The sequence below is a fragment of the Solanum lycopersicum genome, chromosome 9 (assembly GCF_036512215.1).
Source record: "Solanum lycopersicum chromosome 9, SLM_r2.1".
Classification (NCBI taxonomy): Eukaryota; Viridiplantae; Streptophyta; class Magnoliopsida; order Solanales; family Solanaceae; genus Solanum; species Solanum lycopersicum.
The window spans coordinates 23657915-23730003 of record NC_090808.1 but is presented as its reverse complement, the minus strand read 5'-3'; the positions used below and the strand labels follow the sequence as shown (position 1 = coordinate 23730003).

The 72089-nt window shown below is 36.0% G+C and overlaps 1 protein-coding gene and 2 pseudogenes across 1 annotated transcript; 2 read left to right on the top strand and 1 right to left on the bottom strand.

The window, feature by feature from the left end:
- The window catches only part of LOC109121069 (bidirectional sugar transporter SWEET6b-like), a 1869-nt pseudogene extending 140 nt beyond the window's left edge, over positions 1 to 1729 (bottom strand).
- A 41278-nt stretch (positions 1730 to 43007) lies between these two features.
- Positions 43008 to 44342, top strand: LOC138338437 (uncharacterized). The gene has a single exon (XM_069289401.1). The coding sequence runs from the start codon at positions 43008 to 43010 to the stop codon at positions 44340 to 44342; it is 1335 nt and encodes a 444-aa protein (XP_069145502.1).
- Positions 44343 to 44582: 240 nt separating this feature from the next.
- On the top strand, positions 44583 to 52733 carry LOC138338292 (uncharacterized; annotated as a pseudogene).
- The last annotated feature ends 19356 nt before the right edge of the window (positions 52734 to 72089 follow it).

Below are 72089 nucleotides of genomic sequence, written 5' to 3'. Positions count from 1 at the left end.
AAACCCCAATGGTTAAATCATTATGAGTTTGGCATGAAGATGATCTAATTTGAGTGTGCGACTCAGGCGAAGCACTCGCGATTCCTTCGAAAATCGCCTTTCTATTAAGGCCAAATGGAATGATTGAACTTGTTGGTTTGTGAATATGTTGTATATCATGATGAGGAATATCCATTTCCATTAGTCTTTGTCCTCGATTAAGCTCAGTATTTCCTTGGGAAATACTTCCTCGTTCTCTATCAAACTCCATTTCTGAAAAATGCAGTATTCATCACGTCAGTGTTTTGTGAATTTAAGGAGTTGTGAGATGGATCAGGGTGTGTGATACACTAGGGTTTGTTATTTTCAAGGCTCCCCTATTGTCTTTGGTCCAGCGGTCTTTGGCCGACCAGTAGTTGAGCATGTGCCTACGCAGCGCACGTTTTAGGCTTTTCAAAAGCCATTGTGGGCAGTGGCTGAAGGTTGTGTTAGAGAGAGAATATTTTAAAGAAAGGGAAAATTTAGGAAATAAGGGCGCAATGTATTTTGGTCTTAGGATTGAGGGTTTAGGGTTTAGGGTTAGGGTTAGGGTTCATGTTAGAGATATGGTTAGGGTTATGGTTTGTGGTTTTTTTTAGGTTTTAGATTTTGGTGTTGAGGGTTTTGGTATAAAATCTATTGTTTAGTGTTTAATGTTTGGGTTTTGGTTTAATAGTTTAGAGTTAGAGTTCGAGTTAGGGTTAAAGGTAGGATTAGTTTAGAGTTAGGGGTTTGGGCTTAGGGTTTATCTTGTTTTAGGTTTCAAGGTTTGTCATTTAGGATTTGATGTTTAAAATCTATGGTTTAGTTTTTAATGTTTTAATTTTTGTATTTTGTATGTACGAATTTTTTTTAACTTTTATTTTTAATTAAAGGAAAAATTTAGTATTATAAACTGAGATAAATAATCTAATTATCTATAAAAAAATGTGCTGACAATTGAATTACTAAAGAAAATGCCGTAGAAATTCGTTTTCTCATATATTTAGGAATGGAGTAACAGAAACCCCACAAATTTGTAATGTAAGGACTGATATCATACGGAGAAAAAAAAACTATGTTTTGGAGCTCCACTTTTGATGGATTCTCATGTTTGGGAGGTGGGTTGCGGTAAATGACGATCATTGCCATATGAACTAAAGCCAATAGTTTTGTAAATCCGTTTCCAGTAAAGATTTAGGGATCAAACTTTAGGAGAGCATAGATGGACCAGTATATTCCATAAAGCAAGCATGTTATGGAAAGCGTCTATGGCAAGAATTCAGAACTGTTTTTTTGATCACCTTGTACCTGATTGATAGAGGGGATACAAACATAAATTTTCAAAGGTGAAAGCAAGACTTCCGACAACCTGGTATTATTTGTGTAAGTGTGCAAGCTTAAAAAGGTTCCTGCTACAACAGCGGCCATCCCCACGATTTACCAAACAACATAGAAACTATTTTTAGCCTATATTTTTTGCCAATGTAGAAGAAAAATATGGAAATATAGCACAACTGCATGAAGAGACAAATTTTGTTTATGTTGACAACAAGAATGATGTGTGGATGAACGAAAGGCATGTCGTAGTAAATGGACATCAAACAGTTCATTTGTAGATGCAAGGTTAGCGTTACGGCTATTGTTAATGTTAGTGTATTATTTTTTTAAAATATTATGGTTCAAGGTTTATCATTTGAGGTTTAAAAAGTTATGTTTATGTATTTAATGTTTCGGTTTTTTTTTAAATCACCCTTAGATGGGTAGGGGATGAGTAATACCCCTAGGCGTTTCCATTCAACAAAAATCAAAATAATAGGAGGGGGGCATCAACCTACCCTCCATAATTATGATTGTTTGGAGTCAACTTTTAAAAACAAATTCAAAAAATTCTAAACACCTAGAAGAGAGGAGTCCGCTCTATACATCGAATCTAGGAAACATAAACAAGTGAGACTCTCCCTTTACAAATGCAAAAAAAAACAAGACTAACCAAACTATTAAAAGGAGCTCTAATTTGAGTTATAGTCATTTGAAAAGTTAGCAGCATGTTCAAAGGGGATATTTAATATTCTTAGTCGTCTTCTTTCGGTAGCTTGGCATTTCCACTAAATCTAGCTGATAGTAAGCATTTGCTTCTTTAGGTAGCTCTTAACTTTTATAGTATAAGTGAGGACTAGTGAGTTTGTGACTATGCATGGACAAGGCATCACCCACCCAATTTGCTTCTCTAATTATATGTGCACATTTCAATTCCTGAGTCTTGTAGATGAGTAATTTCACTCTGTCTAACTTACTACCTCCACTGCGGAGTAGGTTTTTTTAGGATCCAGTTGATTGTTAACATTGAATCCACTTCGATAATGATATTTTTGTACCCTAATTCAGGTTCCCAAGTCATTCGAAATATGGATGCACCTATTTCTGCTTGATTGTTTGTACCATTTCAATGGAGAGATGTAAAAGCTAGTACGAGTTTACCTACTTGATGTCTCAATATACCACCTGCCCCAATCCTGCATGGGTTATTTAATGCACTTCAATCTCTGTTGATCTTGATCCATTGGTCAGGTGCTCTGGTCCATGCTATGTTTTGTACTTTAATAACATGTTCACACCTTTCTGCTAGTTGAAATATTCCACTCAAAGTAGAAGGCCAAATAATTTGTGTAAATAGATAAGTTATTAGTTTACAATTATAATTATAAATTGCATACCTTACTCTTCTACCATTGGATGTTTTTCCACTATATTTACTAGCACATCTATTTTTCCATAGGTTCCAGCAAATGAGAATAGGAGTGGCCTATAGGATGAGTTTATGAGCCTCATTTTTGTGTTTCATTGTCCACCATTGTGCTATAAGGTTTACAATGAACTATGATCAGATTTAACTCCTTCCATATTTATAAAACTTCTCCAGACTTCAACTAGTATATCACCATTGTTGAAAGTGTGGATGATGGTGTTTCTTCCTGCCTTTTTCTATAACAAAAATAGTTAGTAGGATCAATTAAAAAAATAGTTAGTTTTTAATTAGTAGGTAGCTTGCCATTAAAAGCCCTTTAGAGGAGAAAAGAAGCTTTGAATGGTATGTGATCATGCCTGATGAGAGCCTTGAATTAAGATTTAGGTCTTTTTTCCCTAATTTCATTCCAAGCTGAATTAGAACTAAACATGGAATCGGAGTTGGTCTTCTTGTAAACCTGGGGTGGCAGTTGCTGTTGTGGAAATATTGTTGCTTGAATGTTTGCCAGTTTATTTGGAGGAGCCTGTTGAATCAACAAATGATAATTCCACTATCCATCCACCAAGAAATCTACTACATTTATATTATCAAACCTTTGAATATTTTTAAAGAACTGAGTAAGCTAGCCTTCTCCTAACAAATTGTCCCACAAAAAGTAATACTTACCAGGGTTATGTTTCCATTAAATGTGGTTCTCAATATTATTCCTATTGTGTAGCATATGGTTCCAGTTCAAGGAATCACCAAAATCCCATTTTTTGCAGATGGGATTAGACCTATGACAGTATTTGGATTTCATGAAATCAGCCCATAATGTGTGTTTAGTCCTAATGATCCACCATTGTTTACATTGGAATGATAAACACACATCTTTCTAATTCCTCATTCCCACCACTCTTTCTTCAGCAAGGTAGCTGAGGTTTTTCCAAGAAGCCCAATGATATTTCTTATAATCACTCTTCCATCCCAAAAGAAGTCTTCCATCAGTATTTGAATTTACTTGAGGACTGTGGATGGAGGAATAATAACTGATAGTAACTGATTTAGGAGAGCTTCAAGGACATTCTTAATATACATAGATCTTTAATCATAACTTAGTTTCTTAGTTTTCCACCCTATAATCTTGCATATCACTCTACTTACAATGTAAATTAATTAAGAGATTGTAGGTCTACCTACAAAAATAAGGCATAGAAGATATGTGATAGGTCCCAGTTTTTTTGAATATATAGTGATCTTTTGAATTCTGTCCTTTATTTTGTAAAAATGCACCAATAAAAAACTATTGTCACTATTGATCATTTGGCCTAATGTTTCCTCATAATCCATGAGAGTTTCCATGTTAAGCTGGAGAGTTTTCGCTCTTCTTGAAGTGAAAAGAATAATATCATCTGCAAAGTTCAAGTGGTTCACCTGGGGGGGGCTCCTTTCAATGAATAATCCATGGTAATCTGGGTGATTATGTAACCCATTTAAGGATCTAGAAAGCATCTCTGCACCTAAAATAAATACAGCAGGGGAAAGGGGGTCACCTTGTTTTAGGCCCCTAGTGGATTGGTAAAAATATCATTTTCCATTGATAATGTAGATTACTAGTGGTTTTCCATAAATCTCCAAACTATATCTATAAAAATCTAAGTAAAACCCTTCTTTTTTATGATCAAACCTACATAAGCCCAAGATATTCTATTATAGGCCTTTGTCATGTCCATCTTTATAATGACATTACAACCTCTATTAGGATTCTTAATCGGTGGATGACTTCTTTAGACAACATGATGTTTGTAGATATACTTCTACCCTTCACAAAACAATACTAATTGAGAGAGATAAAGTTAGGCAGAATAGTACTGAATCTTGTACTCAAAAAATTGAAGATGATTTTACTAATGAAGTTGATCAGGCTAATAGGCCTAAACTCGTTCATTTTTTTAGGTTAATCACCTCCACTAAAAGAACAATACAAGAATGTAAAAGATATTACTGAATCTCTTTGTCATTGAAAAAAAACCTTAATCACTTCTATTAGGTCCTGATTGATGATGTGCATACATTTTTTGAAAAAATATCCATTCATACCATCCGGCCCTGCTGGTGACATAGGGTTTATGCAAAAAACTACCTATTTTAATTCCTCCATATTATGATTGGAGGTAAGTCTATCATTCGGGTCCTGATTTACAATACTAGGGATGCATTTAAGATTCTCCTCATTGATAGTGTTGTTCTCCCCTGTAAACATTTGTTAAAAGTATTTATTGGAAGCCTTACCAATATTTTCATCACCCAAAACCCATTAACAATTTTCCTTAATTCAATGAACGAACAACTTTCTCATTCTACTCCTGATCAATGAGTAGAAGAATTAAGAGTTGGTATCTCCGTCGTTAAACCATTGCAACTAAGATTTCAGCTTCATAATGGGGTCCTCCAATTTAAGATATCTAATAAAGTTAGCATTAATTTTATGGATTGACTCCCTATTGGTATCATAGTTGTTCAGAATCAAGGTTTTTTCAACTCACATAATATTCTCTTCAAACACTAACTTTTAGGAAAAAGTCACCAAATTTCCTATTTGACCAAGTACTCAGAGTGTAAGAAAGTCTTTTTAATTTTTGGTGGAATCTTCACATAGTATTTCTTGTCACCTCCCTCTCCCAATAAGATTTCAATGTCTCCAAGAATTAGGGGTTGTCCACCCAACACTTAAGGAATCGGAAATACATACTGTGACCATCCTCATTGTTGGTTATCTCCAATAATAGAGGGAAATGATCAGAACTAGTAGAGGGTAGTTGAGTAAGGGTTGTTTGGGGCATCTGATGCAACCAAGTATCATTGATAACACTTCTGTCAAGGCGTTTCCAAATTTTGTAGGTGATACCTCTATTTTTGGACCAAGTGTATTTTGGACCAAGTGTATTTTGGACCACGAAATCCAATATCTTTCAACCCACAAGCTTCAATAATGGAAATAAAGTCCAAGATTGTTATAATATTGTAAGTATTTCCCCTAATTTTTCTTCTGTAGAAGTTATTACATTATAATCAACCACTGAACACCTTGGTTTGTACTCCTCTTTGCTTGTTGGAGAATTTTATCCCATAAGACGCCTTCTTAGATGTTCTTTACATTTAGAATAGACAAAAGTAATAGTTAATTTTTTTATCTCATTGTGATTAAAGTCACAAATAATTTTCTTATCTTATTAATCTCTAACATTATAGTTACTATCACCATTCGAGAAAAACCAAATTTTTCCATAACAGTAGGTCACTGAATTATCAATGGCCAGTTTGTTCTTGAAGTTCATCACATTACCATTATCCGCAAAGGGCTCAAGAATAACAAGATTAGATAACTGATGCATTTTCTTGAGAATTTTAATTCTTTCCATAACTCTTAGAGAGTTAATCCCCCCTCACATTCCATATGATTTTAATAATCGTTGGGAAACTCTAGATGAGAAAAGTTTTGTGTTTTGTTTGCTAGCAGTGACAATTTTGATATCCTGCTCTTTGAAGTGAATTTTTTCATGTTTGAGCCCTCTTGGATATAGACCTTTATTTTGAGTTACTTGTTGAAGCTCCTCTTCCAGGGCCTGATCATTTTGAGGACATAAAGCTCTAATTAAAGCCTCATTAGTCATATCATCATCATTAGGGTCCATTACAGACTGATTATCATTATCCGGTTCATCTTCTAAGTTTAGTACCTCATATTCATTAATAAGGGGGACAATATTGACTTGACATTATCCTTGTTCTTTATGAAGGGGTGCCCATGGCGGTGGTGTCAAATTTTTGGCCTAAACTGAGGGACTATTCTGTCCTTGCTAATTATCGACCTCTACTAAATTATTTCCTGTTTCATCGCTCCTGTCCATGTGTTTTTTCCCTGTGTGCAACCTTATTAACTGCATGCATACTTCCTATCTGTTCAGTATTTTCTTGCATATTGTGTTTGCCCTCTTTTTCTTGTTTTTTCTTGCTAGTCTTGTCTCTAAGGTTGGGTTTAGTGTAATTATACTGCCTCTCATGCCCATCATGAGATAGGTTCCTCCCTTTTGTCACCCCTTCCTGCAGATTAGTAGTGCTCTCCTTACATCCCCTTTCCTTACCTCCTTAAGCTACATCCTTCATCTCAATTAAATGCATTCTATTAGTGTTAAATTTTTCATCTATGATACCTGCATTTTCGTTCCACCCATATTCTTTTTGAACCATCTGTTGTTGTTTTGGTTTATTTCACATTGTCACCATGTCTTGGCTTTCTTGAGTTGTGTTTCCTACCTAGATTGCTTCCTCCTTAGTATTAGTATCCTCTAACTTCATTGTTAGGTTATAAAAGGTATTATTTCGATGATTAGTACTCATAACTGCTTGTTGAACTTTACCCTATTGGTTCTCCTTTCTTGCCAGACTGGTCGTTATTGTAAGTCTCCAATCTTCTTTTTGTCCCACCTCCTCTTGGATATTTGGGTTTTTCTTTCTTTGGGTGTGCCATTCTTCTGCCTTTTGCTGAATTGTTTATTTTTTCTTACCTTCTTCTTTATAGATTTGTTGTACCTAATCCTTACCATTTTTCATTTCGTTATGCATTGTTTCCCGTTCCTTACTTCTTAGCTTTTCCTTGTTTCTATTTTTCTTGTTATTTCCCTGCTCTTTCCTTTTTTTGTACTCCTTATCTCTCATTTTTGCTTTACATCCTTCTACCTCATGACCTTGATGCCTAAAATATTCACAATAGGGGGAATATTCTTATATTCAAAAGGCTGGCATGTACCTATGGTATCATCATAATCATCAAGACAAACCACACATGTCTGGGCATATGCTTGGTTAGATCAACATACATTTTATACTTAGCCATCCCTTCCCTTGATCTTTTTATAGAAATTGTATCCAAACATAGATCTTTGCCTAATGTTTCAAATACGGGGATGAGGAAAGGTTTTTTAAAACAGTGCCAAGGTAGTCCAGGTAGATGCATCCAAATAGGGACAGTATGAGTCTCTTCTTCAGGGGTAAAGAAAGGAGTCCAAGCTTAAATCCTCATGAGCTTACCCTCTATGGTCTTTCTCTTTTGTGTCCATACAGTATTGTAGTCCAGCTCATTTTTTATGTCAATATAAACATGTTTGGCATTGTAGTGAGCAATGTTGACCCCCCATTAAACATTGTCTGTTGAATAAAGCTTCTTCTAATCAAGTCCATGTTAGGCACTATAGTGATAAATTTCTGAACAAAAGTATAATTGCAGTCCACAATAAGGATATGCAGATAGCCATGCATATCAAATATTACTATTGGGTTACCCTATTTGGTCTATCTAGGTTTACTTCTTAGAACTATATTAGGAATTTGAGCTTCATGGATTTGTCTCAATCTAGAAGCCATAGTGTGAAACTCAGTGTATAAGGGTGGTTCTAAAACATTATCTTTCTTGTTAGCAGTCTAAGATTTAGTAGTGTTTGCCTCAACTGGTTTGGAGGTTGTAGTATTTTTGTTGTACATTATAGCTGGGGGGGGGTTCTTTCTTCAAAGTTTGTATAGATTTTAGGAAACTCTCTATGATAAGCATTAAGATCACCACTCTTCCCACTTTAAAATTGCTTCAAAAGACCCATCTTCTCATTCAGAAGAGTAGAATTGTCAACCTCTTTTAGTCTTAGTGACTATAATCCTCACCAATTTTGGTACTCACAGCACTTACTTCCCTTTTCCTTCATCATTCCCTTTAGTGCTCATAGGTCCTATTATTCACATTCCATGGATTGCTTGAAATCCCTATTTCTTTTGTACTTTATTTCACAACTTCCTTTTATTTTTCTATTTGATTTTTTTATATGGAGAGTTTCCTTTTTTTTTGGCAATGGCATGGGTTACGAGAGACTTTCCTTGAACTTCTTTCATTTTTCTTTTTCCTTTCATCTCACCCCAAACATAAGATTTTTGCTTAAATTGGCTATTTAAATCAAACCAATAATCATGAGGATTAAGGGAAATGGGTCAACAAGGGTATAGTCTTCATCAAGTTTCTTCCAAAGAAGGTTAAGGATTAAGGGTTGTTCAAGATAAGTTAACACCCTCAAAAGGTAGGTCACAAAAGATGTATATTTCAAATTGGCTTAAACTCTGAAAAATTGCCTAAGTTCACATCAACAGAATGTCTTCCTTAATCGACTAGACTAACGAGGCAAATTCTAGGTATTGTCCAGCATGGTTCAAGGTAAGATTATGACACAAGGCATTGACACTTATGTCAAACAACACATTACATTTTTGCTAGTGTGCAACGGTCACAAGAGAATTAATTTGATACATGGATAATCACAATGACATGCAAAGAGTTAACATATTGTCTATGAAATTTCATTAGGTATCATCATAGTTTTACATTTATGTATTTTTATTGCAAGCATTATTTAAGTCATAAGTATTGATCGAGACCTAAACTCCAATTTGCTAAGGAACAACCACATTCAAGTGCATGTAAAAGGTGAAAAAAATTTCTAAAAAATTTAAAATTTTTGGAAGGGTTAAAATCATTTTATAATTGACACCAAAAAAGGGCCACAAGCTCAAACAACCACATAAAGCAGTATATAACATAATTCAAATTGAACATCCAAAATATAAACACAAAAATGAGCATTAATAAGAACATAAAGGTAGGCCTCACCCCACCACAAATAAAAAATATTTATCCTCAAAGTCAAATAAATGTTATCCAAAATTTAAAAATAATTATAGATAGAGAGGGAGATAAATAAGGGATCATATCTTAGTTGTCACTCCATATGTCTGGGCATTAGTGCCTAATGTATAAGCCTTGAATTTGATAATGGTCCCCGAATTCTCTCTAGAAGATTTTGTTATAGCTTACTTACTATGATTGTGCAAGTCATGAGCCGCCATAAAGGAGTGGTTAGCTGTAAAATATCCAAATCTTCACTAGGGAAATAGTGGGGTCTCGGGGATTTGTACTTTTACTTGCACTAGTTTTCTTTCTCTAGTTATCCTTTTTGGGAGGATCTATTGCCTTTGTATTTTTCCTAAAAAAATTTCCTCTTGTTTATCGGGGTGGCATATCTCTATCAACTAATTTCTGTATAGCCATTTCTGCATAGCTTCGAGCAAATGATAGATAGTATTCAAACAAGAAGAAGGAGGTTTATATGCATAATAACTTTTCTAAACTAGTTGACGAAGCGCACAACCGTTTGAGCGATTCAGTGGTTGGAATACTCATATGTCATAAGGGTGCATACAAATGGCGAACAAGAGATGTTTCAACGAGACATTGAGTGCATTTGGTGACATCTACCTTCTCGCCAAAAGTTGTAGAAATAATCATCACACTTACATCAAATTAAGGAAGAGATATATTTGATAGGAGAGCCGTTGAGTGCTTCGGTGAGCTCGACCTATATCGCCAAACATCTCAATGTGACTATTTCAAATCATCTTTTCTAACTCAACTTTAAAACCCACAAAAACAAAATCAAATCATGAAATGTAAAAATTAGGCTCAGACACACTAATATTTATGCACAACCCGCAATTTTTTTATCCATTATAAGGCACAATTCTCAGAAAGCAGCTATTTAACTCAATATTATCAAACAAACGAAGCCAAACAAAGATTATATTCAGACCAGATAGAACTAGCACCCATCTTATAAGTAATTTCATTGCACTTGAAAACAAATCTTTATAAAAGCTAATTAGGGCTCGAAAACCAACCTTAGATGCAGATTAAGATGCAACTGAGATGCTAAAGCGGGAATGCAATCGAGATCTATGCACAATCTTAATATCCACAATAGAATAGAAAAGCAATGATATTGAGCATAAAACTAGGTGTGAGTTTGTAAGGTTTGAAAATTAGTGAGAACAAAAGAAATTGAAACTTTTGAACATTTGGTTTGATAGACCATTCTGTGTTTACCCACTCGGTGATATTAGTCGAGAGCGTTGAAACATTCGGCATCATGTCGAGTATTCATCATCCTCACCGAGTTCTACATATTCCCTAGTTAATTGGAAATTCACATGGCGATAAAAATCGGGATCGCCCAACTTTTACGCTCAATAATCACAGGAATTGACTTGTACTTTTCCCTAACTTCTTCTTGTAGTGAGTTATAGTGGTGAACTGGTTTTTTTTGTTGCATGATCTTAATTTTCTATTTTCCAAGCCAAGAAATGTGCCAAGAGTTCCCGGGCTAATAAGAACCAATTGAGAGAGTGAATTTTGAGATTTGTAGTGCGGGTCCTAAAATACTATTTTTACTCTAATTAGAGTCCATCTTCAATTGTGTTTTTTGTGTATAAACTATTTTTGATGTTTTGATTAAATGTTTGATAGTGTGACAATGAATGGAGGTCAATCAGGAGGGGAAAGCTCTATAATTCTGATTTTTGTGTGTGCAAGGTTAACTTTGAGATAGGTTACGAATTACTACTCATTAGATCGATAACTTTGTGAAAGGTTATTGTTGTACGTTCATGCTCACTAGATAAAATTGAGATGGATTTTAGTTTGAAACATGTTTACTTATTTGTACTCATGCCTTAGACATATTTTCAGGCAGATTCCGGGAATATCAGCAGGTTTGCCTTATTTTTTTATCCTTTAATTCCTTGTAGTATTTAAATTGTTGTTTACATTAGTATTTATACCTTGTTCTTGGCCTTGTATTGACCATTATCTAGTGATTGGCTTAGATTTGCATAAGGAGCGATAGGCTAGAGAATTTCTCTGATGCTACTTTAGATCAATTTACTCCCTGCAGACTTATATAATAGACGTAGGATTAATAATATGAGCCTGATCCAGATGGATACTATGCTCTCTTATCCTTTCATTTGTAGGTTTAGCTAGTAGATGTGGCTCTATAGGTTAAGGTGCCACAAGTCGTCGCTGCCACCCAACCAAGTATGCAAGCAGGTATTATGTCATTAGTGGAATGAAATATAGTCAGAGTATTTTTTATGCTTTTTCCTCTATGATTTTCTAGGGATATTGTATAGGATGTACATGAATTCTTGAACAGATTCCATGAGAGGCATTATACGTTGGGTTCATTCGAGTTCGGAGGAGACGACTTGACTGCTTATCATCTTGACATGAAAGTTGGATAGTGGTGGAGCACTTTTATTGTGTGAAAGCTAGTCTGGTCATCTGCGTTGTCATGTTTTTGAGTTTTCAAATGCATTCATAGCTATCTTATACTGCGGAGTGTTAGAGATCGACTTTGTTATTAACTCTCTAGATATAAAAAGGGATCCACGACCAAAGTTTAGTATAACATCATATTTTTTGAGCTCTCCAGGCATATTACCATGATTCTACCTACTAATATGGAGAGACTTTGTTGCTTTTTGCAATGGAGGATTGAGCCTTAGTCAATAGCATAAATGAGCAATCCATTCTTAGATGTGGTTGATCATGATCATACTATGGAGGATTTTCATCGCAAGACCCATGAGAGTAGACCCAATAGGGATCATCACAAGTATAACTATAGTGATCCTCATTCTACGGGCAGGTAGTTAATGATAAGCCTTGCTAGGATTATTATCATTCGGGTATGTTTAGCATGCTTTCCCATGACCCACTTGAGGCCTCAAAGGGTGAGCAGTATAGTAAGAGTGGTTGTGGTGTGGGTCATAAATCTAAGGGCTCTTAGTCAAGTTATTTATGTTTTGATGGTTATTATTTTTTATGGCAGTCATCACATGGTTTCTATCATTATGGGAAAATTTACCATCGATTCAAAGAATGTCCCTATCGTGAGATTATTGCACCTGCTTCATATTCATCTCGGTTAGTTACATCTATAATACCTCCAGCTAGAGCTGATACCTAAGGTGAGGACCGACATTTCAGTCATCAGATGACTTTTAAAGGACTTAAAGAGGAAGGTAAGTAGGAATGTTAGATGATCACTTTAGAGGTGGATAAATCCATTTATATGCAACTCCGAAGAGGGAAGAGGATGAGGAATAAGACAGTGATATCGCTCAACTAAAATTCATCCAATTTCAAGTATAGGTGGTCGCCAACAAGTATGAACCAAATGATTGTTGGGGTTGATCCCACATGGAGTGATACGATTAAAAATCAATTAGGAAGAAAAAAGGTGTTCGAATCGTTTGTAGGACTAAAGGTTTTGCAACATCAAATAATATCACAAAGTTTCAATGGTAAAAAATATTAAATGGAGGCAATTTATTAACCAATGAGTCCATGATTTATAATTATTAAGGGCTTCATTTGGATAGATTGAGTGTCCTCAAATGCTTGTTTTTTTGCCAATAACTGATGTAAAACTCTTTATTTCCTGGTATATTTATTGAGGAACAAAGCGTACACACTAATAGCAAAAAGGAATTAGGCATCTAAATGAACAATGACAATAAGGCTTGGTGATTGCCTAATCCATTGCGCAAGTCACTAAATTGTTGTTCTCTCACCTAAAGTTCCAGTGTGCCAAGCCATCAAGGAGAATGAAGTCGACGAGAGAAAGGAACAATAATGTGTCCCCAAGTGGTTCCGCTATGTAGTGTTGGATCGCCCAAAGTTACCTTGAGGATGCTGAAGACCCGAGTAAAAAGGCGATGGAACTGACGAAAGGGCTGACCGCCGAGCTGATCAGTGATCCCAAAAATCTGTAGTATATTTTTGGAGACTATAAATTCATTTTCAAATATTATTCTTAGTATAAAATTTTATTTTGAACATTCCTTAGAGTAATTTTTGAGTTTGGATTTTAAGTATTAGGACTTAATTTCCTTAGCTTTGATGAATTGAAGATTTTCCTTTTAGAGAAATTGAAAGTGGGTCTTTGAGATTCTTCGATTTGGGCACTTGTAAAGACGATATTAATCTACCCCGTTGATGGAAACACAATATGGTAACAATTTTTTTTTTTATGATGTCTATTTAAAATCCCCAATCTTGGGGAGTGATTTTGTGATTATGGGTTGTATTATCTGATGGGTTTTGTTGATTATTAGTTTAAATAATGTTTGAAGTGATTTAAACAATTAATTGGTGTTAAAATTAAAGGATTTTGGTTTTAAATGCAGTCCTACCTTCGTGTTTCTTGTTTGCTCAAGAGAGGTTTTAAAACTAAGATCATTGAATTAGTGGTTTGTGGGTATTGGGTTGTCATGGTTTTAGCTCATGAGTAAATTCTAATCTATTTTCCACTCATCCATCTCGAGAGAGTGAATGGAGTAAAGCGTATGTTGTTCCTTTTTTATTTCATATTGGTGTTCGAGAGAAACCAAATTGATTCGGGATAAACGGTTTGAGAAAGTTTATCCCTATTAAAGTCTAGCTTATTCTATGATTTACATCTATTGACTAACAGTTGCAATTACCCATTTTTCTATATTAGACTATAATTGAATCAAATACCCGTCTCATTATTATTAGTCATTGTTATTTGCTTGTTTTGTATTGATAATTGTAACAAAACTCTCCCTACTCCGTTATTTGACATTCGTGTGACCCCTTAATTTAAATTATGTTTTTATTTTATAATGTATATTCTTATGATTTACTTGAGCATGTTCGTAATTTCTTATATATTCTTAAGCGCGTACCACTCCTTGTGGGATTCGAACCCAACTCATTTAGCTGGGTGACTATACTGACTAATGATCGTTGATACTTAGAATTGGATGAAGTGTCCTGATATATGAAATCAAGATTGAGTCGTTGCCAAGGAGTAGTGTTGTTTTAGAACTTTTAGTTAACTTAAATTTTTTTCTTCTTAGTTACAGTTGAATGTACTTATTTTTAGTTTTGGTTTGCTTCTTTGTGTTTCGAAACAGAAAGTACGGGGGTGAAGGGAAGCAATGGTAGCTACGAAGGACACCAAGATTAAATCGGAAACCTCAACTGTATTAATGATCCTAATGCTAATGACCCTCATCTTATGTGTGGAATTGGTGTCATTCTATTGCCTTCCATTGAAGGGAATGTGGTGTTCTATATTACTCGCACTATGCATTAGCTCTTGTGTCACATCGTGAAGCCACACCCTAGAAGTTAGGGTCAACCTTGGTTTGCAACCGGCGTACTTGACCACTCGGAGGTCTTATACAATCCCTTTCTGTATAGTTCATCGCATATGCAAAAGTAGTGCGGAATTAAAACTTTTCACAAAATATTAGAAATAACTTTAATAACATCTTTCATTAGAAATCATAGAATATACAAAATCTCAATCTCATCAAACTTAGACACGAGAAAACTTTTTAGACACGGCCCATACTTCAAATATAGAATTACTTAGTCTATTACAATACTTGAAAGAAAGTAAAAGACATATATGTATGTATGCCCGCTGGTCAATTGAGTGACGCACTTCACTTCGCATGAACGACTCTAGAATCCAAACTTTCCTTCACGATCCTTCTCACCTTTCACCTACATCTTTAGAGATAATAAAATATATGGAATTAGTACAAACAATTGTACTAAGTATAACATTATGCATAGAATCATTCTCACTTAAAGATAAAAACATATATATAATATGACATTCTCTTTCCAAAGGATATCAAAAGACTTACTTAAGTAATTGAAGAAGATAACGTCCATAATTGACCTCTTCAGGACTACCTAAATAATCCTAAGACTACCTAAGTTTAGATCATGTCTAGATATTCAACTATTTTCCTTAACTATTTCACTCTTAAGACCTTATCATGGTAAGATACAAAGTGACCATTCCTATGGCCCCTTCACACCTTAACTAGAGAACCCTTAACTACTCTAGATAAGTACTTATTCATTTAACATACTTCCATAATCTAAGTGATTACATTCATTAGTTCATTAGTATACATTCAACACATAAAGGACATTCAAGTAATTGTATTGGAAAAGACCTAGGAACTCCAACTAACACCTTCAAAGCCTATTGTGTAATGTCTAGATAGCGTCCCATGCCATCGCCTAAACTTCATAGAACTTCTCTAATTCTATTAGGTATCCCATATGATAAGAATAGGTTTTAACTGACATATACCATGATATCAAGTCATGGAATCCGTAGTTCAATCCTACTCCAATGAGGGTATTCTACTTGCCAATAGTAGAACTTAGACACATCCCATGTAGGCACATGGATAAGGAATATGAAGGTTGTGCTTTGTAATCTAGTCTAATTTTTTAACTACAACTACTTCCCTTACCATACTCACTCGGTTATAGACTTTTTTCTCATAGATTAATTTACACTTAAGGTTCATATAAAGGGGTTCCATATCAAGTTAATAACCCAATTACATTACCTACCAAAGAAAGGTCCACTAGGGATACCTTACGATGGCGACAAGAAGCTCATAATAACATTCCTAAGGGTGATATTATGTCTTTACATTCAATAAACCTTAAGTATTTTATTACTTCACTTGAAGGATACCATTACGACTTTTGTCTTCAATATTCATAACCTTACCACTAGATTAATGGTTCCACATAAAGGATTCTCTTTATATCATTTAAGGTCTCATGTCATTCATATATACAAGACTAAGAGTCTTTAGCATCATAAGTCAATACATCTCATTTTCACATTAAGACATGCATCAACCAAAGGACACAAGTCAACCAAGAGAAGATACCACATACTTCACCTTAACACATATTACATGTCATTATAGAAGCACATATAACTAACCATATCCTCTTGAACTCATCCTATAAACTATCATCTCATCATCAATATGTCCATCATAGACTCATATAGTCAAGTAGGAATAACCAAGCATCAAACCCTAAGACTATAAACATAAAGACATAGTCATAGTCTAACATGATTACCTAAATAGCATTAATAGAAGAACCACATAATTTCACATTACTTATAATGTAGTTAGTTATTATCTTACTAGATATAATAAACTACACAATTAACCACATTAATTCAAGTAGTTTTCGACAAGGCCATAATCATCATAATACGTAAGGCACATAATTGAAGCACATAATGCAAGTAAAGCACATAATACCACCACCATAAGTGGACTATACCTATAACAACATAATTGAATACTAAAAATAATAAATTAACGAGAATTAGGTCAACTTACCACAACTTCATCCTCAACACTTTAATCCAATGTTAAACCATCCAATTTAATATCATAAGGCCCTTACCCATGGCCATGAACATCAATTCAATATAATTATAACAGTACTCAATGAAAATAGGTCAATTCACTATATATTCATCAACCTAAGACAACCTAGATATAAATTCAATAAAATTATTACATCAATAGTTCATAGAAAACTACACTAGAATTCATAAGTAATAAGTTAATATCAAGTAACCCATAAAGTAGTCAAAAATTAGGGTTCATTGATTACATGGGTTCATAGTTTAATTGAGTTAAAATCATAAAATTAGTAAAAATTAAATCAATATTCAATGTTTAAAAACTTGTAATGAAAGATGCCATGCATAGATCATAAAATTGGATAATTCCTATTTGAAAACTTTATAGAACTTCTTTGAACGTTGAGATCCTTTATGAAGAAAATTTCAAGGATCAAAAACCATACCTAAATGAAGATAATTATTCAATTTGATGAAGAATATCAACTCAATTCTCAATTACAAGCCCTTCCTTGTGTTTTGGCTCTAATGGAGTTCTAGGGAAATTTTTAAGGGAATTTGAGTCTTGATTTTGAAATAAAATCTACTGAGTTTTTTAGTCTTTAAAACATATTTAAAATACCCAAAAGACCCTTTGGGAACCTCCATTTCTCTTATTTGGATGTGGGGTGAATTTACAACTTCACCCCTCAACTTAAGAGTGAACCCGCGCAGGAGACAGGCTCACAGACGGAAGGACCATTGAGGGCCCGTCCCTTGACCAACAGACCATCATGTTGGTCCGTGGTTGGGGTTGAGGCTGTTATTTGTAATCTCCTCTTCCACTCCTAAGTGTCCATCTATGAGACATCACCTATGGGGCGTCGATTGCCTTCCTTAAGTGGGATGTCATTGATATTCTTAGGCACCATGAAGGGTCCTTCCTCAAGGACCCTTGGATGGTCCATGGGGATGTTTTCCTAGATGTTTTGAACACAAACATGACCGTATACGAGTTTTAGGACCTCTAACTTGAATTTCATCAAAAACAAACACGTAAAACTCGGCAAAACATGCATAGACATACAATGTCATTTCAAGGTAAAACATTCGAATGTGATGAACGTTCTTGGACGTTTGACCTCCAAATTTCACAAAACATGACACACTTTCTATATACACTACAATAACATATTTAAGGAATTTATAAACTCATTAACCACACACAAACACATAGAATCACATATGAGGCACAAAGATGACTTTGTCGTCGAACGTCTTAGTCGTCCCTTAACGTTTGACTTCTACTGCACCAAAACTCATAAACACTGCCTCAATACCATATTATAAAAAAATATAGGACCTTAGACCATTATTACAATCATTTTAGGTTATAGTTCACCTAAGTCATTTTTGGGATATTACATTCTACCCCACTTGGACAAAATTCGTCCTCGAGTGACACTTGCCACTCTTCGAACACTTCCAAGAATATAGATTCAATTAACAACTCATGACCATACCATATAACATCTAATAAAATACAAACATCTAGAGAACATCAATTTCACATAATTAAGAGTTTCTTAACACAACAAGAAACTAGAAAACATTCTGTAACTCATCATGTTACAAGACTCACATGCTTCATTCCAAATAGAAAAAACTCATTTTATATTCAATATCATACTCATATACATCAGTTCTACCCGCATTAAAACAATTTTATACCAAAGAATGAATTAGTCAATTTTTGAAAAATCTTATAGTGAGCAGGCAAAGATAAAGTTAATTAGGCAAATAAAATTTCAAAAATGCAATTTTTAGGAAATTCATGATAAAAACACGCTAATGTGCAAGGTTACATCATATAAAAATATTTTTCCACATAATTATAACTTCATAAAATACAAAATGCAAGTAGTTGATGAAATTCAATTTCAACAAAGCTCCTAAACACCATGCACATGCAACATGCTTCTATGACTTTCTATCCCATATACTAACCATACTCCCCACTTAGAAGGAACTCATAGGGAAATTCAAGGACTTAAACTCATCATCATCACCATCCGGATCCTCTCCTCTAGTCTGGAGTGCATAGAAACACCTCTTATTTTGAGCATCTTTGTTGGAACATTAGGAGCAACTTGTTTAACCTCTCTTCCTCTAGAAGCAATGTTCGGATAATTCTCACCTTGTTTCCTTATTTACCACAACAAAAGCAACTTCTGATACCCTTTAGGCATTCCTTATAGTGCCTATTTTTACAACTGACATATGTAGGTTTTCCATATTGAGAACCACCTCCTTTCTCCAACTTCACCTTAGCACGCCTAGGTTCTTCTTGAGTTTGACACCTCTTCTTAAACCTAGATTGATATTGGTAAATAGAACCACTCCTTTTCAAGTTTCTGTACATCCTTTTAAGTTTAGACTCTTCAATTTATTGGGAATACACCATGATTCTAGCTAGGGTCATATCATTATGTAGCATGGTCGTACGACATTCCTCCCTTACTAGATCCGCGACACCCATCACAAAATAACTTATCTCATCCCTCATATTAGATACAAGGGAGGGGGAATATCTAGATTACATAGAAAACTTCATAGAGTATTCCTCAACGCTCATATTGACTTGCTTGAGATTGATAAACTCCTCTACCTTAACTTCCCTCATCTCACGGGGAAAGTACTTCCAAAGAAAAGCTTCCTTAAATTTTTTCCAGTCAATAGGACCAGAATCTACCGGCTTATTATCCTTCAATTGATTGTACAGCACTTGAGAAACTTCACTCAATTGATATGAAGCCAAATTCACCTTCTCCTTAGATGTAACTCCCATAGCACTCAACACCTTGTACACTTCTTCTAGGAACTACCACTTTAGAGACAAGAAAGATAGGAGGATTCATCCTCACAAAGTCTCTCAACCTAAACGGCATAGTGTTTCCACAACATTCATCTTAGGCACCACACTCAAATTCGCTTGAGTAGAGTCGCGGCTCGGGCTTATGAAAGCAAAGCCTCTCTAATATCACTATTACTCAACTTTGGGGGGAACCATCAGATCATCATTGTAGACATGTAATTTTTGACCGAATTTAAGTTTAACACCAATATTTAGAGCATAAATAATTTTATAAATCGAAATTAAATATATTTTGACTTTTTATTATTTTCATTAAGTTTATTTAAAAGATATAAAAATAAATAACATAAATATAATTTTTATTAGATAAGTTTATTTTGATTGTTAAAAAAAATAAAAAAAAAGATATATATATATATGTGTGTGTGTGTGTGTGTGTGTGTGTGTGTATATTACATATATTATTTAAATAAACTAATATTTATTAATTATATCTTTTTTGTTTTAATTACCCATTTAGCTTTATTTATTTATTTACTCAAAACAATTAATAATTATATAATTATTATTTTTATATATATATTTAATATTAAAAAAAAGAAAAATAAAGAAAAAAAGAAACACACGCACACGATTCCCATTACCCCCATTACCCCCACTATCAACCACACGACTATTACACACTACATGTACCACTACACTACATATAACAACACAGGCAACACATAACGGAGACGGACACATATACAGAGACTCACACGAGACAACAAAAAGAGAAATCAACATCAGAGAAGTAAAAAAAAAGAACGAAAGGGAGGAAAAAAATCAAGAAAAAGAAGGCAACACATACTTTAAAAAAAATTATTCTCATCTTCTTACTTTTTTTAAAAATCACAAACAAAGGTTGAGTTTTGAGGTTCACTTTCGCGGTTTCAAGTTCGTGGATTCTTGTTAGGATTATATCATTTCCTTGAATTTGATTTTCACAAAATGTATTATTCAATATTCATATCTAATATTATATTCTTGATTATGTAGTATTTATTTCTCATGTTATGAATTTAATCAAGTTCTAGGTTGGTTCAACCTTTTCATTATAATATTGAAACACGGTAAAGATGTGCATATTGTTAAAATTAGAACAAATTATGTTGTCACGACCCAAATGAGGCCACGACTGGCACCCACACTTATCCTACTATGTGAGCGAACCAACCAATCTAACCCCAATCGTTTACCAATAATAACAGAAAATAATGCGGAAGACTTAAACTCATTAATGAAAATCAATTAAATAAATTCTAAAAACTCAACTACATTTACTATCCCCAAAATTTGGAAGTCATCATCACAAGAACATCTATCCTCAAATTACTAATCTAGAGTATCTATGAAACTAAAATACATAAAAAGCTAGTCCATGCCGGAACTTCAAGGCATCAAGACATGAAGAGGAAGATCCAGTCCAAGCTAAAAGCATTAGCTCACCCTGAAATCCGGAGTAATGAAGACTGGCTAGAGTTGCCGTTGAGTTGAAGTGTCACGACCCAAACCGGGTTGCGACTGGCACCCACACTTACCCTCCTATGTGAGCGAACCAACCAATCTAAACCTTAACATTTCAATGTAATAACAACAGAAAAATAATGCGGAAGACTTAAACTCATTAATAAAACCAATTCAATAACTATCAATATTCAACATCTATTATTCCCAAAACCTGGAAGTCATCATCACAAGAACATCTACTTTAAACTACTAATTCTAAGAGTTTCTAAGAAGCTAAAAATACATAAGAAGCTAGTCCATGCCGGAACTTCAAGGCATCAAGACATGAAGGAGAAGATCCAGTCCAAGCTAGAAGCGTTAGCTCACCCTGAAGATCCGGTGTGACGAAGACTGGCTAGAATTACTGTTGAGTTGAGGACGATGGCACGTTTGCTGTACTCCACAAATAAACGAGAAGAAAACATAAAAGTAGGGGTCAGTACAAAACATGGGTACTGAGTAGATATCATCGGCCAACTCAAAATAGGGAACAGTATATATCAAGTATTATCGTAAATCAACTATAAAACTCAACATGTAACAACAACAAGTACTATAATCATCAATAAGTACCATCAAGTTCACACATGAGGACTCAAGCCCCAATACCATACTCATTTGGGAATCATGTTCGTTAGATTGAGTATATTAACATCTTTCAAGATTCATTATCTTTATTTCTCTTGTGTCGGTACGTGACACTCCGCTCCCTCATATTCATTATTCCTCTTGTGTCGGTAGGTGACACTCCGATCCCCTAAATCTACGTGTCGGTTCGTGACACCCGATCCCCTAAATCTACGTGTCGGTTCGTGACACCCGATCCCCTAATTCTACGTGTCGGTTCGTGACACCCGATCCCCTAATTCTACGTGTCGGTTCGTGACACCCGATCCCCTAATTCTACGTGTCGGTTCGTGACACCCGATCCCCTAATTCTACGTGCCGGTTCGTGACACCCGATCCCCTAATTCTACGTGTCGGTTCGTGACACCCGATCCCCTAATTCTACGTGTCGGTTCGTGACACCCGATCCCCTACATATGTCGGTACGTGACACTCCGATCCACTAATATCATTCTGTAAATCATCAAGCCTTCTCTATACCAAGGCATCATCAATCCCATTACTTTAATTCATCAAGCCTTCTTCTATACCAAGGCATCATCATTAATAACGTATATTAAAGTTTCTTTTCAAGATTTGGTATTCAATATTTTCATCATGCTTATCTTATCACAATCACATAATCATATTCATGCAAACATACAATTAAGCATATAGTAAGGTTTACAATACTACCAATACATATCATTCTCTATTAAGAGTTTACTATGAAAGCATGAAAACCATAACCTACCTCCACCGAAGAATTGGAATCAACAAGCAATCTCCCAAGCTTTGATATTATTCTTCCTTGTTCGACTCTCGCTCTCTCTCTCAATCGATCAATCTATCCCTCTCTTTTCTTTTCTCTTTTCTTATTCAAAACCCTCTTTCTTTTACCCCAAATTAACATATAATTAAGAATAAAAGATGGCAATAATACCCTACTAATTAACTTAGGGTTACCTCTTTTAACCCCCAAGTAATTAGACTTAGTAACATTAACCCTCTAACTTTATAATTAAGGCAAGAATAGTCAAAAATGTCCCTTAAAACGTGTAAGTAAATCCCATTCTGCCTGGGATTTGCGCAACTTGTGACGGGCCGTCGTGCCTGCGACGGTCCGTCCTGCAGGTCGTCGCAGAGTTTAGAGACCCAATATTTCCACCAAGGGTCTGTGACGGTCCGTCACACCTGTGACGGTCCGTCCTGCCATTCCGTCACAAAGCTCAGAGAGTCGATTTTTAGTACCCAATTTCAGATTTTCTAAGTGTTTTGAAAAAAAAAAAAGAAAAAAAAGTGTTTTGAAACGAGACCCTGCGACGGTCCGTCGTGGGGTCCGTCGCTTCTGCCAGTTTTTCCAGAATTGAAGTCTGTTGCTCAAAACGACTAAACGGGTCGTTACATTAGATACCAATTCACCCATCGTTCGTCCCCGAACGATCAAAAGAAGGAAAACAAGGGCGAAAAGGAGTACCTGAATCTGTAAACAGATGTGGGTATTTTTCTCGCATATCCGCCTCCTTCTCCCAAATGGCTTCTTCAACCGGTCGATTCTTCCGTTGCACCTTGATGGATGCAATCTCTCTTGACCTCAACTTGCGAACTTCTCATAAGACAAGTTCTCATCAAGCAAAACTGAATCCCAACGGATAATGTAGTTTCCATCCCCATGGTATCTTTTCAACATCGACACATGGAATACCGGATGTACTCCGGACAGCCCTGAGGGCAAGGCTAACTCATAAGCCACTTCCCCTACTCGCTTGAGTACTTCAAATGGTCCAATGTACCTTGGACTTAGTTTACCCCTTTTTCCAAACCGCATCACCCCTTTCATGGGCGAAACTTTCAAGAAGACTTGTTCACCTTCCATGAACTCTAAGTCTCTAACCTTTCGATCTGCATATTCTTTTTGTCTACTTTGTGCCGCTAGAAGCTTTTCTTGAATAGACCTCACTTTTTCCATCGAATCCCTCAAGAGATCAGTACCCCAAGGTCTGACCTCGAACGCATCAAACCAACCAATGGGAGACCTACATCTCCTACCATACAATGCTTCAAATGGGGCCATATCAATGCTTGAGTGATAGCTATTATTGTATGAAAACTCCGCTAAGGGTAAGAAGCTATCCCAATGACCACCAAACTCTATCACACACGCACGAAGCATATCCTCCAACACTTGAATCGTTCGCTCAGACTGACCATCGGTCTGGGGATGGAACGCAGTACTAAGGTCCATCCTAGTACCCAATTCTGCATGCAATGTTTTCTAAAACTTAGAAGTAAACTGCGTACCTCTATCTGATATGATGGATAGTGGAACCCCATGCAATCGCACCACTTCCGAGATGTAAAGTTTGGCTAACTTTTCTGCATTGTAAGTCACCTTGACCGGAATGAAATGAGCAGATTTAGTTAACCTATCAACAATCACCCAAATGGAGTCATATTTACCCATTGTCTTCGGAAGACCAACCACAAAATCCATTGCAATTCTTTCCCACTTCCATTCCGGAATGGGCATTCTCTGAAGTGTTCCTCCGGGCCTTTGGTTTTCATACTTTACTTGTTGACAGTTTGGACATTTGGCAATAAAATCCATAATGTCAGGCTTCATTCTACTCCACCAAAAGTGTTGCTTTAGGTCACGATACATCTTGGTTGCGCCCGGATGTATAGAATACCTTGAACTATGAGCCTCTGTCAGAATAGTATTGATCAAATCATCGACGCGAGGTACACATACCCTTCCCTTGATTCTCAAAACACCTTCCTCATCGATTTCTGCTTCCTTAGCCTCTCCTCGCAATAATTTATCTTGAATTCTGCGCAGTTTCTCATCATCAGACTGTCTTTCCTTAATCTTGTCAAGAAAGGAAGATCTTGCCTCCACAGAAGCCAACAATCCTCCCCTCTCATTTACTTCAAATCTCATCAAGTCATTAGCTAGAGTCTGAACCTCTCTAGCCAATGGGCATCTAGAAGCTTGCAAGTGAGCTAGACTTCCCATGCTTCCCGCCTTCCTACTTAAAGCATCCGCTACAACATTCGCCTTCCCCGGATGATACAAGATAGTGATATCGTAGTCCTTTAGTAACTCCATCCATCTCCTCTGTCTTAAGTTCAAATCTTTCTGAGTAAAGACATACTGAAGGCTACGATGATCCGTATAGATCTCACACTTAACCCCATACAAATAGTGTCTCCATTGTTTTAATGCAAACACTACCGCAGCCAATTCCAAATCGTGGGTCGGATAGTTACGTTCATGCACCTTTAATTGCCTTGAAGCATAAGCAATAACACTCTTCTCTTGCGTTAGTACTGCACCCAAACCAGAATAGGATGCATCACAATAAACAATGAAGTTCTTACCCTCTACTGGTAAGGTAAGGATAGGTGCGGTAGTCAACAAAGTCTTGAGCTTCTGAAAGATTTCCTAACATTCATCCGACCATACAATGGGACATTCTGCTTAGTCAAGTTCGTCAATTGGGAAGCAGTAGAAGAGAATCCCTTGACAAATCGGTGGTAGTAGCTAGCTAACCCAACAAAGCTCCTTATTTCTGACACATTAGTGGGTCTTACCCAATTCTTCACTGTCTCAATCTTAGAAGGATCCACCATCACTCCATCCTTAGAAACCACGTGCCCCAAGAAGGACACCGCATCTAGGCAAAACTCGCACTTAGAGAACTTGGCATAAAGCTTTTTCTCCCTCAACATTTCTAATACCATTCTCAAATGCTCTTCATGTTCCTTCTTGCTCTTTGAGTATACCAATATATCATCAATAAATACGATCAAGAAGAGGTCCAAATATGGCTTAAAAATCCCGTTCATCAAGCTCATGAACGTAGCAGGGGCATTCGTAAGACCAAAGGACATCACTACAAATTCGTAATGCCCATACCTCGTTCGAAAAGCAGTCTTTGGCACATCCGTTGCCCGTATTTTCAATTGATGATAACCGGATCTCAAGTCAATCTTAGAGAAGACACAAGCACCTTGTAACTGATCGAACAGATCATCAATGCGGGGAAGAGGATACTTGTTCTTTATGGTCACCTTGTTTAGTTGTCTGTAGTCTATACACATTCGAAAACTCCCATCCTTCTTCTTCACAAGCAAAACCGGAGCACCCCAAGGAGATGCCCAACAACTTTTGAAGTTGGGCTTTTAACTCTTTTAACTCCGCGGGAGCCATTCTATAAGGGGGTATAGAAATGGGGCGAGTACCCGGTTCAAGATCAATACAGAAGTCAATATCCCTATCTGGTGGCATACCAGGAAGATCTGCAGGGAACACATCCCGAAACTCACGGACCACCGAAACCGACTCAATCAAAGGTACTTGGGTAGTGTCATCCTTGAGATGTGCCAAGAAAGCTAAACACCCTTTACTAACCATTTTCTTAGCACAAAGAAAGGAGATGATACGCACCGGATTGGAAGTGTAGTCACCCTCCCACACTAACGGATCTGTCCCAGGCTTGGGTAACATCACAGTTATGGCATTACAATCCAAGATCGCAAAATTCGGAGAAAGCCAAGTCATACCCAGAATTACATCAAAATCAACCATCTCTTGAAAGGATTTTGCCGTAGCCGCTACCTCTAAGGCTAAAATCCGCAGTTCTGACCTCAACCCCTTCACAAAACGGCGAATCCGCTCTTGTGGACTGAAACAAAATTTGATGGCATACCGGGATAATGCACGAAACTTAGCCTCATATGTAGTAACCGACATCCTACCTTGATCTAGGCTCAAAAATTCATCTCTTTTCCTATCCCTCAAAGTTCAGGGGATATACTTCTCCATAAACAGGCTAGAGAATGATGCCCAAGTCATAGGTGGTGTCTCTGTTGGTTGACACTCAACATGTGACCGCCACCACATTTTGGCGTTCCCTTGAAACTGATAACTCACGAACTCAACACCAAACCGTTCTACTATACCCATCTTGTGTAGTAGCTCATGACAGTCAACCAGAAAATCGTAAGCATCCTCAGATTCAGCACCCTTGAAGACTTGAGGTTTCAATTTCAAGAACTTATTGAAAAGTTCATGCTGATCATTTGTCATTGTAGGCCCAGTAGTCAGACGTGGAAACGTGCCTATTTCCAATGAGGCATCCATACGAAGAGCCATAGTGGCTGCATGTTGTACCTCTGAAACCGGAGGTATTTTGTGCAGAAAACACTGGAGGTGTTTGACCTTGATCAGATAACCCACTAAGATAAGCAAGAACCTAATTGATCATCTCTGGGGTAGGTTAGGGTGGCAATTCCTCATTTTGCACTCGTTCATTTTCCCCGTCCTCCCCTTCTCTTATTACTTCCTCAGTCGGTAAAGGAGTCACCGCCCTAGCATCAGATGGGCTAGGTGCTCGTCCTCTCCCTCTAGAGAACGTCCTCTCACGACCCCTACCACGGCCTCTTGCCGTTGCTCTTCCTCGAGCCACAGCCCCAGTGGCTGGCTCAGACGCACCTTGATTCGCCGGTGCTAGTGTTGGCGCGGTTGTTGCTCTAGTTCTAACCATCTACGGAATAGAGTGAAGATGGTCAGATACCAATTTGTATCACCTAGATACCAATTGGACCCAAGTAATAGCACGAAAGAAAGAAAGAAAGAATGAAATTTTCCTAAAGTCTTATAGCCTCTCAAAGAAAAGTAAAGGCGTCCCCCTACCGTTCCTTAAGACTCTACTAGACTCGTTCTTGTGTGATGAGACCAACGAACCTAATGCTCTGATACCAAGTTTGTCACGACCCAAACCGGGTTGCGACTGGCACCCACACTTACCTTACTATGTGAGCGAACCAACCAATCTAAACCTTAACATTTCAATGTAATAACAACAGAAAATAATGCGGAAGACTTAAACTCATTAATAAAACTAATTCAATAACTATCAATATTCAACATCTATTATTCCCAAAACCTGGAAGTCATCATCACAAGAACATCTACTTTAAACTACTAATTCTAAGAGTTTCTAAGAAGCTAAAAATACATAAGAAGCTAGTCCATGCCGGAACTTCAAGGCATCAAGACATGAAGGAGAAGATACAGTCCAAGCTAGAAGCGTTAGCTCACCCTGAAGATCCGGTGTGACGAAGACTGGCTAGAATTACTGTTGAGTTGAGGACGATGGCACGTTTGCTGTACTCCACAAATAAACGAGAAGAAAACATAAAAGTAGGGGTCAGTACAAAACACGGGTACTGAGTAGATATCATCGGCCAACTCAAAATAGGGAACAGTATATACCAAGTATTATCGTAAATCAACTATAAAACTCAACATAAAACAACAACAAGTACTATAATCATCAATAAGTACCATCAAGTTCACATATGAGGACTCAAGCCCCAATACCATACTCTTTTGGGAATCATGTTCGTTAGATTGAGTATATTAACATCTTTCAAGATTCATTATCTTTATATACCTTGTGTCGGTACGTGACACTCCGCTGCCTCATATTCATTATTCCTCTTGTGTCGGTACGTGACACTCTGATCCCCTAAATCTACGTGTCGGTTCGTGACACCCGATCCCCTAAATCTACGTGTCGGTTCGTGACACCCGATCCCCTAATTCTACGTGTCGGTTCGTGACACCCGATCCCCTAATTCTACGTGTCGGTTCGTGACACCCGATCCCCTAATTCTACGTGTTGGTTCGTGACACCCGATCCCCTATTTCTACGTGTCAGTTCGTGACACCCGATCCCCTAATTCTACGTGTCGGTTCGTGACACCCGATCCCCTAATTCTACGTGTCGGTTCGTGACACCCGATCCCCTAATTCTACGTGTCGGTTCGTGACACCCGATCCCCTAATTCTACGTGTCGGTTCGTGACACCCGATCCCCTACATGTGTCGGTACGTGACACTCCGATCCACTAATATCATTCTGTAAATCATCAAGCCTTCTCTATACCAAGGCATCATCAATCCCATTACTTTAATTCATCAAGCCTTCTTCTATACCAAGGCATCATCATTAATAACGTATATTAAAGTTTCTTTTCAAGATTTGGGATTCAATATTTTCATCATGCTTATCTTATCACAATCACATAATCATATTCATGCAAACATACAATTAAGCATATAGTAGGGTTTACATTACTACCAATACATATCATTCTCTATTAAGAAATTACTATGAAAGCATGAAAACCATAACCTACCTCCACCTAAGAATTGGAATCAACAAGCAATCTCCCAAGCTTTGATATTCTTCTTCCTCGTTCGACTCTCTCTCTCTCTCTCTCAATCGATCAATCTATCCCTCTCTTTTCTTTTCTCTTTTGTTATTCAAAACCCTCTTTCTTTTACCCAAAATTAACATATAATTAAGAATAAAAGATGGCAATAATTCCCCACTAATTAACTTAGGGTTACCTCTTTTAACCCCCAAGTAATTAGACATAGTAACATTAACCCACTAACTTTATAATTAATGCAAGAATAGTCAAAAACGTCCCTTAAAACGTGTAAGGAAATCTGATTCTGCCTGTGATTTGCGCAACTTGTGACGGGCCGTCGTGCCTGCGACGGTCCGTCCTGCAGGTCGTCGTAGAGTTTAGAGACCCAATATTTCCACTAAGGGTCTGTGACGGTCCGTCACACCTGTGAGGGTCCGTCCTGCCATTCCGTCACAAAGTTCAGAGAGTTGATTTTTAGTACCCAATTTCAGATTTTCTAAGTGTTTTGAAACGAGACCCTACGACGGTCCGTCGTGCCCTTGACGGTCCGTCGTGGGGTCCATCGCTTCTGCCAGTTTTTCCAGAATTGAAGTCTGTTGCTCAAAACGACTAAACGGGTCGTTAAATGAAGACGACGGCACGTTTGCTGCACTCCACAAATAATCAAAAAGAAAACATACAAGTAGGGGTCAGTACAAAACACAGGTACTGAGTAGATATCATCGGCCAACTCAAAATAGAAAACAGTATTTATCAGATAATATCATAAAATCAACTACAGTACTCAACATGCGGCATTTACAATTACCATAACCCTTGGTCGCAACACCAAGCTCATCAATGAGGAATCACGCCTCCCCATCATACTCATTTGGGAATTAAGTTCATTAAATTGAGTATATTAACATATTTCAACATTCATTCTCTTTACTAATCCTGGTATTGAAACGTGACACCCGATCTATATATACTATCCTATTACCAGAACGTGGCACCCGATCCATATTCTATCCTGGTGTCGGAACTTGACACTCCGATCCTCACATACTATCCTGGTACCGGAACGTGGCACCCGATCCATATTCTATCCTGGTGTCGAAACGTGACACTCCGATCCTCATATACTATCCTGGTATCGGAACGTGGCACCCGATCCATATTCTATCCTGGTGTCGGAACGTGACACTCCGATCCTCATATACTATCCTGGTACCAGAACGTGGCACCCGATCCCCTAATCTCACTACTTTCGTTCATCAAGCCTTCTTTTATACTAAGACATTATCATTAACAAAGTAGATTAGGGTTTTTTTTTCAAGATTTAGGATTCAATAGCTTCATCATGCTTATTTTATCACAATTATATAATCACATTCATGCAAGCATACAATTAAGCATATAGAACGGTTTACAACACTACCAAATACATATCATTCGCTATTAAGAGTTTACTACGAATAGCATAAACCATAACCTACCTCCACCGAAAATTAGTGATCAAGAAAGCAAATTCCCCAAAGCTTTATGTTTTCCTCTTCTCGTTCGATCCTCTCTCTCTCTCTCTCTTTGTTCTTTCTATTTTCTTTATTAAAACCGTCTTTCTTTTACATTAATTAGCATATAATAAAGAATAAAAGATGGCAATAATAACCCACAGGTCGTTACAATAGATACCAATTTACCCATCGTTCATCCCCGAACGATCGCAAGAAGAAAAACAAGGGCGAAAAGGAGTACCTGAATCTGTAAACAGGTGTGGGTATGTTTCTTGCATGTCAGCCTCTTTCTCCCAAGTGGCTTCTTCAACGGGTAGATTCTTCCATTGAACGTTGATGGATGCAACCTCCCTTGACCTCAACTTGCGAACTTCTCTATCTAAAATAGCAACAGGCTCCTCCTCATAAGACAAATTCTCATCGAGCAATACGGAATCCCAACGAATAATATAGTTTCCATCCCCATGGTATCTTTTCAACATAGACACATGGAATATGGGATGCACCCCTGACAATCCTGGGGGCAATGCTAATTCATAAGCTAACTCCCCCACGCGCTTCAGAACTTCAAATGGACCAATGTAGCTTAAGCTTAGCTTACCTCTTTTACCAAACCGCATCACCCCTTTCATGGGCGAAACCTTCAGCAAGACTTGCTCACCCTCCATAAACTCCAAATCTCTAACCTTTCGATCTGCATATTCCTTTTGCCTACTTTGCGCCGCTAAAAGCTTTTCTTGAATAGATTTCACTTTCTACAATAAATCCCTTAAAAGGTCAGTACCCCATGGTCTAACCTCAAATGCATCAAACCAACCAATGGGAGACCTACATCTCCATCCATACAATGCTTCAAATGGGGCAATATCAATACTTGAGTGATAGCTATTGTTGTAGGAGAACTCCACTAAGGGTAAGAAGTTATCCCAATGACCACCAAATTCTATCACACATGCACAAAGCATATCCTCCAGCACTTGAATCGTTCACTCAGACTGACCATCGGTCTGAGGGTGAAATGAGGTACTAAGGTCCAGCCTAGTACCTAATTCAGCATGAAATGTTCTCCAAAACTTGGAAGTAAACTTCGTACCTCTATCGATATAATGGAGAGTGGAACCCTATGCAATCGCACCACTTCCGAGATGTAAAGTTTGGCTAGTTTTTTTGCATTGTAAGTAACCTTGACCGGAATGAAGTGAGCAGACTTAGTTAACCTATAAACAATCACCCAAATAGAGTCAAACTTCCCCAATGTCTTTGGAAGACTAACCACGAAGTCCATTGCAATTCTCTCCCACTTCCATTCAGGAATGGGCATTCTCTGAAGTGTTCATCCGGGCCTCTGGTGTTCGTACTTTACTTGCTGACAATTTGGACATTTGGCAATAAAATCCACAATGTCGCACTTCATCCTACTCCACCAAAAGTGTTGCTTTAGGTCTCGATACAACTTGGTTGCACCAGGATGTATAGAATATCCGGAGCTATAAGCCTCTATAAGAATAGTGTAGATCAAATCATTAACACGGGGCACACATACCCTTCCCTTAATTTCAAAACACCTTCCTCATCCATTATTGCTTCTTTAGCCTATCCTCGCAACACCATATCCCGAATTCGGCTTAGTTTGTCATCATCAAACTGTTTTCCCTTGATCTTGTCAAGAAAAGAAGATCTCGCCTCCACACTGGCCAAAAATCCTCCCTTATCATTTACTTCTAATCTCATAAAGTCGTTAGCAAGAGTCTGAACCTCTCTAGCCAATGGGTGTCTACAAACTTGTAAGTGAGCTAGACTTCCCACACTTCCTGCCTTTCTACTTAAGGCATCTGCCACAACATTAGGCTTTCCTGGGTGATACAAGATGGTAACATCATAATCCTTCAGTAGTTCCATTCATCTCCTCTGTCTCAAATTCAAATCCCTCTGCGTAAAGACATACTGTAGGCTACGATGATCCGTATAGACTTCACACTTGACTCCATATAGATAATGTCTCCATTGCTTTAATGCAAACACTACCGCAGCCAACTCCAAATCATGGGTCGGATAATTACGTTCGTGCACCTTTAATTGCCTCGAAGCATAAGCATTTACATTCTTCTCTTGCATTAGTACTGCACCCAAACAAGAATAGGATGCTTCACAATAGACAATGAAATTCTTACCTTCCACGTGCATGGTAAGGATTGGTGCGGTAGTTAACAAGGTCTTCAGCTTCTGAAAGCTTTCTTCACATTCATCCGACCACACAAATGGAACATTCTTCTTAGTCAAGTTCGTTAATTGGGAAGCAATGGAAGAGAATCCCTTGACAAATCGACGGTAATAGCTAGCCAAACCGACAAAACTCCTTATTTCTGACACATTAGATGGCCTTACCCAATTCTTCACTGTCTCAATCTTAGAAGGATCCACCATCACTCCATCCTTAGAAACTACGTGCCCTAAGAAGGACACTGAATCTAGCCAAAACTCACACTTAGATAATTTGGCATAAAGCTTTTTCTCCCTCAACATTTCTAATACAATTCTCAAGTGCTCCTCATGTTCCTTCTTGCTCTTTGAGTATACCAATATATCATCAATAAATACGATCACAAAGAGATCCAGATATGGCTTAAAAATCCATTTCATCAAGATCATGAAAGCAGCGGGGGCATTCGTAAGACCAAAAGACATTACTAGAAACTCATAATGCAAATACCTGGTACGAAAAGCAGTCTTGGGCACATCTGCTGCCCGTATTTTCAATTGATGATAACCAAACTCAAGTCGATTTTTGAGAAGGTAAAAGCACCTTGTAACTGATCGAACAAATCATTAATGCGAGGAAGAGGATACTTGTTCTTAACTGTTACCTTATTTAGTTGGCTGTAGTCTATGCACATTCGAAAGCTTCCATCCTTCTTCTTCACAAACAAAACAGGAGCACCCCAAGGAGATGCACTTGGTCTAATGAAGCCTTTGCTCAACAACTCTTGAAGTTGGGCCTTTAACTCTCTTAACTCCGCGGGAGCCATTCTATAAGGAGGTATAGAAATGGGGCGAGTACCCGATTCAAGATCAATGGAGAAGTCAATATCCCTATCTGGTGGCATACCAAGAAGATCTGTAGGGAACACATCCAGAAACTCACGGACTACCGAAACCGACTCAATTGAAGGTACTTGGGTAGTGTCATCCCTGAGGTGTGCCAAGAAAGCTAAACACCCTTTACTAATCATACTCTTAGCACGAAGAAAGGAGATGATACGAACCGGATTGGAAGTGTAGTCACCCTCCCACACTAACGGATCTATCCCAGGCTTGGCTAACGTCATAGTTTTAGCATTACAATCCAAGATTGCGAAATTTCGGGAAAGCCATGTCATACCCATAATTATATCAAAGTCAACCATTTCTAAGGTAACCAAGTCTACATAAGTATTGCTCTCCATAAAAGTCACAGGACAAGACCTATACACCTTCTCAACTATCAAAGACTCACCCACCGGAGTAGAAACACGAATAGGCATGTCAAGCAATTCACAATTTAATTTAATACCAGTAGCAAATGAGGAAGATACATATGAAAATGTGGATCCAGGGTCAAATAATAAAAAAGCCATGCAATCACAAACCAAAAGATTACCTGTGATGACAGCATCTGATGTCTCCGCTTCTGACCGCCCAGGGAAAGCGTAACAATGGGCCCTATCACCTGTCTGCCCGTTGCCTCTACCAGGCTGCGCTGCAGTAGTTCCCATTTGTCCATCACCTCGACCGTTTTGGTGACCACCATTACCTCGGCCAGCACGCCCTCCAGAATGACGGCCTCTTCCATGACCACCTCTACCTCTGACTATTTGAGGTCTGTAACTCTGTTTTGAACAATACCTCTTGATGTGACCAGTCTCCCCACATCCATAATATTCTCTGGATTCAAGCATAGGTCTCTTAGAGAAGTGTTGACCGGTCTGAGGTGGACCCCCAATTACAGTCTGTAGTGAAGACTGAATTGGTCGGACTGAGTAACCTCCTGAACCCTGTCCTCTAGAGTAAGAACCATTGAACTCACCTCCCTTTCGAAACCTTGTTGATGTCGATGGCATGGTGAAGTCATCTGGCTTCACTCCTTCAACCTCTATCACGAAGTCTACCATTTCTTGAAGGGATTTTGTCATAGCCGCTACCTGTATGGCCGAAATCCGCAATTCTGACCTCAACCCCTTCACAAAACGGCGAATCCGCTCTTGTGAACTGAAACAAAGTTGGGTGGCATACCGGGATAATGCACGAAACTTAGCCTCAAATGCAGTAACCGGCATCCTACCTTGCTCTATGCTCAAGAACTCATCTCTTTTCCTATCCCTCAAGGTCCGGGGGATATACTTCTCCACAAATAAGCTAGAGAATGACGCCCAAGTCATAGGTGGTGCCTGTGTTGGTTTACACTCAACATGTGACCGCCACCACATTTTGGCGTTCCCTTGAAACTGATAAGTCACAAACTCAACACCAAACCGTTCTACTATACCCATCTTGTGTAGTAGCTCATGACAGTCAACCAGAAAATCATAGGCATCCTCAGATTCAGCACCCTTGAAGACTGGAGGTTTCAATTTCAAGAACTTACTGAAAAGTTCATGTTGATCATTTGTCATTATAGGCCCTGTAGTCAGACGAGGAAACGTGCCTATTTCTAATGGAACATCCATGCGGGGAGCCGCAGCAGTTGCCTGTTTTACTTCCGGACCCTGAGGTGCTGGTGCAGAAAACAATGGAGGTGTTTGACCTTGATCAGCTAACCCACTAAGATAAGCAAGAACCTGATTTATTATCTCAAGGGTAGGTTGGGGTTGTAGTTCCTCGTTCTGCACTTTCTCAGTTTCCCCTTCCTCACCCTCTCTTACTGCTTCTTCAGTCGGTGGAGGAGTCACCGCCCTAGTACTACATGGGATGGGCGCTTATCCTCTTCCCCTAGAGGACGTCCTCCCACGACCTCTACCACGGCCTCTTGCCGCTACTCTTCCTCGAGCTACAGCCCCAGTGGCTGGCTTAGACGCTTCTTGTCTTGCCGGTGTTGGTGTTGGCGCAGTCGTTGCTCTAGTTCTAACCATCTGCAAAATAGAGTGAAGATGGTCAGATAACAATTTATTTCACGTAGATATTAATTGAATCCAAGTAATAGCACGAAAGAAAGAAAGAATAGAATTTTCCTAAAGTCTTATAGCCTCTCAAAGAAAAGTAAAGGCGTCCCATTACCGTTTCTTAAGACTCTACTAGACTCGTTCTTGTGTGATGAGACCAATGAACCTAATGCTCTGATACCAAGTTTGTCACGACCCAAATCAGGCCGCGATTGGCACCCACACTTATCCTACTATGTGAGCGAACCAACCAATCTAACCCCAATCGTTTACCAATAATAACAGAAAATAATGCGGAAGACTTAAGCTCATTAATGAAAATCAATTAAATAACTTCTAAAAACTCAACAACATTTATTATCCCCAAAATCTGGAAGTCATCATCACAAGAATATCTATCCTCAAATTACTAATCTAGAGTATCTAAGAAACTAAAATACATAAAAAGCTAGTCCATGCCGGAACTTCAAGGCATCAAGACATGAAGAGAAAGATCCAGTCCAAGCTAGAAGCATTAGCTCACCCTAAAATCTGGAGTAAAGAAGATTGGCTAGTGTTGCGGTTGAGTTGAAGACGACGACACGTTTGCTGCACTCCCCAAATAATCAAAAAGAAAACATACAAGTAGGGGTCAGTACAAAACACAGGTACTGAGTAGATATCATCGGCCAACTCAAAATAGAAAAACAGTATATATCAGATAATATCATAAAATCAACTACAATACTCAACATGTGGCATTTACAATTACCATAACTCTTGATCGCAACACCAAGCTCAACAATGAGGACTCACGCCTCCCGATCATACTCATTTGGGAATTAAGTTCATTAAATTGAGTATATTAACATATTTCAAGATTCATTCTCTTTACTAATCCTGGTATCGGAACGTGACACCCGATCCATATATACTATCCTGGTACCGGAACGTGGCACCCGATCCATATTCTATCCTGGTGTCGGAACGTGACACTTCGATCCTCATATACTATCCTGGTACCGGAACGTGGCACCCGATCCATATTCTACCCTGGTGTCAGAACGTGACACTCCGGTCCTCATATACTATCCTGGTATCGGAACGTGGCACCCGATCCATATTATATCCTAGTGTTGGAACGTGACACTCCGATCCTCATATACTATCCTTGTACCGGAACGTGGCACCCGATCCCCTAATCTCACTACTTTCGTTCATCAAGCATTCTTTTATACTAAGGCATCATCATTAACAAAGTAGATTAGGGTTTCTTTTCAAGATTTAGGACTCAATAGCTTCATAATGCTTATTTTATCACAATTATATAATCACATTCATGCAAGCATACAATTAAGCATATAGAACGGTTTACAACACTACCCAATACATATCATTCGCTATTAAGAGTTTACTACGAATAGCATAAACCATAACCTACCTACACCGAAGATTAGTGATCAAGCAAGCAAATTCCCCAAAGCTTTGTGTTTTCCTCTTCTTGTTCGATCCTCTCTCTCTCTTTGTTCTTTCTATTTTCTTTATTAAAACCTTCTTTCTTTTACCCTAATTAGCATATAATTAAGAATAAAAGATGGCAATAATAACCCACTAATTAACTAAAAGTTACCTCTTTTAACCCCCAAGTAGTTAGACTTATTAACATTATCCCACTAACCTTATAATTAAAGCAGGAATAGTCCAAAACGCCCCTTAAATTCCTTAGCAGAAATCCGACCCAGCCTGGGATTACGCAGCCTGTGACGGGCCGTCGTGCCTGCGACGGTCCGTCTTGCTGCTCCGTCAGAGAGTTCAGAGACTCAATTTCATAAAAGGGTCTGTGATGGCCCGTCGTACCCACGACGGTCCGTCCTACCATTCCGTTACGATATTCAGAGAGTCGATTTCAGTACCCAATTTTCAGGATTCTAAGTATTTTGGAACGAGACACCCTCGACGGTCCGTCATGCCCATGAAGGTCCGTTGTGGGTTCCGTCGTCTCAGCCAGTTTTTCCAGAAATAAAATCTGCTTCTCAAAACGACTAAACAGGTCGTTACAGTATAGTTTCATGTTTTAATCTTTATGAATAGTATCTGGTGAAATCGTTCTTGCTCCTATTTAATCATAGTAATTAATAATATTTTTTTTCTTTTTTTTAAAAAAAAAACTTATTTTTATATATTTTTTAAATCGAAGCATGAGAAAAATTATTTAAATGATTGTATGTTCCATATAATCTGTAAAGTTAATTCCGACAACACGCCTCATATTTATTTATCTCCCCTTATAATTTTTAGTATGCATACTTTACTGTGAATATAAATTTAATTGTTTAAAATTTAATCTCTTTGTTTGTGCCTAAATATACTAGATTAGTAAAATAGTTTATGATAATATTGAATGAGAAAATTTGTGAGATAGAGTTGATTTGCAAATTATTTAATGCTAATGTTAATAATCATCTAAAGAAGATTATTGAATATTATATTGAAAAATAACTATTGAATTGTTATAATATGCTTATTATTTTTTCTTTCAAATAATAAGAAATGAAAAATAAAACAAAAACAATGTCAACATTACCTACCTACATATATATATATATATATATATTGATGACCAAAAAGAAAAAGATGGAAAAATAAGAAGAGAAAAGAAAAGTAGTGAAGAAGGAATGTTCGAATTAGAAAAAGAATAATAAAAAGTAAAAAATATATATATAATAAAAAGAATGAAAAAATGTACACGAAAAGGTTAAAAAAAATAAATACTTTAAAAATGAAAAGATACAAAAAGTATAGTGTTAAAAATCGTTAAAACAATTTATTATTATCATTAAAAAAAATCCTTAAAAAGAGTAAGAAAAGAAAAAGAAAAAAATCAATGTAAAAACTAAAAAATATAAAATAAGGAAAGTTAAACAAAAAAAACGTGAAAAATTAGTACAAAAAGAAATACAAGAAAGAAAAGAAAGATAAATTAAGAAACAAGCAAAATGTTGAAGGAATAATAAAAAATAATAATGTATAAAAACTTGACATGCTTCTAAAATTGGATGGTTTTAAATATGTTAATATAAATCAAAGAATGAGGGTAAGTACATTTGTCTTAATAATATAATATTCATAAATTAGTTTAAGTCATAAAAGTCCATAAAGTGACCGTGCTAGAACCACGGGACTAGAGGGATGACTAATACCTTCCCCTCGGTCAATAGAATTCCTTACCCGAACTGGTTCGCAGACAAAATAAAGAGTCATTTCTTTTTTGATTAGGGATTAAATAAAAGGTGACTTGGAACACCGTAACTCTATTCCAAGTGGCGACTCTTAAAATATTAAAATAATCCCCTAATTAATAACGTCACTTAAATTGGAAAAAAACCCTTACGCCGCTGCGCGAAAAAAGGGTGTGACATCTCTGGCGACTCCGCTGGGGATTTAGAATTCAAGCTTGTAAACATGGACTTCTACATGACTTTATTATGTATTTACGTACTTATCGATTTGTAAATATTGTGTTTAATTGCATAATATGTTATTTGTTTTTTTATTTACCCTTCTTGATAATATGTTAATTATCATATAATTGTCTTTTCCTCGCGCATCCATCTGAGTCTTCTGAGATACTTTATTCGGAGATGCGATTACGCTCCCGAGCCATGAGATACCAGAGATGCGGCAACGCTCCTGGGAAGGATTCTATAGTAACACATGTCTTGGGATGGGAAGGACTAACAGTGAGGCCAGAAAGCCCTGCTACTGGTAAGCTGTCCCTTCTCGACTCGAGTAGTCCACTCGTTTTATGGCCAGTCTAGACACCTTCCCTATTAAATTGTTTACCTAGTAAAACAAGCCTCAATAATAACTATCCCTAATAGTATTCGGTTTATCTGTATCATGCATAATGTTGAATTAATGGGGAACTCGACATAAAGGACGAGCCTGTCTACAAGAAGTATCCCTACTTGAGACTATCATTTACATTATTTTGTATTATTTTTAGCATTATGTGGAAGACTATACAAATGTTGATCGGCTTTAGATTAATGATTTATAATGAAAATTAATTATAAAGAAAAATACCAAATTAAAGTTTTGACGTAATCCTTTTATTAAATATAATTTTTTCTATCAAGTTCATATTATTTTTTTTTACAAATAGAAAAATATATTATTAGCATTAAAGATTTTCTATATAAAAAAAAAGTGATTGAAAATTTAATCAACAAAAAATAAAATATAATTGAATATACTAATATGTTTACTTTTAGGAAAATTTTTAAGGGCTATTAATATATATGCATATATATATATATATATATATATATATATATATATATATATATATATATATATATATATTCTCATTCTTCCTTTAATAATTTTTTTTTAAAAAAAAATTAAAAAATTATAAAAAATTGCTTTTGTTTTTGTGTGTGTCTTTGTATGATTATTTTATTAAAAAAAAATTAATAATAATTTTTTTTGTGTGTATGATTTTTACGTTATTCTTCTTTTAAAAAAATATATTTTATTATAAAAAAATAATTAAAAAAATTACTTTTTTTGTGTGTATGATTTTTCCGTTATTCTTATTTAAAAAATATATATTTTATTTAGTCTAGTTTGTCACTATCATACTATAGGGAAATATGAATCCATATGAAAAGGGAGATAAGAGACAAAGAGAGGACCAATCACCTCGATTCATGATATTGGATAAGGCCCCGGCACTCTTGAAGACATCGTATGAAAATATGACAAATCATGGACGAGGAATGGTGTTCAAACGCTTGGGATTTCTACGAAGCCTTTTGTATGTTGAGCCACGACGGGATTTGATAGAAGCACTAGTGCATTTTTGGGACCCGTTAAGGAATGTATTTCATTTTTCTGATTGTGAACTCACCATCACCCTTGAGGAGATAGGGGCATTCATTGAAAAGGGTAAACATCTTCACAAAGAAGAGCCTACGATACCAAAACATATTAATGGGAGGAGGTTTCTGGAATTACTGCATATAAATGAGAATGATATAGGTGGTTGTCTCAATAATTGATGGGTCCCATTAGAATTTTTGTACAAAATATATGGCAAAAGTGATGGATTCGAAGTGTATGGAAAGAAACTTCGTAATAATGGGTGTCGTCTGACCTGGGAAGCACACAGTTATGATGCCTTCGTGGTTGATTTTTTGGGGATCATGGTATTTCCAAAAAAGGGAGGAAAGATTAGCATGAACTTAGCTGCAGTCATTACAACTTTTGAGAAAAAGCCTAATATCACCCTCGTACCAATGATTCTGGCAGACATCTATCTTGCTTTTACCATTTGCAAGGATGGCAAAAGACTACTTTGAGGGATGCAATATGTTATTACAACTATAGATGATTGAACACATTCGTCGTCACCCTTATGCAACGGACTTTAAAGTAGAATGGAATGATTATATTGGAGGCCACAAAGAAAGAATCAAAGATCATAGTTTGCCGAAGGGTATTGAAGCTTAAAAGCAACACCTCAATAATCTTACTGCTGACAAGATCGTGTGGAATTATCATTGGTTTCCATTGGCCGAGATGATATACATGTCTACTTTTCGATCGTTCATTGTCCTAATGGGTCTTCCAGGTGTCCAACCTTACATGCCACTTAGAGTCATGCGACAACTTGGGCGACACCAGTTTATACCACCCAATGAAGATATGCGTGAATTCATGTATGAGTTTCATACCAAGATACCTTTAAGTCAATCAGAGATATTTAAGATTTGGGGGGGATGCATACTCTCAAGTCCCCACGATATGGTGAAGGATCGCACTAGAGGCGAGGTGAACCAAGCATACTTAGACTGGGTTCATGATCAGCCCCTTCCTAAGGTTATGCCAGAAGGGTCAATAAAACGACCTATAGATCAAGAAGCAGAAATTGAGGTTAAGATCAACCAAGCTCACCTCAAAGTCGGAAGAATCTACAAATCTACTCTTGATATCCTAAGTAATGACCTAAAAAACGCTAAAGAAGAGTTGTCCCAACGTGATGCGATATTTGAAGTTAGAGTTAGAAAACACCGCTCTACCATTCTAACCTTACAAGAAGACTTGGGTATTGCCACATGCGCTATGGAGCAACAGGAAGAGGAGTATAAGAAAGATAAGGCTCAACTTATCTGCGCACAGTCTAGACTACAAACTCAAGTTAAAGCCTCTATGGTAAGGGAAAGAGAAATAGCAAGGCGTTTTAGTGCTTATCAGGCAGACTGTGAGATCGAGAGAGGTCAGAGAATAGCCGAGCGAGATGCACTCCGCCTTCAAATTGAAGAACTTCAAGAACAAAGGGAAGATTTGACGCATGAAGTAAATGCTGCTCACCACTGGTTACAGAATTGTTATGACAATATGGATGAAGCCAGAGACCGAATACTACAACTCAGGGATGAACTCAACAATGTTTATTCTAGATATTTACACCAGAACGATGAGAGGTTGGGCCAACAGGCCCGTGCTTTGGCTCCATATCTACCGAAAGCGTTGGCGAAGATTTATAAGGGCCTTGGAGATGATTGAGATTCGAGGATTCAGTTTCTTTTAGAGTCTATTTTCTTAGTAGTGATTATTTCATTATTATTAGTATTTTTAGTTTTTTTTTTGTTATTTTATTTTATTTAGAGTCTATCTAAGTCCTAGGTACTTCTGTTTTTTTGTTTATTTATTTAAATCATTGTTTCAAATATTTGAAAATGAATGAAAAAGATTTACTTTCGGTCACCTTATGTGCATATGTCATGCAAAAAAAAATTATTATTAATATTTTTCTCGAACTACGCAAGATTTGATTCATGGGCCAAACATGATACGTAGGCAACCTAGGGGGTTCGATCCAAATTATTATTATTATTATTATTATTATTATTTTCTTTTCTTTTTTCTTTCTTCTTTGTCTTAAAAAATGATAATCAAAATGATAATAAATAAATAAATAAATAAGTAAATAAATAAATAAAAATAATAAAATATTAAAAAACTAATGAAGAGAAGAATGCCTAGGTAAGCCGGGATGAAACATGAGGTCCTCCATATTAGAAGTATGTATGTGGATACAATGTACAAAATTTCTTAACACTAATCGGTTTATTACTCTATTCAATGAGAGAGAGAGAGAGAGAGAGAAAGAGAGAGACATACTAGCTTAAAGGTGGATGGTTTGTGGTTAAACTGGTATCACATCCTTACAACACAAGATCGAAAGGGAAATAGAAAATGGCCCCCAGAGACGGAAATGAATCGGACAATGATGAGGAGATCCAAAACCAGATGACTTCACATGAAATGGGGACAACAGAAGAGATAAGGGTGTTAAGACAACAAATGGCAGAGATGTACGAGGCTTGGATGAGTAGACAACCTCCACCATCTTCAATCCGAGACTATTTTAATACAAATATGTCTCATCCTATCCAGGTATCGAAAAGTTATCCGATATATCCCCCTAGATTCGACCCCTATGCTAACACATCCAATGTCGCTGGAACTTCTATGGCGCGCCCTTCGAATACGCCTGTAATAAGTAATCCACACTTTGTGTCAACTGCCCCGACTAACAACATCCCGCAGCCAACGATGGTGCCCAAATCCAACAACGATCACCCGCCCAAAGTTTGGCGTGAGGAGAGTTACACTCTTAAAGAGACCATTAAAACTCCAAGTTCTCATTCCCACAATCATCAATATAGTTCCCCTGTTGAAATTGAGAGGATGGTCAAGAATGAGGAACATGAAGAAATGACTAAGAAAATGAACAGTTTGGAACAGAGTATAAGAGATATGCAAGGACTAGGAGGCCACAAAGGCATCTCGTTCAGTGACTTGTGTATGTTTCCTCAAGTCCATTTGCCTGCTGGTTTTAAAACTCCAATGTTTGAAAAATACGATGGTCATGGAGACCCCATAGTTCATCTAAACAGATATTGCAACCAATTGAGGGGTGCAGAGGGCAAAGAAGAGTTACTTATGGCCTATTTTGGGGAAAGCTTAATAGGGATTGAATCTGAATGGTTCATAGATCAGAATATCACCAACTGGCACACATGGAATGATTTGGCTCGATGTTTGGTACAACAATTCCAATATAATATTGACATTGTTCCAGATCGCTCCTCGTTAGTCAACATTAGAAAAAAGACCACGGAAAATTTTCGTGAATATGCTATCAGATGGAGGGAACAAGCTGCTAGGGTTAAACCACCGATGAAAAAGTCAGAGATGATTGACGTTTTTCTCCAGGCGCAAGAACCTGATTACTTTCACTATCTGCTTTCTGCCGTAGGGAAGACATTCGCTGAAGTTATTAAGGTAGGGGAAATGGTGGAAAATGGCATCATGTCTGGAAAGATTGTATGTCAAGCTGCCTTAAAAGCCACAACACAAGTGCTTCAAAATGGTTCTAGAAATATTGGAGGGAAGAAGAGAAGGGAGGATGTGGCCACTATTGTATCAGCGCCTAGGACTCATGTTTTAGGTAATTCCCCACAACACTATTTTCCTTCCCAAGCTCCACAATATTCTTTCCCATACACTCCATATCATGCTTTTTAATGCACAACCAAGTGCACCCCCTTCTTATCCACAATGGCGTGAACCAACTCCACAAAATCATCCACCACCCCCAAAAGTTCATCAAAATACTGCTAGAATTCCTTTCCGTCCTGGACCACAATACAAAAAGGGAAATGCCGTTAAAGATGAGTTAAGTCCTATTATGGAGTCGTATGCTAGCTTGTTCCAAAAATTAAGGACATTGAATGTTTTGAGTCCTATTGAGAGAAAGATGTCGAATCCTCCCCCGAGAAATTTGGATCATTCTCAACATTGCGCATATTGTTCTCATGCCCAGGTCACAACATAGAGAGATGTTGGTATTTGAAAAGGGCCATTCAGGATTTGATCGATTCTAATAGAATTATAGTTGAAAGTCCGAGTGGACCCAACATCAATCAAAATCCATTGCCGAGGCATACTGAAACAAACATGCTAGAAATGATGAAGGGTCATGAAGATTTTGCATCTCCGTATAAGCCAATCCTTAGGGTTGGAACTGGCATTGAGAAGTCATCAAATGTTGTTGATTAAACAAAAATGATGCCTTTAGGGGCGGAAAGTGTGTTAGAAAAGTTGAGTCCATCAAACACACCCATCTTAACTGTGAAAGGAGCCCTTGAAGATGTTTGGGTAAGCCAGAGTAAGGCAAAATCTTTTGTTCCAAAAGGGCCAAACAAGCCTATCTTAATCGTGCGAGGGGCCCATATTCCTCCTGTGATTATCAGGCCAGTACCCCAGCTCCCAATTACTAACCCCAAAGCTGTTCCTTAGAATTATGAGCCTAATGTCGTGACATACAAGGGAAAAGAAATAGATGAAGAAATAGATGAAGTGGGAGGAATAACCCGTTCAGGAAGTTGTTATGTCCTGATGGAATTAAGGAAAACAAAAAATGACCAAATACAAATAAAGAGTTTGGTCACTGAAGGAGAGGCAGAGGATTTCCTAAGGAGGATGAAACTATCAGACTACTCCGTGGTGGAACAATTAAGAAAAACTCCAGCCCAAATCTCTTTGTTGTCTTTGCTAATATATTCTGATGAACATTGTAAGGCTGTAATTAATATTTTGAATGAAGCACATGTTCCTAGTAAAGTTACAGTTAGTCAGTTAGAGAAGATTACTAGGAAAATATTTGAGATAAACCGCATCACCTTTTTAGATGATGAACTACCCAAAGAAGGTACAGGACATAACCAAGGCCTACATATCACTGTAAAGTGTGAGCTTTCATATGTCACTCGAGTTCTAATTGATGGAGGATCTGCAACAAATATTTGTCCTTTATGAACTCTACAGAAATTGAATGTTAGTGCTGAAAGGGTCCGACCTAACAATGTATGTGTTAGAGCTTTTGATGGGTCAATAACATATGTTATTGGTGAGATAGAGCTCGTACTAGCCATAGGGCCTGTGGATTTCACTGTGAATTTTCATGTGTTGGATATCAACGCGTCCTACAAGCTATTGTTGGGGAGGCCATGGGTGCATAGGGCTGCAGCAGTCCCCTCAACGTTGCATCAAATGATTAAGTTTGAACACGACCGACAAGAGGTAATTGTTCATGGTGAGGGGGATTTGTCAATCTACAAAGACTCTTCCTTCCCTTTTATCAATGCAGATAATGAGAATGAGGCACTAGTTTATCAAGCTTCTGAGGTAGTGGTTATTGAGCATGTTCCCGAGGGGAGTGTCATTCCAAAACCAAATATGCCCATCGCGTCTGTAATGGTGGTGAATGAATTGCTGAAACATGGGTTTGAGCCGGGTAAAGGCTTAGGAATCTGCTTGCAAGGAAGATCTTATCCTGTGAGTCTACCTAAGAGCATCGGTACTTTTGGCTTTGGCTACCAACCTAGAGTCGAGGACAAAATGAAGGAAAAGAAGCAGAAGAGAGATGTATGGTCACTTACCAAGCCTATACAACTAATCTACAAATCTTTCATTAAAGCCCGCGCAATAGAATCTTATCAATTATCTTTTCGAAAGCCAGTGATGAAAGTTAGCAAAGAAATGATCAACTATTTTAAAGATTTATTTATCGAGGTTGATATGGTGGAACTCGGAGAAGGCACTAGAGACAGAGATGTGCAATTCATTGGTCCTGATGTCAATCTAAACAATTGGGAGGCCACCCCTCTCCCCGTAAAAGACGAGTCTTGGTAGTCTGTCTTGTTTTTTCTTTTGTCATCCGATTCAATCAAGGATTGTAATTAGGATCTTATCTTGTCGTTTTATTTCAAACATTCTATTTCCCTTTTCAATAGGATGTAATTGCATCTTTATTTCAGTCTAATATATTTGTTCGTTTTATTTTATATATTTCTTTCTATGCCAATTCTAGTGATATGATATGCACGCAGAATTTTTCGCCAGATCTTGATATCCAATCTAATCTTCGACCTAATATTGAAATAATAAGTCAAGAAATCGAACATGATGAAGACAGAGTATTTGAAGATTTAAGGAGGGATTTCAATCATTTTGAAAATAAGTCAAATCCAAACATGAGTGAAACCAAGACGATAAATCTAGGGGATGAGGAAATTATTAAAGAGACTAAGATAAGTGTACATGTTCGACATCAAAAGGACGATATAATCCAGGCCTTGTTTGATTACAAAGATATTTTTGCATCATCTTATGATTACATGCCTTGATTAAGCACGGACATGGTTGTTCACAAGTTTCTAATTGATCCCAATTTTCCTCCGATAAAGCAGAAGTTGAGAAAACTGAAAACCGACATGAGTGTAATAATTAAAGAGGAGATCACAAAATAAGTTGAGGCCAAAGTCATTTAAATCGCTCAATATCCTTCTTGGTTAGCCAATATCGTACCTGTCCCTAAGAAAGACGGCAAAGTTCGAATGTGTGTTGATTATCATGATTTGAATAAGGCAAGTCCAAAACATGATTTTCCTTTGCCTAACATCCATATTTTATTGGATAATTGTGCTAAACATGAGGTTGCATCTTTTGTGGATTGTTATGCGGGCTACCATCAGATTATTATGGATGATGAAGATGCTGAAAAAACATCTTTTATCACTCCATGGGGTTCATATTGTTATGGTGTTATGCCTTTTGGATTAAAAAATGTAGGGGCAACTTATATGAGGGCAATGACAACCATGTTTCACTATATGATGCATAGAGAAATCGAAGTTTATGTGGATGATGATATCATTAAATCTAAAAAAAGTCAAATCATGTGAAAGACTTAGGGAGATTCTTCGTAAGGCTACGCAGGTACAATCTCAAGATTAATCCTGCAAAATGTGTATTTAGAGTACCATCGGGGAAGCTTTTGGGGTTTATAGTCAGCCGAAGAGGTATTGAGTTGGATCCTTCAAAAATTAAAGCAATCAAAGAATTGCCACCTCCAAAGAACAAAACTGAGGTTATGAGCCTTCTAGGAAGGTTAAACTACATCAGCAGATTCATTGCTCAACTCACAACAACTTGTGAGCCTATCTTTAAGTTGTTGAAAAAGAATTCCACAGTCAAGTGGACCGAAGAATGTCGACAAGCTTTTGAAAAAATTAAGAGTTACCTATCAAATCCCCCTATGTTGGTTCCTCCCGGGCCAGGAACACCTTTGATATTGTATATGTCAGTACTGGATAATTTTTTTGGTTGTATACTGGGTGAGCATGATGACACTGGGAAGAAAGAGCAGGCCATTTATTACCTCAGCAAGAAATTTACCGTTTACAAAGCAAAGTATACCCTTCTTGAAAGAACGTGTTGTGCCCTAACATGGGTAGCACAGAAGTTGAAACATTATCTTTCATCTTACACTACTTATATCATCTCTCATATGGATCCGTTGAAATATATTTTTCAAAAGCCCATGCCCACAGGCAGGCTAGCGAAATGGCAAATATTGCTCACAGAACTTAACATTATCTATATAACGCAGACCGCAATGAAAGCTCAAGCATTGGCAGATCATTTGGCAGAGAACCCTATTGACGAAGAATATGAACCTCTTAAAACCTATTTTCCTGATGAAGAGATATCGTGTATCGATGAAGTTATTCACGATAAGGATCAAGGTTGGAAGTTATTATTTGATGGTGCCTCTAACAAGAAAGGAGTTTGAATAGGAGTTGTTCTTATGTCAGAATCAGGGGAATATTGCCCTATATCAGCCCAACTTAGATTCTATTGTACTAATAATATGTCTGAGTACGAAGCGTGCATTTTGGGTCTGAGGTTGGCTGTTGACATGGGCATCCAAGAATTGTTAAATTTAGGAGACTCAGACTTACTAGTTCATCAAATTCAAGGAGAATGGGAAACTCGAGACCTAAAGCTGATACGATATCAACACTGTTTACAAGGTCTTTGTCAACGATTCGTGTCGATAAAGTTTAGACACATTCCCAAAATGCACAATGAGATTGCATATGCATTGGCCACGTTGTCTTCGATGCTCCAACACCCTGATGACGCCCATATCGACCCTTTATACATACAAATTCGTGATCAACATGCCTATTGAAACATGATTGAGGAGGAATTTGATGGTAAGCCTTGGTTTCATGATATCAAAACATAACTTCAATCTGGAGAATGTCCGTCAGATGTAACTAGTAATCAAAAAAGGACTATTCGACGACTAGAATGGAGTTTTTTCTTAAGCGGAGGCATACGGTACAAGAAGACACCCGATTTATGTCTTTTAAGGTGTGTAAATGCTCAAGAGGCTTCCACAATCATGATTGAAGTACACTCAGGAGTTTGTGGACCTCATATGAATGGATATGTTCTAGCCAAGAAAATACTTCGAGTAGGATATTATTGGCTCACCATGGAGCGGGATTTCATACGATTTGTTCGTAAATGCCATGAATATCAAATACACGGTGATTTAATACATTCTCCCCCTTATGAGTTGCATGAAATGTAGGCTCCATGGCCTTTCGTGGCATGGGGAATGGATGTGATTGGACCGATAGACCCAAAAGCATTGAATGGTCACAGGTTCATCTTGGTGGCCATTGATTATTTTACAAAGTGGGTGGAACCAGTAACTTTCAAATCAGTGATCAAGAAGGTCGTGGTGGATTTAATCCATTTCAACATCATCTGTCGTTTTGGTATTCCAAAGGTAATATAACTGACTATGCCGCAAATCTCAACAGCCACTTAATGCAAGAGGTATGCTACCGATTTAAGATTGAGCATCGAAATTTGACTCCGTATCGCCTAAAGGCAAACGGGGCTGTAGAAGCTGCTAAAAAAATATAAAAAAGATCCTTCGTAAGATGGTGCAAAGTTCTCGACAATGGCATGAAAAGTTGCCTTTTTCTTTGTTGGGTTATCGCACTACAGTCCGTACGTCATTCAGCGCTACCCCATATTCACTAGTATACAGGACTGAAGCAGTTATACCTGCAAGAGATTGAGATCCCATCTTTACGAATCGTTGTGGAGGCTGAAATTGATGATGATGAATTGATCAAAACTCGGTTAGAGCAATTAAGTTTTATTTATGAGAAGCGTCTGACATCAGTATGTCATGGACAATTATATTAGAAAAGAATGGCACGGGCATACAACAAAAAGGTGTGTCCCAGACATTTTGAAGAGGGTCAATTAGTGTTGAGACACATTTTGCCACATCATGCTAAAACCAAAGAAAATTTTCTCCAAATTGGAGAGGACCATTCGTTGTTAAAAGGGTATTACCCAATGGTGCTCTTTACTTAGCAGATATAGAAGGCAAAGTGACAGAAACGGTCGTCAATGCTGATGCTGTGAAAAGATACTACATATGATTGAGTTTCGACATTAGAAACCCTTATGTTTGGGCTTGGTATTTCAAGGGTTGATTCAACGGGATCTCTTGGTTATGCTGTGTCCTTGACTTTTCAAAAAAAAACAAAAAAAAACAAAAACACAAACAAAAACAAATTGCCTGAACTACATTTGACCTGATTCTTGTTTCGGCAAGATACGTAGGCAGCCCTAATATTGGATTCGGTTCAACCAAATACAAATCCAAAAATTCATATTGTAGTATACTAGGGCAAAAGTCATTTGTTTATTTATTCGGTCTCTCATCTCACAGCTCAAAATCAACCCCATCATCCAAAGTCAAAAAAGAAAAAAAAGTCTTTGCGTCAACCCTTGATATGTCGAGAATAAGTTGGTTAAGGGTAGGTAAAAATCCTAAATGGGCACCATAAGACAAATGTGAGTAAAAAGAAATAAAAATGAGAGTCTTATTGATGAAAACCCTAAGTGGGCACCGTGAGGCGAAAAGGAGTTGAATATAAGAGAGTCTTATTACTGAAAATCCTGACATGCACCATAAGGCAGACGTGAGCTGAAGAAATTAACATGATTGAGTTTTAGCGGCAAAGACTTTCGTGAATACCACAATGTTTATAAGGGTTCAGATTATTTATGGCTTCATTAAGTGTTGGGACTCCACATCAAGATTGAATAATCAATAATGGTTGATGAATGGATTGGATAGCTAAGTCTGGAAATAAATTCAAATTGCATGGCATGATCAGTAGACTCGGCTCCCACACTCAGATAAGTTTTTCTTTCTTCTTCTTACAAAAAAAAGTCTTCATCGAATCTTTTCATTTATTCTCATATAGTTCGTAATTTTCTTATAATTTTTTGTCACTTTTTTTGGTATGTATTTGAGTCGAGTCTTTGTCAAAAAAAAATAGGAAGGAATTGCAAGACTCGCTACCAAATCTTTAAACGGTACTAGGCAAAGCATCAGGCTACTGAGTTAATCTGTCTTCAAATGTTAAATTCGAAAATTCTCTAATCCTATGAAGGCTAAACAATGAATGTTTTGAGATAAAGACATTGGATTTAGGTCCCAAAGCAAGCGAATTCGGATGAAAGTACTATCAATCAATAAGAAGTATTGACCGTTGGAAACAATCAAAGCGTCATAAGTGTTTGAGCCGCCCTTGTCGAAAGATGGAACCACAAACCAAGCACCACCTTTTCAAACTCACAAATTTTCTTTGTTGAAGCAGGGACACAAGTTGTTTCAAAATTGAGGATTCGAGGAACCTAGATGTTCAACCTAGTTTGCAGCGAGCGAAATGAAAACCCTACAATGAAGACTTGTGGAATATTATATGAAAGTTGGCTAATATATATCAAAATAGCAATTACTTGAATGTTAGAATATTTATTTTATTTATTTTTTTTCTCCTTGAAGGAACTTCCAAATAATGAAGAAAACATTCACAATGTTTCGTTGGTATTATTAGTTTGTTGAAATTTTATTAGCAGGACCCTCTTGGATAATGAGATTAGCAGGACCCTCCTGGATAATGGGATTAGCAGGACATACTGGATAATGGGACTAGCAGGACCCTCCTTGATAATGGGACTAGCAAGACCCCCCTGGATAATGGGATTAGCAGGACCCCCCTAGATAATGGGATTAGCAGGACCCTCCTGGATAATGGAACTAGCAGGACCTTCCTGGATAATGGGATTAGCAGGACCCTCCTGGATAATGGGACTAACAAGACCCTCCTGGATGATGGAACTAGCAGGATCCTCCTGGATAATAGGACTAGCAGGACCCTCCTGCATAATGGGACTAGCAGGACCCTCCTTGATAATGGGAACTAGCAGGACCCTTCTGAATAATGGGAATAGCAAGACCCTCCTAGATAATGGGACTAGCAGGACCCTCCTGGATAATGGGATTAGCAGGACCCTGGTAGATAATGGGACTAGCAGGACCCTCCTAGATAATGGGATTAGCAGGACCCTCCTGGATAATGGGATTAGCAGGACCCCCTGGATAATGGGACTAGCAGGACCCTCCTGAATAATGGGATTAGCAGGACCCTCCTGGATAATGGGACTAGCAGGACCTTCCTGGATAATGGGACTAGCAGGACCCTCCTGAATAATGGGTACTAGCAGGACCCTCCTGGATAATGGGATTAGCAGGACCCTCCTGGATAATGGGACTAGCAGGACCCTCCTGGATAATGGAACTAGCAGGACCCTCCTGGATAATGGGATTAGCAGGACCCTCCTGGATTATTGGATTAGCAGGACCCTCCTGGATAATGGGACTAGCAGGACCCTCCTGGATAATGGGACTAGCAGGACCCTCCTGGATAATGGGATTAGCAGGACCCTCCTGGATAATGGGACTAGTAGGACCCTCCTGGATAATGGGACTAGCAGGACCCTCCAGGATAATGGGACTAGCAGGACCCTCCTGGATAATGGGATTAGATTACTTTATCATAGGATTAACACTTCCTAGTCTAGATTTTTAGTTTTATTTTCTCCTGAAATAAACACTTCCTAGCCGAAGTTTATGTTTTATATTTATATTTGCTAATAACTAAGAAAATTTTCCCAGTGAAAGCTGGGGCAAAAATTCAATTTATTTTTTGTTTATGGTGGTTCTCAGGTTTTCTCAAGCGAGACCTGCATTTAAAATTCAAGAACAAAGTTTCAAATTTTTTTGAATAATCAATTCCGTGATGGTTAGAATTAGCTTCTTCAATGCATGTAGCAGCCTGACTTCAACACGTCTTTTACTAGTCAACTTTCGATCAAGAAAACACCAGCTATTCAAGAGGACTTTTCAAATTGTCATTTTTGAAGAATGTCAAAAGTTCCGTCTAAGTGGCAAGTTCACCCTCCATTCCAATTCTAAGTTAAGATATTTACTCAAAAATCAAGGTGATATCTTAAAGTCAAAATTCAAGTGAAGATTCAAGAAAAGCTGCGTGGATGGATGTTTGTACATTTGTTTTTCGTTTACTAATAGTTTTCAATTTTTATGTAAGGATAAGAGCCGCGATCTAGAGCCTCGATGGAACCTCACTTAACTTCCAACTCATCACTTTATCTCCTCGAACTACAAGTGGCCTGATTATTTTATCACCCGCGATATGTAGGATGTCCAAACAAGGACTCAGTCGCACAAATGTTTGTCTTTCAAATAAGAGTTCGGTCAAAACTTGTCACTTTGTCTACTTCATTGTTTGAAAAACTCCTTGTGTTTCCAGTCAAACAGGGGCAAACTGTAGACATGTAATTTTTGACCGAATTTAAGTTTAACACCAATATTTAGAGCATAAATAATTTTATAAATCTAAATTAAATATATTTTGACTTTTTATTATTTTCATTAAGTTTATTTAAAAGATATAAAAATAAATAACATAAATATAATTTTTATTAAATAAGTTAATATATATATATATATATGTATGTATGTATGTATATATATTACATATATTATTTAAATAAACTAATATTTCTTAATTATATCTTTTTTTGTTTTAATTACCCATTTAGCTTTATTTATTTATTTACTCAAAACAATTAATAATTATATAATTATTATTTTTATATATATATTTAATATTAAAAAAAAGAAAAATAAAGAAAAAAAGAAACACACACACACGATTCCCATTACCCCCATTACCCCCACTATCAACCACACGACTATTACATACTACATGTACCACTACACTACATATAACAACACAGGCAACACATAACGGAGACGGACACATATACAGAGACTCACACGAGACAACAAAAAGAGAAAACAACATCAGAGAAGTAAAAAAAAAACGAAAGGGAGGAAAAAAATCAAGAAAAAGAAGGCAACCCATACTTAAAAAAAATATTATTCTCATCTTCTTACTTTTTTTGAAAATCACAAACAAAGGTTGAGTTTTGAGGTTCACTTTCGCGGTTTCAAGTTCGTGGATTCTTGTTAGGATTATATCATTTCCTTGAATTTGATTTTCGCAAAAGGTATTATTCAATATTCATATCTAATATTATATTCATGATTATGTAGTATTTATTTGTAATGTTATGAATGTAATCATGTTCTGGGTTGGTTCAACCTTTTCATTATAATATTTAAACACGGTAAATATGTGCATATTGTAAAAATAAGAACAAATTATGTATAGTATCGTGTTTTAATCTTTATGGGTAGTATCTAGTGAAATCGTTCTTTCTCCTATTTAATCATAGTAATTAATAATATTTTTTTTTCTTTTTTTTTTTAAAAAAAATTATTTTTATATATTTGTTAAATTGAAGCATGAGAAAAATTATTTAAATGATTGTATGTTCCATATAATCTGTAAAGTTAATTCCGACAACACGCCTCATATTTATTTATTTCCCCTTATAATTTTTAGTATGCATACTTTATTGTGAATATAAATTTAATTGTTTAAAATTTAATATCTTTGTTTGTGCCTAAATATACTAGATTAGTAAAATAGTTTATGATAATATTGAATGAGAAAATTTGTGAGATAGAGTTGATTTGCAAATTATTTAATGCTAATGTTAATAATCATCTAAAGAAGATTATTGAATATTATATTAAAAAATAATTATTGAAATGTTATAATATGCTTACTATTTTTTCTTTCAAATAATAAGAAATGAAAAATAAAACAAAAACAATGTCAACATTACCTACCTACATATATATATATATATATATATATATATATATATATTGATGACCAAAAAGAAAAAGATGGAAAAATAAGAAAAGAAAAGAAAAGTAGTGAAGAAGGAATGTTCGAATTAGAAAAAGAATAATAAAAAATAAAAAAATATATATAATAAAAAGAATGAAAAAATGTACACGAAAAGGTAAAAAAAATACTTTAAAAATGAAAAGATACAAAAAGTATAGTGTTAAAAATATATAAAACAATTTATTATTATCATAAAAAAAATATTAAAAAGAGTAAGAAAAGAAAAAGAAGAAAATCAATGTAAAAACAAAAAAATATAAAATAAGGAAAGTTAAACAAAAAAAAACGTGAAAAATTAGTACAAAAAGAAATACAAGAAAAAAAAGAAAGAGAAATTAAGAAACAAGCAAAATGTTGAAGGAATAATAAAAAATAATAATGTATAAAAACTTGACATGCTTCTAAAATTGGACGGTTTTAAATATGTTAATATAAATAAAAGAATGAGGGTAAGTACATTTGTCTTAATAATATAATATTCATGAATTAGTTTAAGTCATAAAAGTCCATAAAGTTACCGTGCTAGAACCACGGGACTCGAGGGATGCCTCATACCTTCCCCTCGGTCAAAAGAATTCCTTACCCGAACTGGTTTGCAGACCAAATAAAGAGTCATTTCTTTTTTGATTAGGGATTAAATAAAAGGTGACTTGGAACACCGTAACACAATTCCAAGTGGCGACTCTAAAAATATTAAAATAATCCCCTAATTAATAACGTCACTTAAATTGGAAAAACCCTTACGCCGCCGTGCAAAAAGGGGTGTGACAATCATTACCTCTTTACACAATAGGTACTTGATCACCAGGAACACGTTGATCACCTTGAGGAACTTGCTCAACTTCCTCAACTTGAGGAGGAATCTCCTCATGCACATCATTCTCCTCAACTCTCATAGTCAGTGTCCTCCTCATATTCATATTTCTAGAAACTCAAGGAATACCATAAGAAAAGAGTACTCAAAACTTTTACCCTACACCACGACATAGAAGTAGAAAAGAAGGAAAACTTTGTCGTCATATAGCCGCTCTCCCATAGATGTGTCGCGACTCTTACCAATGGTCATGACTCTACTAGACGTGACTTGATTAGACTCTTTGACTCCTAGGATTACTTTCATAACCTATGCTCTAATACCAAACTTGTCACATCCCCAACCCTTACCCTAGAAGTTACGGTCAACCTTGGATTTTAGTCTATTACAATACTTCAAAGGAAATAAAAGACATGTATGTATGTTTGCTCTCGAGTCAATTGAGGACGTACTTCACTTCGCTTAAATGACTCTAGAATTTAAGTTTTCCTTCACGATCCTTCTCACCTTTAACCTACACCTTTTGATATAACAAAATATTTGGAATTAGTACAAACAATTGTACTAAGTATGGCATTATGCATAAAATCAAGAAAACAGACATTTGTTAGAAATAAGCATTTTTTCAATTAAAAAATATATATTATAATTGTAAGAATAACATTTATCAACTTAGAAGCACATAAGGAAACATTTAAATCATTTATCATATTTTTGGAAGTACTTTACACTAACTTTACTTCACTGTACAGTGTAGTTACTTACCGTCACCTAAGACACCTTCTGGCATCTAATTGTCCGATAAAAATCTATCCTAAGACCTACATAACCAACACATAGAGAGAGTGCCCATACACCCTCTCTAAGCATGCCTAAATGATCCTTAAGACGACTCCAAATGAGACAAATACACACTTACAAGCAACCATACACATGAACATAATATCCTTCTACCAAAGGTGATTCTAAGTCTCACTTGAATGAGTTGTAAAGTAACCACCCATACAATCACTTACACACAGACACACTTAAGAGATCCTAGAGACTACCTATGATAGATCATTCTCACTTAACATAACAACATATATATAATATGACATTCTCTTCAATTTGGCTATCAAAAGACTTACTTAAGTAAATCAAAAAGGTAACATCCATGAATAACCTCGTCAAGACTACCTAAATGATCCTTAAGACTACCTAATTTTAGATCATGTCTACATATTCAATCATTTTCCCTAACTAGAATCCTAGGTAAGACACGAAGCAACCATTCATATGCCCCATTACCACCTTAACTAGACAACCCTTAACTACTGTAGGTAAGTACTTATTTGTTTAACATACTTTATTAACCTAAGTCACTACATTCATTTGGACTTTCGAGTAATGGTCTTGGACAAGACCTAGGAACTACAACTAACACCTTCAAATCCTATTCTGTAATATCTAGATAGCATGCCATACAACCTTCTAAACTTCATAGAATTTCTCTAATGCTAGTAGGTAGCCCATGTGATATGAATAAGAAATAACCGACATAGACCATAATAGCAAAGCATGGAATCCGGAGCCCTATCCTACTCCGATGAGAGTGTTCTACATGCCAATGGTAGAACTTAGACATGTCCCATGTAAGCACATGGTTAAGGAATATGAAGGGTGTGTTTTGTAATCTAGTATCGTTCTTTAAGTAGAACTACTTCCCTTACCATACTCACTCGGTGCTAGCCTTTGTTCTCATAGAATAATTTACACTTAAGCTTCATATAAAGGGGTTCAATATAAAGTGCATAACCCAATCACATTTACCCTACCAAAGAAAGGTCCACTAGGGCTACCTTACAATGGCGACAAGAAACTCATTATGATGTTCCCAAGGGCTGGTATGATATTGTTCCAGCCAATCAACCTTAAGTCTATCATTCCTTTACTTGAAGGATACCATTACGACTTTCGACTTCAACATTCATAACCTTACCACTAGGTAAAATGTTTCCACATAAAGGATTCTCTTAATATCATTTAAGGTCTTATGTCATTCATACATACAAGACTAAGAGGCTTTAGCATCCTAATTCAAGACATCTCATATTCACATTCATACATGCATCAAGTAAGGGACACAAGTCAACCAAAAACAAGACACCACATACTTCACCTTAAAACATATTACATGTCATTTTAGAAGAACATATAAATAACCATATCCTCTTTAAGTCATCCTATGCACTATCATAACATCATCAATATGACCATCATAGACTAATCTAGTCAAGTAGGAATAACCAAGCATTAACCCTAACAATACACATAAAGGTATAGTCATAGTCTAACATGATCACCTAAATATCATCAATAGAAGTACCTCATACGTTCACATTAATTATCATGTAGGAATCTATTATCATATTCACATAATAAAGTACCCAAATAACCATATTACTTCAAGTAGTTGCCGACAAGGTCTTAAAAATCAAATACATAAAGTAACACCGATAAGTCCACATAAACTGGAAGTAAAGCACATAAAACCGCCACCTTAAATGGACCATAAAAATCACAACATAATTGAAGTCTCATAATCATAAAATAAAGGGAATTAGGGCAGCGTACTTCCACTCCAATTCTAGACACTTCAATCCAATGCTAAAACATTCAATTCAATATCATGTGACCCTTACCCTTACCCATGAACATCAATTCAATACAATTATAATAATACTCAATTAAACTAGGTCAATTCACTATATATTCAACAATCTAAGAAAACCTACATATCAATTCAATACAATTATTACATCAATAATGATTGCCCATAAAAAACAACACTAGAATTCATAAGCATTAAGTCAATATCAAGTAACCCATAAAGTAGTCAAAAACTAGGGTTCATAGAATTAATTGAGTTAAAATCATCAAATGAATAACAATTTAATCAATATTCAATGCTTTTAAAAATTCATGAAATTGGACAATTCCTCTTTGAAAACTTTAGAAAACTTCTTTGAAAGGGTGGCTCCTTGATGAAGAGAGGTGAAGGATCAAAAATCATACCTTAATGAAGATAATTCTTATATTTGATAAAGAATCTCCACTAAATTCTCCAATCCAAGCCTTTCCTTGAGTTTTGGCTCCAATGGAGTTCTAGGGAAATTTTTAAGGGAATTTGGGTTTTGATTTTGAAGAATGAAATCTTCTAAATATTTTAGTCTTATAATCATATTTAAAATACCCGAAGTACCATTTAGTAACAACCATTTAAATTATTTGGACGTGGGGTGAATTTACAACTTCATCGTCAACTTAACAGTGAACCTGCACAGGAGACAGGAAGGCTCACAGACGGAGCGATCATCGATGGCCTTTCCCTTGATCGACGGACCGTCCTGTTGACTTGTCGTTGGGGAGTGTGTCTGGTATTGTCCTATCCTCTCCACGCCTATGTGTCCATTGACGAGCCCTCACCTAAGGGGTGTTGATTGCCTTCCGTAGGTGCGCTATCATGGACTGTCTTGGGCACCATGAAGCGTCCTTCCTCAAGGACCCTTGGATGGTCCTTGGGGATGTTTTCCCTGACGTTTCAAACCCAAACATTATTCTATACGATTTTAGGCCCTATAACATGAATTTCATCCAAAAAGAAACATGTAAAACTCGACGAAACATGTATAAACACACAAGGTCTTTTTAAGGCAAAACATCCGAATATCACAAACGTTCTTGGACGTTTGACCTATAAACTTCACGAAACTTTTCACACTTCATATATACACCATAAAAAATCATTTAATGACCTTATAAACTCATTAACCACACATAGACACATAGAACCACATATGATGCTCATAGGTGACTTAGTCGTCAAACGTTTTGGTCGTCCCTTGACGTTTGACTTCCAATGCACCTAAAATCTTAGATATTGCCTCAATACAACATTATTAACCAATTAAGGACCTTATTACTTCATTACAACCATTTTAGAATCTAGTTCACCCAAGTTATTTTTGGGATCTTACATCTTGTAATTGAGGGGTTTGTTCGGTGGATTGGCTCATGAGGATCTCCATGAGAATATCAATAGTTTTTTTGATGTTTTCAGACCATTATCCTATAAAAACATATCACAATGGTCGTTCATGATGAGTTTGTTCCCGTTTTCTCTGATAGGAGAAGCATGTAAGTGGTTGGCTGAATTTGCACGAAACTCAATCACTTCTTGGGAAGAGCTTATCACCGCAATTCAAGTGCAAGTTTTCCTCCCTCAAAGATGATGACACTTAGGTACAACAAGAGCTTCAAGAATTTGTAAGGCAGGAAATCCATGAGACTTGGTTGCGATTAATGAAATTGGTGCTACATTGCCCAACTCATGGTTTGCCAGAAAACGTGTTGCTACAATATTTTTAGTGGAGCCTTGGCTCTGTAAATAAGGGTGCTTATGACCAAATTTCTCCTGGAGAGTTTATGCAACAACCCTATGTGATAAAAGCTCAACTTTTGGATTGCATGACAGTGATCAACCAGGCATGGGACACCCACGAGGAACAAGTCTCTATAACACTACGGAAGTTCCATGACTTAGACTACAGACTTACCTATTAAATAATAGTTAAAATGAATTTCAGACCTATACTAATTTAATAAACTTGAATTAGAAGTATAAGAGTCCAAAAATTAAGAAACAACCATGACGTCCGGAAACTAGTCCAATTGAACTAGTTAACATCCTTTTAGGTCTTGTGAAGGTTTAGGGTTTGTTGTATGAAGTCAAAAACTTGTAAAAATACTTTAAATATATAAAATTATGTATATAGGGTCAAAATGTCCATGTACGACCTCCCAAGGCCCACCCTAGGGATCCTTGAAGGGACCCCACCCGTTGGCCAAACAAGCTGCCAAAGACAACAACAAATTACACTGCCAAGAAATCATTCCATGTCACGGACATGGTTCAATATGGACCAAAAATATTGTTTCACGTCGCGGACTCTACTGTCTCAAAAATTAATTTTGGAAATCCTGTGGGAACAGCGCGGCGACATGACTTGTTTCCCGATGAAAAATCTGAAGTTACAGTCCAAGTTTGACTGCACTAAAGGGTCAACTTAAGTGAGGGGTCTTTTGGGTATTTTAGGGGAGGGAATTATATTGATTTTAAATCAGTTCTACATCACATAAACTCACTTAAATGAAATCCCCAAATCCAAAAACCCAAAAGTTTTCACCTCTCTCTACTTTCTCTCTCTATTCAATCTCCATTGAAGAAACCAAGAAGCTTGAAGAAGAAGACCTAATCCCTCAATCTTCTACTCAAATTTGTGACTAAACTCTCTATAAGTTATGAATTATTTGACTCTTGGGATTCCTTTTCCCAAGAGTTCCATTCAAAGTTTATTTCTAAATCACCCAATTTCAAGGGTTTTTCTCTACAAATGGGTTTTCTTCTAAACTTGAAATTGATGATTGATTGTGACAAATTGTGATTACCTATGGCTAATTATGTGAATATTGTTGAGTAATTGATGTTGATTAATAGGAATTTTGTATGATCGATTCCCTTCCCCAATTCTCCAAATCCTGGATCTTGCTTATGAATTGATGGGAATTGATGAATGTATAGATTGTAGATTTGTGTAACTATTCTATTTCATTCATGGACTTCCTATTGACATGTATTATTGGGATTTGATTTAGTTCTTGAAGAATTCATGGTTTGAACCCTTTTCCCTAACCCTAGCTATAAATTGGACTTGTAGGTGATTAGGGATGTTGGAATTGGCTATTTATTGTTTAATTCACTATATTATGATGATGATGAGCGGGTTGTTAGATAATTGTGATGAATTTAGGGTAAGATCTTGATGAAGTCCATGGAGGCTATTTGGGGAGACCTTTTTTTATCTTGAACTCTTTACTTCAATGATGATGGCTTATACTTGATAATGGTGTTCAATCGAAGTATTATATGTGATTTGATTAAGAAGATATGATATGATGAATATGATGACATGTTATGATTATGTTGAATGTGAGACCATGGTAAGGGTGTGATGATGCAAGAGTGAAGAGGATTATCTTGTGTGCCTTGTATGACATAATTATGATATATTGATCACACCAATGATGGTTTGTGATGAAAGGAAGTTTTGATCCTATACCTAATGAGCTAATGGCATGATATACAAGAGGGTTAGCCTCTTATGAACTACATTAAGCTATGATGATTAAGAATGACTTAATGTCATTTCAAAAAGGGACATTAGCTTAGCACCAAGTGAACATGAAAATGAGAGGTGTTAACTCCCAATAGAAGGGAGATTCACCAAATGTTCTCATGAGATGAGGACTCCTATGCTAATGAGCATGTAGAGGGTTCAATACATATCTCCTAGTTTGTTAACTATGTGCCTATATAGGAGTACTAGCTAGTGGATCCACCTAGAATGTTATGTTCATGTTTTGGTTCTATTTTGGCAAGTAGACCACCTTTCGGTGTAGAGTTTCATGACATCGAATTTCATGTTTAGATCACATGGTCTATTGCCAGTTAAGACGATTGTTCCTGAAAATAAATGAAAGTAATAAAATGAACAGTAAATAGGGTGACTTAAGGGCTTCTACTTAGTGTAGGTAGGGGTATAAGACTCTACTTATAGATGGCACAAGTTAACCTTTGAGAAAAGTTCTAGGAGGTTTTTCTTATATACCTATATGTGAATGAAATGTATATGATGACTTTACATGTTAATGATCCTATATGATGACTTTACATGTTAATGATCCTATATGATGTTATTTTCATTGATGAACATGCTATTGGTGTAAGTTGATTTACATGATTAGGAATATGCAGGATATGAAGAGATATGAAATGTAGACATTGTTTATGATCCTCTACTTTGTTTACTTGATTATGTGTAGTTATGGGGCTTCACATAAGCATTGAACTTGTAGGCTTGAAAAGGGTTGTCAGTAAGGGTCTTATACGTTGTGATGATATGAACTCTTGTACATGATTTGTTGCTATGACATTATGTTGGAGTTTTTATGGTTACATGATGTTGATATGATGCTATTCATGTTGATAGGACCTTATGTTTGATAATATGCATGTTGACTTGACTTTATAATGATGTTGGTCTTGTGTTGAATATGGACTTCCTTAAGTGAATATGTGATCATTGGCTTGTATGTGTTCTTAGTTGCTCATAAAGGCTTTTAAAAGTGACTTAGCATTTTTTTGAACAAAATGTCCTTTTAAGCATGATTTCAAAAATTATATGTGCATATGTTTTTATACTTCGTACAAGTGGATGTACTAACCCATATTTTTTTCCCTTTTCCCAACAATGTAGGTTAGGGCCATTGAAGTATCAAGGTCGCTTTGCAAGAAGACTTGGATTTTTTTCCAAGTTTTTGGTAGGTCCTCAAGTTTAGGATAGTGCCCTTTGTTCTACTGTAGTAGTATTGCTATTGTCTAAAGACATTCATTTCTTTCCTACTATTGAAGACATTTGTTGTAAGCCCTATGTGGCAATATGTACTTGTATAAGGGCTATGCCCGGATGTTGTAATTTTCATTAGATTATTTAATGTAAGATGATATTATTAGAATCACTACAAGAAAGTGGAGATACAACGACATTTTCTAAATGTCATATTATAATGTTTAAATGTCACAAATTTATTTACCGACATTTATTTTACTTTTACATTTGGACCAAATGTCATAAATTTTAGTGTCGGGGAGTTTTCTAAAATTTGGATAATGTGGCAAAGAATTTGTGACATTTAGATAAATGTTGAAAAAAAATTGTGTCATTTACTTTACAACATATATGTAAATGTTGGTAAGATTATTACAATATTTATTTTTTGACACTTATGTAAATGTCTACAAGAAATCTATGACTTTTATTTGTTATATTTAGGTGAATGTCAGTATTAGATATAAACGTCGGTATGAGATATATATGACATTTTTTTATAATCAGGTAAATGTTGGTATGAAATTTGTGACATTTATTTTGATACTTAAGTAAATGTCGATACTAGATATATGGCAATTATTTTTTCGACATTTATGAAAGGTCACTTAAAGTTTCCGGCATTTTGATTAAAAGTTTGGTAAAAAACAAATTTTAAGACACTTACTTGTGACATTTATAAAATGTCACATAGAAATTTATGATACTTTAGTTAATGTCAACAAATGCTATTATTGAATATCATAAAAATTAGTAATTTTATATGTCGCTAAATGTTACATTAATATTCTAATGTCAACACTAATTTTGTTCAAACATCCCAAGAAAATCTATATTTAGTTTTTCTCAAGATACAAAGGCATACAAACAATCTCTGAATTCAAAACTGTCTTTACGAACAATTTGTGCATTCAAAACTATCTTCCTCGGGATAAGCCAAAAATATTACATAAAACAAATATTTTCTAGTATTATAACCAAAGAACAAAATAGCAATATAATAATTTTTTTGTAAAAGTAAACAATGTCAAAACACATTATCTTTTCTATGTCCAGTAAAATTGAGATTTAACGATATGTAATAATCTCACCATAAAACAAACTAATTAACTCCTAATTCAAATGGAATTAAAATCTCCAATAAATTTGCAATAAATATTTATGGAATCATCGATCCAAAAATCGAGCATGTTGAAGTCGATACTTGACCTCAATTTTTCTTAATAATTCTGCACAAGAATTGGACATAAGAAAATTTAAAACTATATAATAATAGTAATTAGATTCCCATTAACTATAACAAATTGGGATATCAAAAATGACTAATTGAATTTTTCTAAAAACAAACATATTAAGGAATTTATTCAATAATTATATACATGAAATTTTCCTCCTTTTGAAAGAAAAGAAAGATCTTGAAGATTTTTCAAACATACTCACTTTTTTTATTCGTGTCAACTACGGCAATACCACTCTTCTTGATCATGTTAGCCATGTTAGCCTGAGAAAAAATATTAAATAAATTCTTTAGATACTTTAGAAATAAAAAACATAACATTTTTTTAACACATAAGTGACATTTTTTCTAGAAGGAAAATAAAAAAGGAAGATATATGATTGCGTCAACAAAACAAACATGTGGTGCCCGGTCAAAGATACGAACATCTTATAGTGCAACTAACAATGTCATAGCATTAATATGCATTCACCATCTCATATACCTTCCCATGAGCATCCTCCATCTAAATCTTATATTAATCTTGTTTAACCAGATCTGCCAAACTGTCCAGGTACACGCAAAAATCAACATGAATACAAGGCACCGGCTAGGAAAAAAAGGCCAAACTATGGGAAGATTCTGGTGACCAACCCCTATATCCCAAAATCCTCCCTCTATGCTTAATCTACTTACAGGTATGAAAATAAGGATATACAAAGGCCTCTAAGAACACAGATATTGACTCAATGATCTCATTATCCCTCACCCCTTTAGAAAATTGTTTAACTGATTGTTGGAGTGTTGAATGGAGGGTTGGAGGAGAACATTACTCTTAACTTGCAGGAATAGGTATCCTTTATATAATGTAATTTCAATTAATGTAACGGAATGGTATGTATCAAAAAGGTCAGTTATATTTCAAATTTCTTGCCCATTTTGTTCTGCATTTTCCACATGATCACTCTAGTCTGTAGCGGATAATTTTTATACTGAGTAATTATGTGCCTATGATAAGTGGTCATTGGGTTGGTCTCACTAGAAAAACAACCCTATTTTAAATTCCATTTATCGAATACAAAGTTTCATTTGCAATAAAGAACGCTGCATTACTTATGTAATCTTTGTATAATGAGTACAATGTTTGTTTTCAGGTGTAGAACTCTCCGAAACTTTTGCAGCACTTGGTTTCTGATAAGAACTCATATACTAATACATGCATAATTTATGCAGAAATATATGTAGTATTATTTTTATGTGTACATTAGTCTTTCAAGGAAACAAGTATGTAAAAGACAAAAATATCCTTTAAGTAAGCAATCACTGCAATCTGCTTAAGCTCGACAGTATCTATTTTATTATATACTAGATATCATTCTTTGCATTATGATTGTTGTATAACAATTCATGTATTGAAACAAACTTCTAAAAAAACAATTCATGTAGTACAAACCTTTGTTTAATTAAATTCATTAACTAGACAAATCCTAAGAGTTTCAAGGGTGGACATAATAACCTGAGGAAACTACCATTATGCTCCAATCACATAAATGATCTATATGAGCAAGATATTGGATTTTGATGGTGAATTTTAAAATTAGTGTGAAATTATAAATACTTCATGACTAGTTCACAGGCAGATTTGGAAGGTCATTCTTTTCAACAACATCCTAGTAACTAGGTATAAGCAGATGACGATGATGATGAAGGAGATGAATCTGAGTTGTGTGTTCAATCAACCCCTCCATATCATTAGGATACAACAGCTCAAGCTGTTAATCCTAACAAGTAGTTTCTTTTTGAACATTGGTAAAGTATACTAATAAGTAGTTTGTTAGTGATGATTTTTGTTATATGTATAATTTCCCTATCAATGCTCCACTTGTCTACTTTGCACTTGGTTTCTTCTTACCTAATCAGTTCTCTATAGGTAATTCATGTTTACCAATAAATATAATTGACCATCAAGCTTGTATATTATTGTAAATTCATTAGTTTGTTGCTTGAAAGTTTTGTTTATCTCATTTTGGTAAATGAAAATAATACATAACTATTAAGTGGGTTTTAGGTGAAAGTATATCTGCTTCTTATGGACACAGTAAACAGAATGATTAACAGGGTAATCTTAATACTTCTAATAAATCATGAGAGAGAATAGGAACAAAACATAGAAGACAATGGAGGCACAAACAAAGGGCAAACTATCAACAAAATCTCAGGGCGAACTAAGCAAAAAGAAGAGATATGTCATCAAAAGAAGGCAACAACAAACAACGGGGACAGAAGAGAATAAAGGGCAAGAGATTTTGGTTCAAGTTGATCAAAATGCATAGCAACACCAAAAATACATATTATGAAATGGTACATCCTGAGGATGAGTATGACCAGGACAAAGAGTCTTTGGTGCATGTTTTTCAATTTTTGAGGCTTAACGCATGAAGGAGATGACTATTGTCAACATCCGATGATTCTGAAGTCGGATCAAAATTCCGTTAGATGCGTCAGGTTCGGAAGGGTCCTTTTGGTTTAGTGTGACATTTGGTTCAGGTTTAGAGTCTTCTGTTTGGACTGTGTACGATTAGGCGTTTAACTTTTGTGTTTTGCCAAAGTTTGACCTTGGTCAACTTTCTTGGTAAACATGTTCAAACTGAAATTCCGTAAATTCAGTTAGATCTAGAAAGAAAAGTTTGGTCTAGAATGGCCTTTGGTTTAGTTCCCGAGGTAATCGGGATGAGTATATGACGTTTAGCATTTTTATGGTTAAAACTATAAATAATATGATAAATTAACACAGTTTATAATTTCACTATACCAACTGAAAAACAACAATAACTAAATTCACCAGTAAATAATATTATTTATTTGAACTTTTTTAAACAACTAAACAACTTTAACTATTAGTAGTTTTGACTTAATTCAAACAACTAAATTGCCAAATAAACCACATTAATTATTTGAACGTATTTAAAACAACTTTATCTCTAATTAATTTTTACTTAATTCTAACAACTAATCCACCAACTGAACGACAATATTTATTTGGACATATTTAATCAACTAAAACCCTATAAATCTAACTAGTTTTGACTTCATTACAAAAACCAAATCCACCAACTAAACCGCATTATCTATTTGAACTTCTTTAAAATACTAAACAACTTAAATGATAACTAGTTTTAACTTAATTCCAACAACTAAATCAACCAAAAGAATCACATTATTTAATTGAACATATTTAATTAATTTTAACTCTAACTAGTTCTAACTTAATTCCAACAAATAAATCCACCAACTAAACGATATTATTTATTTGAATTTATTTCAACAACTAAGCAACTTTTTAACTTTAACTAGTTTTGACTTTATTCCATCAACTAAATACACCAACTAAACCACATTATTTAGTTGAACTTATTTCAACTAAACTACTTTTTAACTCTAACTAGTTTTTGATTATTCCAACAACTAAACCACATTATCATTTAGAACTTTTTAGACTAGTAGACAGCTTTAATTCTAACTAGTTTTAACTTAATTAAAACAACTAAATCCACCAGCTAAACATAATAACTCTAACAAGTTTTGACTTAGGGTGTATTTTGTACGGAGGAAAATGTTTTCCTGGAAAACAAGTAGATTTTGGACTTATTTTCTCATGTTTGGTTAGTGAGTAGAAAATATTTTCTGGAAATAATTTTTAGTTTTTGATATATGAATGAAAAATGTTTTTGAGAGACATTTTTATTTTTACTAGAGTAAAAAATAATTTATGACATTGAAAATATTTTTAAAATCAAAATTATTTTTTTTTGGGTTGTGGTGGGGGGTGGGGGTGGGGGGAGGGAGGGGATAGGAGTGAAAAAATAAAAATTTGAAGTTGATAGTATTTTTAAAAAACAAAATTAAATTTTTTGGGGATGGGGGTGGGTGGGGGCTAGTAGGGGGGCTGGCCCGGAGGGGGGGAGGTGTAGGAGTTTAAAAATTGCTTTGCAGCAGCTACAACCTCTTAATAGATTATACTTATTTATTATGTAATAAGAATGAGTTAATAATCATCTCGTCTGGTAACTACTACAGTTTTCTTCTTTGGTCAGTTACCCTAACAGCGCCTCAACTTTGTTTGCTCCCCTAAACGGCTTTCTTGCCTGTCGGTTTCAACCTTAGGATGGCATAGTCTAGGTATACCTATTCGCAGATAGTCATGCTGCTGATTTGTAGCTTTAAATTTTTCTTCATTTTCTTCTAGCTTTTGAACTCTCAAGCCTATACTATCCACTTTTGTACAAAGTGTAGTTAAGGTTTTGAGTATGTTCTCCATAAGCTTATCTTGTTCTGGTTGTGTAATTTTGTCAGAAGAGGCCATTATGTAAAGTAGTAATAGTATTGTATTTTGTTGTTTTGCGTCAGCCGTTTAAAAGAAGGCCATATGTAAAAAGTTGTGTCAGCCATAAATAATGTTAAGGCCACTGTCATGTAAAGTTTTTTGTTGTTTAGCGTCGGCAAAATATAATTAGGCAATGTGTAAAAGTAAGTATCGGCCACATATATTGGCCAGATATGTAAGTTTGGTTGTATAAATAGAGGGTTTTTCCCTCATAAATAAACAAGTCACCTCTATTTATACAACCAAACTTACATATCTGGCCAATATAACTGGCCGACACTTACTTTTACACATGGCCTAATTATATTTGGTCGACGCTAAACAACAAAAAACATTACATTACAGTGGCCTTTACTTTATTTACGGCCGACACAACTTTTTACATATGGCCTTCTTTTATATGGCCGACGCAAAACAACAAAAAACAATACTATTACTACTTTACTTAATGTCCTCTTCTTTTTAGTTTTCAAACGTCTCCTTTTATCTCTGGCTGTTTTCCGTCTGCGGAACGACGTAGCTCCGCATGTTTATAGTCATGTTGCTGACTTGTAGCTTTAGATTTTTCTTCATTTTCTTCTAGCTTTTGAACTCTCAAGCCTATACTATCCACTTTTGTACAAAGTGTAGTTATGGTTTTGAGTATGTTCTCCATAAGCTTATCTTATTCTGGTTGTGTAACTTTGTCTTGATAGGTAGTCTGCAATCATATTTTTGTCAGTTTTAATTACCTCAATTGTAAATGTAAAATTTAATATATTTAACCAACCAGACAATATTTCATCACTACTCATCTTTCACGGATTTGATTTCTTCACCCCACTCTTCTAGCCACAAACACGCAAAATTTCACCACACATCCAGTGCGCATCACCGGATGATAGATTTAAAAACATGTAATTTAGGAAACATACAAAACTCTTGAAGGCCACAAATGTGGCTTATGGAAAGTAAATGTAGTGAGAAAGTTTGACAGAAATTGTGTTCTTCAGACTTAGCTTGGAGAGAAAATCTTGTTCTTCAAATTGACAGAGGTTTTTCCGATTTGGGGGAAAGAAATTATTTAGTTTTAGGAATTAGCTATTAAAACCGTGTTGTTCAGCAAGTTCTTCAATACTTTATCTCTTAGCGTGTCCTTGAGCGTGTTCTATGAGAAAATTGTGAGTTGTGACCGAAACTTTTTCTAATTTGGGAGAAAGAAAAATTTGTGTTGATGAATTGTCGCCGAATAAAAATAGGAAGGAAAGTCAAAAATGTTTGAGGGAATATAAATATTTTAGTGAAAACTTTAAAGCCATCATTATAAGGCAAAATTGTGTGGTCAATCCTAATACATGAATCAATATGTATTTTGAACTCTTCTTCTTATCTTTATGTCATCTGGACCCTTAAATTCAATAAAATACAATTTAACAAATCTCTGTGGCCATTGACCAAACTTATGTGTTTTTAAGGTTACTAAGTTGGCGAAAGTGTGTGACTTCATACTGTGTGAAGAACATTTTTAGGTAAGAAAAAAAAATTTAAAATATTTTTTTTAAAAAATAAATTAAAATTTTCCACGATTTACAAACACCTATTTAGTAGATCTTTGCGACTGATTCACCGTGGAGAGAGAAAGCAGACCATCGCTCGCCGGAGACGACTAAATCGCGGTGACTTGAGAGAGAGAAGCAGGACTGGTGGTGCACACCACCATTGTTTCACAGTATAGAATGAGAGAGTGGCGGCACTGACTAGTGGAGAGGAGAGAGAGGTGGGTGAGGGGACGGTCGTAGTAGTAAAGTGTTTTTTTCAGCCAGATCTAGTGGTGCGATGGCTTAGGTTGTTATTTTTGTGTAGGTTGGAGGAGGAAAAAAATAGTAATGTTGTTCGGTGGAGCTGAAGATGGGTGAGGGAGAAAGTATGTGATTTTGCCATACTATAAATTCCACTGTATTTAATTGTGTTTGAACAGGCAATTCCGATATTGGCAGGGAATGGAACAACAAATAAGGGGTAATTCAAATCCGTGACATTCTATATTTTGCTTGAATCACATGTGAAGTTTCTTCTTATTATCTTTGATTTTGGGTAGACTGTATTTAAATGCACACTGGAAATTGAGGTAATAATCAGCGTTTATGTCATAAACAATATTTGCGTTTATGTTGTGAAATAGTGAAAATAGATAATGGGAATTGAGATGTATGGAATTTCACTTTAGAAATTATCAAAAATAAATTAAAATATTATTATTTTGCATTTTATTAATTAATTTGTGTTAATAATTTTTAAAAAAATAGTTATTAAATAGTAATGATATGGCATTAATATATCTAATGTTGATATGACATGTAAGTTATATAAATTAGAGTGAACTACATACATGGTTGGAGGGGATTAAAAGTCCCATCTTAATTGAGTTTAAGGGTCCTGATTACAAATGGGTAAGTAAAAAGGTTCAAAATACAAACTGATACAAGTATAAGGGTTCACCAGATCATTTCGCCTATTTGTAATTTGTTGTTTCTATAATTACAAAAATATGACACTTTAAAAGTATGGTCATATATTTAATAGTTGTTGACAATAATACAATATTGTAACAAGGTTTATAAAGTGTTGCTTATACCATTAAATAGTATACTTTACAAGTGTTGTCAATATTATCAAATCTAAAAGATGAAAATATGGGATACACTTCAAAAACATCCCTAAAAATAATTTAGGCAACACTTTACAAGAGTTATCCAAATTAGTGTGGCCATAGGCCTAAGCTGTTATACCGAGTTTACGATATTCTATTGCCAATTTCATAAAACAAGATAAGACATTAAAGGTTATACATACAAATAATCAAACAATTAATTATAAATATAAAATTTTATTAATTTTTATCATGACATTTCTACGAGTATTATTTCATATTTTATATTCGACTGGATTATATGTTAGCTCTTCACTTCTACGTCATTGCATGATATATTAAGTTCATTAAATTAGTGTTTGATTGTTCACCCACTAATACAAAACGTTAGCTATTACATGATGAACTGTTGATTCACACAATTGGTCATTGATTTGGTTGAATTATGACTGAATGTTTCTAAGGCAAAATTCGGGCTAGGAGTGACGTATAAGCCCGCTGTTCGCTTGCCGACCCGCAGTAGAGACCTTTGACACCCAAGGACACATGTTATTGGCTAAGTCAGTTAAAGTAATCATGATAATTAAATAATATTGACATCAAAATATCAATATTTTATACTAATTTATGTTTTAACTTATATAAAACCATCATCTGAAGG

Coding starts and splice junctions, on each gene's coding strand:
- LOC138338437 (XM_069289401.1), top strand. CDS start 43,008: ATGGCCCCCAGAGACGGAAATGAATCGGACAATGATGAGGAGATCCAA.